General features: G+C 36.2%; 2 protein-coding genes across 6 annotated transcripts; both read left to right on the top strand.

Annotated features, from left to right (window-relative positions):
- Positions 1–18657: 18657 nt before the first annotated feature.
- LOC109049056 (solute carrier family 35 member G2-like) lies at positions 18658–22647 on the top strand. The gene is made up of 2 exons (XM_042752157.1): positions 18658–18995; positions 21173–22647. Exon 2 carries the CDS (start codon positions 21193–21195, stop codon positions 22435–22437), a length of 1245 nt encoding a protein of 414 aa, XP_042608091.1. The 5' UTR covers positions 18658–18995; positions 21173–21192; the 3' UTR covers positions 22438–22647.
- Positions 22648–26372: 3725 nt separating this feature from the next.
- Positions 26373–68916, top strand: LOC109049058 (cytoplasmic protein NCK1-like). Of its 5 annotated transcripts, XM_042751993.1 has the most exons (6): positions 26373–26560; positions 51694–51745; positions 54059–54156; positions 54342–54585; positions 67353–68068; positions 68176–68916. In XM_042751993.1, exons 4-6 carry the CDS (start codon positions 54360–54362, stop codon positions 68374–68376), a joined length of 1143 nt encoding a protein of 380 aa, XP_042607927.1. In that variant the 5' UTR covers positions 26373–26560; positions 51694–51745; positions 54059–54156; positions 54342–54359; the 3' UTR covers positions 68377–68916. The 5 variants fall into 5 exon arrangements, with proteins under 5 accessions (XP_042607927.1, XP_018922270.1, XP_042607929.1 ...); XM_019066725.2 differs by lacking the exon at positions 54059–54156; XM_042751994.1 differs by lacking the exons at positions 26373–26560; positions 54059–54156 and adding an exon at positions 45393–45411.
- The last annotated feature ends 3173 nt before the right edge of the window (positions 68917–72089 follow it).

The following is a 72089-nucleotide window of genomic DNA, read 5'->3' as shown; positions in this document are numbered from 1 at the left end:
TTTTTAGCATGCTGCTATGCGGCTGCTAGGATGTTTGCATGGTTTATAAGTAGCTGACCACTGGCTGTAATCGCAATGCTGTATGTTTTCACTGCATGGAAAAGAGAACTTGGACATTCTTCAGAGAATCTTGTTTTTAATTTCAGCAGAAGAACAAAACTTGTACAGTAAATGGCAGAATTGTAAGTTTCTCTTATTATTCTTATAATTAGAGATTACTCTCAGAAAAAAAGGTACTAAATTGCATCATTTAGGTGTTAAATGAGGTAATAATATGCACAACCACAGTTACAGCTTTTGTAGACAAGAAAATGTAATCAAATTCAATGTCTAATTTCATATTTTACCTAGCATTGTGACTATAAACTGAGACAAAGACCATATATTTTTGACATTTATGTGCATGTTAGTCCTCTAATAGCTACCATTAAAAGACTCTAGACTATACCAAGCACCCAGATCATCTTCAGCCTCCAAAGAGACCCACAAATTTAATTAAGGATCTCTTCTTTTGTAGTGCGAGAACTTCTAGTGAAAAATAGGACATCCCTGTTTTCATCTTGTAAATAATTTCATGCAATTAGACTAAGCATACATCTCTGAGGTTACATGTCAGTTCCCATTAGTGTGTGTGTGTGTGTGTGTGTGTGTGTGTGTGTTCCAGTGTGCTGACTTAGCAATTTTCTTTTTAGACAGCAGTCACCTAGGATGGAAGCAGCAAAAAATCAGAGATAAATTGCCATTTGTTTTTTATAACTGATTTGACCATTTATTTAAAGTTCTGTTTCCCTTTTATTTCTAATGTTTTATAATGAAATTTTGAATGCTGAATACCAAAATCACATTACTTTTTGTTTATCATTAAGAGAAACCAATATATATATATATATATATATATATATATATATATATATATATATATATATATATATATATATATATATATATGCATGTATTATTTACAACAGTAGGCAATATTCAATAAACAGTAGTATTCCACATTTTTGTCATGATGCAAAATGTTTCATTTTTAATTTAGTACAATCTACGGTACAGCAATTTTGTACATCCAGTTTCCATCTTGGCATTTGGCAGTCTGATAATATGTTAATAATATGTTAAGAAACAGATGTTAAAAATCATGGCTGATTACACCTGGTTTGTCCATCATGTTAAAGGTCAGAGCAAACACACTGCAGTAAATTAAGTTTGAATATGTCGGATAATTCATGTGCAAACATAACAAAAATGTTAGCATTTTTGTATTTTACATTTTAAATACATACTGTACTAAATCTTAAAATTATACCACTTTAAGTATGTTCTTCTAATGTATGCCATTCAGGTATTTTTACTTTTATTTTAAGCCATTATACAAGACTAGCATTCAACTAATGAATTCACACATGCATATTTATCAACTTTTTAAATTGATATTCATTTTATTGACATTAATGGGGTTTTTTTCATACTGTTCACCCACTGCAGAGATACACGTGAGGCTGTGCTCTCACATTATGACTCAGAGGGGGGCTTGTTTTCATCCCTCTAACTGTGACGAAAAATACCATCCCCCTTCACTAAGATTCACAAGCTAAACACATAAAGAAGAGGCAGATGCTGAAATGTTTGCATTTCTGTGTACATCTTTGATGTTTAAAATTCATTGCTCTCCATAGTGACGAAGAGATTTGTGACTTTTATTGCCTATGTTGCTACTCCAAAGTTTAGAAGCATGAGCTTTATTTGCATGCTAAACCATATATTTGACCCTCATAGTGCAGCAGCCATAAACTCCTGGCCATTAGAGAGTGTAACATGTAGCTTGGTAAAAAAAAAAAAATGTTGCATTACACCCACTTTTATGTTGTGCTGAGGTCCCAAGCCTATGTGAGCCATGTTGGATCAAGATGCATTGATTCCCAAGGTCTGATCAACATCTGTATCATATCCAGCCGAGAAAGGGCTTTAGAGAAAATTGCAGCCTTAAAGGGGTCATATGACGTTGCTAAAAAGAACATTATTTTGTGTATTTGGTTTAATGCAATGTGTTTATGCAGGTTAAGGTTCAAAAAACACATTTTCCACATAATGTACATTATTAATGCTCCTCTATGCCCCGCCTTTCTGAAACACGTCAATTTTTACAAAGCTCATCATTCTGAAAAACGAGGTGTGCACTGATTGGCCAGCTATCCAGTGCATTGTGATTGGCCGAATGCCTCAAGCGTGTTACAGAAATGTTACGCCCCTCACCATATTGTGATGCCGTCTCACAGCACGACGAGAAAAAAATCAATGAAACCCATTATAAACAAGACATTTGTTGGATCCAGTGGGGACATAATTACTGATTATAATGGCTTATACTGTCTTTTTACGCGTTGCATCGCACCACTTAAACATAAAACCATGTCTGCATTTGTGATCGGAGAAATTACAAATAAAAAGCGCTACTCTACACTGCTCAAAACTCAAGTTTGAATCATCATTGGCAAATTCTTTAAATATGTAAACTTACAGGCTGTGAGTCAGAAGCGCCAGACTGTCCTTGCAAAGTTGGAATTGTCCCACTTTATAGAAACTGCCTTTGTGCACGGAAGCATTGTAGGCTACTGATTCAGGAAATAGTCCTTGTTCTCCATAAAATGCGCTGCACATATCTGTATATTTGGGTTGAACTGTTCTGGAACAATGTTGTAAATACAACTTAACCACTGATTTCTAATTGTGTCCTCTTTTGGAAAACCAAACAAAGTAGTTTCGCTTTCATAAGGAAACACAAAGCATCTCCACAACATGGCGCCGGCGGCAACAGAGAGAATAAAAGGTACGCCTTCTTCCTTTGCGTAAACATTTGGTCAGCATTATGCAAATCTTCCCACATAGTGACGTAGACATGTGGGGCCATGTTAGAACGAGCCGTTTTAGGGGGGGTGTGGAGGAGTTTTAACTTTTATAAAGAATATCTCTTTGGATTTGAGACTTTAGTCTTTGCAACTTTACAGATCTTTTTTATGCACCAAGAGCTTGTAACACTCCAAAGAGAAAGGAAAATTTGAAATCGCATAATATGACCCCTTTAAAGGTGCACTAAGCAATATTTGAAAAATGCTTTTGACCACAGTGTCGGGCCGAGTTTCCACAATCATCACTGCCATGGTTGTGTAGGTATATGTGATTCCAAAATAGTTGGGACACTGTACAAATTGTGAGTAAAAAAGGAATGGAATAATTCACAAATCTCATAAACTTATATTTTATTCACAATAGAATATAGATAACATATCTTATGTTGAAAGTGAGACATTTTGAAATGTCATGCCAAATATTGGCTCATTTTGGATTTCATGAGAGCTACACATTCCAAAAAAGTTGGGACAGGTAGCAATAAGAGGCCGGAAAAGTTAAAGGTACATATAAGGAACAGCTGGAGGACCAATTTGCAACTTATTAGGTCAACTGGAAACATGATTGGGTATAAAAAGCGCCTCTCAGAGTGGCAGTGTCTCTCAGAAGTCAAGATGGGCAGAGGATCACCAATTCCCCCAATGCTGCGGCCAAAAATAGTGGAGCAATATCAGAAAGGGGTTTCTCAGAGAAAAATTGCAAAGAGTTTGAAGTTATCATCATCTACAGTGCATAATATCATCCAAAGATTCAGAGAATCTGGAACAATCTCTGTGCGTAAGGGTCAAGGCCGGAAAACCATACTGGATGCCCGTGATCTTCGGGCCCTTAGACGGCACTGCATCACATACAGGAATGCTACTGTAATGGAAATCACAACATGGGCTCAGAAATACTTCCAGAAAACATTGTCTGTGAACACAATCCACCGTGCCATTCGCCGTTGCCGGCTAAAACAATATAGGCCAAAAAAGAAGCCATAACTAAACATGATCCAGAAGCGAAGGCGTTTTCTCTGGGCCAAGGCTCATTTAAAATGGACTGTGGCAAAGTGGAAAACTGTTCTGTGGTCAGAGGAATCAAAATTTGAAGTTCTTTTTGGAAAACTATCCGGACTAAAGAGGACAAGGACAACCCAAGTTGTTATCAGCACTCAGTTCAGAAGCCTGCATCTCTGATGGTATGGGGTTGCATGAGTGCGTGTGGCATGGGCAGCTTACACATCTGGAAAGGCACCATCAATGCTGAAAGGTATATCCAAGTTCTAGAACAACATATGCTCCAATTCAGACGTCGTCTCTTTCAGGGAAGACCTTGCATTTTCAAACATGACAATGCCAGACCACATACTGCATCAATTACAACATCATGGCTGCGTAGAAGAAGGATCCAGGTACTGAAATGGCAAGCCTGCAGTCCAGATATTTCACCCATAGAAAACATCTGGAACATCATAAAGAGGAAGTTGCGACAAAGAAGACCTAAGACAGTTGAGCAACTAGAATTAGACAAGAATGGGACAACATTCCTATTCCTAAACTTGAGCAACTTGTCTCCTCAGTCCCCAGACGTTTGCAGACTGTTATAAAAAGAAGAGGGGATGCCACACAGTGGTAAACATGGCCTTGTCTCAACTTTTTTGAGATGTGTTGATGCCATGAAATTTAAAATCAACTTATTTTTCCCTTAAAATGATACATTTTCTCAGTTTAAACATTTGATATGTCATCTATGTTGTTTTCTGAATAAAATATTGTAATTTGAAATTTCCACATCATTGCATTCTGTTTTTATTCACAATTTGTACAGTGTCCCAATTTTTTTGGAATCGGGTTTGTACTACAATCAATGCCCAGAAAGGTAGTAAAGACATCGTTAAAACAGTCAGTGTGACATCAGTGGGTTTGGAATGATTTGATAAAGAATTTCATTTTTGGGTGAACACAAAGTGGTCTTGGCTTAAACAGTCCATGCACTGAAACTGTAGCTCAATTATGAAGGGGGATAATGCACAAGTATTGCAAATGATCTCTTCATTCATGCTGTCGAGGAAGTATTCACAGACCGGTGCACTCAGGCAAACATTATCTATTGCACATAGATGGACTCCTTGAGAGATTTAATATAACTCCTGAAATTAAATTTAACATTCTCACTGTAAAAAAAAGGTTTTGTCAAGTCATCCAAGCTTCCTGGCTGAGTTGATTCTTCCGGTCTTCTTAAGGTGACAACTGCAAAGTTTTATCATAAAACATGCTATGAAGGACAAGGCGTTGCTGTTGTAGAACAGGAGCTCCTGGTCGAGCCTTGCAGAAACGTGGCACCTTCCAGTTGTGTAGTAACTTTGGCTTTTTTTGCTGTGAAAGCAGGGCTTAACAAAAAGCATATTGGACTTCCTCCAGAGGACCACTGGTAATTTTCCCCTATTCAGTGTGCTTGATGCATTACAGGAATTATGGACCACTGGTACACTACAAACATACCTGGACGAGGTTGTCATAAACTTGAAACTTGTCTCCAAAAGCTGCTCAGAGACTATCTCGACTATCGGCTAACCTAAAATAAATATCCCTAGGTTTACTTATAACATGCTAACTGGTTTTCAAAGCATCAGGAATTTGATTAAAGGACAGCAGACAAACAAATAAACAGTGCCTTGACACTGTAATTTATGGCACTTTCATCATTCAGATGCAACTGCAATTGTGGCTATTGCAGATTTTGCAGGGACGGCCAACATCAGTGCTGATGGACCACTCATGGTGCTCCCATCCTGATACATCTGGTGACTTGCTGAGATACAAACACTCACCGCCACCTCGCCCGGGACCCTTAAGTGCCTCTTTATCACCAAACTCATCCACCCTGCAGGCTCATTCTCCACTAAACCAAATAGCTCACAAAATAGTCCTCTGGGGTAATATAATACCTTATGTCCATGCCTCTTTCCACAACACAGCACACATCGTCTGTTTTTAAAATCACACAAAACCATTTACGAGTAAAGCAACAAGAAAGCATCTCTGTGCATATAGTTTGTTTTCTTTATGGTCGCTTGCTCGTATCTTTACAGGATTCTAATTACCAATGTTTTGCCAGTGCATTACCAGTGGTTTAATGCATAAGGATTAACTCATTCAAAAGTTTTTGTTTGTAGTTATACTAATTTAGGTAGATAGGATTACAAATTGGATAAATACCTAGAATTATAATATTATGATACTTCCCATAACCATGAAAAGGATTGCAGACATCATGTTTATTATCAAATATGATTATATGAACTATAATTTCTGATAAAACAAGGTAAAAGGCAGCAAAATACATGCCAGGAGTATGTAGAAACGAATGGGCTGCAATGATATTCTGAGCTGTCAGGTGTGTGTTGTAAGAATAGGTTTATTAGTGTTTAAATTAGTGTGAGCGTCCTTTTACTGCATGTCAACTTGTGAAAAGGGAATGGAAGTACTTTTCAGCCAATGCCTTCACAATGTGGACCTGTGTTACACGTTCCCTAGAGATGTCACAATATCTCTCTCTAGGTGAGTCGGATCTGTAGATCAGTTACCCTTTGTCTCAGGGGAGACGATGAGGTTGACTCACTGTCAGTCACGACAAGACAAATGCAAACCGCTGGCCTGGAATCAATTTTTCAGTCCTCTTTCCTGCATTTTCCATATGCCAAAAAATGAGCTGTGCATTGTATTCATATTTTAGATTCTGCAAATGCACCTCACAAGGGTATTATGTATACTGATTTTTTAAATGTTTTTTTTTATCCTGTTGTATATGGATAACAAAATATGCGATAACAAAAAAACAACATAGTGCTGTCACATACGAGTAAATTATAGAGATATGAGTGATATCAGGGCAGTTTGCACCTTACAATCAATGTTAAACTGCATTATCTCTGCATTAAATCACATTTCTCCACTGTCTGGTTTGCTGTAGCTCAGCGTTTCCCAGATTTAAGCAGCATGACAACTTTCTCTCTGTGACAAGCCTCTATAATTGTCAGATTGAATCAGTGTCACGTTATTGGATTAATAGAAAAATAGTAATATGTCATAACATTACATTGCTGGGACGTCCTGCACACTGTCAAGACTTTTATGTTGTGCTGAGTAAAAAATATGAGTGATTAATTTGGGAGGATTTTTTTTCACTGCTCAGTGAGGCATGAAGAGTGTTTTGTATTTCTCTCTCATTTATCTTCCATTTTATCCAGGAGCTAAAATCAATATCTGACAAAAGGTCTTTTACAGCACAAACAGACTGATCATAACCATGCCTTAAAGATTCGATATCAGTTTCTAGCCTGTCTTTGTTCATATTTTGAAATATTGTATGATGTAGGTTCTATGGATGTTAGAGGTTGTTCATGCAACCATAGATAAATGCCAGCATTATGTTTAGCAGTGTAAAGCACCACTGGCACTCTTTGAAGAATTTGATGGATTGCAAATGATGAGCTATTGTCTTCTCCTCATCAACAGACTCTGTCATTATGCAATCTGTCTCTCTTCCTCGATGCCAACTGTGTGGGTACTATTATGATGCTGAGCGATGTGCGGTTTTGATCATGGTAAATGTAGACCCAGCACATTTTCCATACTGTCAGCTGTGACTGACAACATCATTTGATGATAACACACAGCAGTCGGTCTTTCCTATATTAAACCAACCCCATAGAAAAGTCGAGATTATAGAGCTTATTAACCGAAATCATGCTGCTAAATCAAAATGAATATGAAATCGCCCTCACCCCTTTGTGACTCATTCACTGATGTCTAAGATGCTGTCAGATGGTTCAAAAAAATATATGAGCGACAGTCAGCGGAACAAAAAACAGCCAGCCAGAAATTTGACAGCATTAATATCAACAGTGTTTGTAATGTTAATCAGCTTGACCTGCTGTCCCACGGTGACATTTCAAATTTTGCAGGAGTTTTGCATACTTGAGATGTATAAACAGTGGTTTCTCTGGCTTTCTGTGCTCACGAGAATAGTTTCAGGTTTAGTAAATGTTCATTTCTATGGAGATCATCTGTGACCTGCTGTTCATTACTGCAGAAAATAAGTTTGTCTCATTATAACTCACAATCAAATTGCATTTTTAAAAATACATTTACTGCACCTCATGAGATAAACATTAAAAGAATACTTTAACATTACCATGTTTAAACTAAACAAACTTTAACTTAATAGTGTCTCAATGATACTAAAGTAACACTGCTCAGAATATTCCTTTTAAAAATACTCTGTGCTTTTCCTTTCATTCCCAGACACTCCAACAAGCCAGTAAGTGGAGTGCACATGAAATAAATATGCTTGAGAATGAGATAAAGAAGACGTTTGGCCGTGCTGGGCGGCACAGGGTTGGCATTAACTGTACAGAGCTGTCTAAAGGCATAATGGAGACAGATGACGGGCCGATACTGCATTAACACGGAGGAGAGGATAGCTGCACAGCTCACACTCAAACACTCACACATCCTTTAGTCCTAAATCCCCCTTTCTCAGCCGACCTGAAGACTTTAAATGTAAAATCTGCTTTTATCAGACTTGCCTGCAAAGGTCATGAATGGAAGATGCAGAAATGGAACACAGAATTGAAATCGATCAGAAGATTAACACAAGAGAAATGTAGCCATAAAATATACACTGTGAAAAGAAAACATTGAAGCATCCGTCTAACACAGGTATTCTTTTACGGTTAAAAATATCTGCAATTCTGTTTAGCTCCGAATGAAATGACACACTTTTCCTTTAAAGTCAGCATGCAATGCAACACCATCTGTAGGCTCACAGGCAACTAAACGCACACTTCAGTACGTCTCCAGTCTCATCGTTTCTTCACCCATGGAGTCTAAACAGAGGTTAATAGAGATTGAAATATGATTCACAGCTGTCCAGCTCTGTCCGTCTCATTTACAGATTATAATATAACACTATATAAACCCATAAAAGGCACAAGAAAACATAAGGAAACGACTAACTATTGTTTTAATCATTCTTAATTTATTCAGATTATCCATATATTTTATTCTAAAAGTGCACAAAATGGTTATAAACCTATAAAAAATACAGTATAAAATAACTTTTAGAGGCTGTTACAACAGGATAGGAGTTTATATCTCGCAATTCTGACCATATATCTCGTAATTATGACATCTCATAATTCTGACTTTATATCTTGCAATTATGACATCTCATAATTCTGACTTTATATCTTGCAATTCACAATTCGGATTTATTTCTCAATTCACAAAATTGCAAATATTATTTTATTTTATTTTATTTTATTTTATTTTATTTTATTTTTTTTATTTTATTTTATTTTATTTTATTTTATTTTATTTTTATTTATTTATTTATTTATTTTGTTTATTTATTTTATTTTATTTTGTGGCAGAAACAAGCTTCCATAAAAACATGTTTAATGCCCTGGTGATGATTATAATAATAATATTAGTATTATATTTTATAATAATTTTAACATATAATTTTATTTTACTGCTATAATATTAATACATAATTTTATTATACTACTATAATATTTTCATAACAATAATAATGACAGTAATTAATTTAATTCAATGCATTTTCACATTTTTAAATGTTTTGATATTAAAAACATAAATAAATACATACATAAATTAGTGAAATACATTTTTTAATGTTCTGATAATACAAATTAAGAATAATAATAAATAATTTTATAATGGTCACATTTCTACAATGAATGAATGAATCAATCAATCAATAAATACCTGCTTTGTAATAATATCCATAAAATGGGTTTTGAAATATTAAAATAATTTTAAAGGAATAAATGTATTAGAAAAGTTTTCATCATGTATTGTTATTAATTTCATTGATTATTTGCAGCTCTGGAGAATAAGAGCATAAAATACAGTATGTATTACCCTTTTATAAACTCAGCAAAAAGCCAATCTTCACCATTCAGAGCATCACAGAGCAAAAACCTTCAGCATATATCATTTGTTAGGGTGATATTTGTGTTGCTTCAGTTATGCTCATAAAGAGACAGGTGGATGTGTTTTGAATGACCAGTGGGGATGACATTGTTGCCCGCTGACAGTGTGACACTCTGTATATGTGCAGTTCATTATTGTTTCTCTGGAGAAGCTCGTGATAATATCACACAGAGATGGGCTCATTAGTTCATAGTGGGCATCCGGGACTCATCTGAAATCATACGGTAATACAGTTATAACGGTGTTTATTCTCGGGATCACTGGCTGTGTTTCTCTGCTCGGCTCTGAGCCTCTGAGACACGAATCAGGACACATGCACAATATTAGTTTTATAATCTATTCATAATCAAATCTGGCTTGCAATATTTGTATATTCATATTGCATTTTCTATGTAACTATAATCATAGTCCTTAAAAGCCACCTGAATTCAAAATGTTCAACTTGATCTCACAGCAAATCGTGCATATTTTACGAGGTGGCTAATTTTTGCAAAATTGTACGTATTTTATGAATTCCCCAACTCGAATGACCTACAGTATACCCCTAACCCCGGCCTGAAACCTAGCCCTTACTGGGGTCTAGACAATCCTACAAATTTGTACAAGTGACGTCATACGAATTTGTATGAATTAGCCACTTCGCAAAACATGGTCTTTAGATAGCGTTGGAATATTTGAGGCTGTTTAGTCAATAAGCCATCTATATTTCCTTGTATTTGTAAAAAGCAATCTTGTTTGTTTTGGTAAACATTTACAAGCAGTCTATATAAAACAGTTTTTTTTTTATTTGTACTTCATTGATTTTCTTCTTCGTAAACAAGAAGTAATATAAACAATTGTGTAGCTGACATATAAACAAACCAACGAAACAAAAACATTCATAAAACAAAGAAGTTGTTCGATGAAATGCTAGCAATATAAATATATAACATATTGTAATGCATTATGCAAAATATAACATCTCTGCAGTAGTGTTGTTATTAAAATAAAATCATTAAAGATACTTTTCAATAATTAAAATAAATATTAGATACAAAAACTATACTTAAAAGAAAATTAGAAACAGCAACTAACAAATAAAATAAGGCCAGGCAAGGCAAGTTTATTTAAATATCACATTTCATACACAACACTTTTCAGAAAAATAAATCAAAATAATCATAATAAATTATCACAGCAATAAAAGCAGAGAATAAACGTTTTGAAATTATTAAAAAAAAGTATTTAAATAATAAAATTAAAAAATAAAATTAGAATACAAAAAAAAAAAAAAAAATAAAATTAAAATAAAATACTAAAACGTTAAAGCTAAATAGAAATACTTTAAAAAGCTAATACCAATGACATTACAAAATAAAATCTTAATACATATTGTAAATGCTATACTGTTAATAATATACTGTTGCTAAACTGGTGCTTTGTATTCAGTTATTGAATTGCATGAATATTTATGATTTAATGTTTATTTATCCCGTCAATATAAATCTCTGCCATTTGCTATTTATGTTTATTGTGAAATCTGACTTATATTTGGAGTCTTGCTCATGAACAGATGGACAAAAACTGAACAATGTGTCTGTCATTGTGCCAGTGAATGAAAGAGGTGACAGTTTCCTCCACTCAAGAGAGAATAACTTTTCCTGAGATTTCTGTTTCAGAACACATTGAAAAATGAGTGAATCTCCTTCTCTGTCCAACATCTGTCACTTAAAACATGAGAAAACACTGAGCTTCCAGCACAATGCCAATACAGCGCTCGCTGCAGGCCGAGTTAAGCCTGTAAATCACTGAATGTCTGTTAATGACTGTTCTTCTGTCATCCTCATTTATTTCTCAACATTTACTGCCTCAGCATGGATGTAGATGTTTCAGATTCACCTGGAGCTCATAAAAACGCCCTGTAATGTGACATAAACACTGAATGATGTTTCCCTTTATGCCTGACAAATTAGGAAGCTGTAACGCTTTTCTTATTAGAACTAAATGGTGCATGTTTAACGAAAGCTGACTAGAAATGAAATGGTCTACAACCGAATGAAAGCCACAGTGAGAAAGGGAAAATGTAAGCACATTGTGTGTTTTAAAGGAGAATGATGAGGTTTCACAAAAGAGTTTAGCTACTGATTTACCTCCATAAATTTACCGCCATACTATTGCCTTTTCATGAAGTTGTCTAAAACAAGCAAACATGATAGCATAGTTCATTTAATCAGTTCAACAGAAAGAAAATCAATGCTAGCTGCCAACTACATTTCATTGGACTCGCATTGGACTGTTTTATCAAGCTGTCGTATCAAGCATTTGTTTGCTTGTTTTGAACAATCATGGCTTTAAAAGAGTGATTCCAAACAATGCATCTGCAGAAATCACAGCTTTTTATGTATCTGTGTGTCAGAGATCATACTTATTATTGCTGTCTTCTAAGGCAAACTATTACACTATTGCATGTATTTAGGGTTAATATAAATTTGGGGAAAAAAAAAAACATGCTAAAAACTGCATTTGCATTGGAAGCACCACTCAAATTGTTTGCAGAAAATGTAAAAATGTAATTGTATAAAATAAAATAAAATAAAATAAAATAAAATAAAATAAAATAAATAAAATAAAATAAAATAAAATAAAATAAAATAAAATAAAATAAAATAAAATAAAATAAAATAAAATAAAATAAAATAAAATCATTTTCTACATGACCCAATAAGGACACATGAAGTTGATTACATTTTTTATTTCAAACAAATGCAGCTCTTTTTAATTTTCTATTTGTCAGAGAATACTGGGAATATATATATCGCTCATAAATTTTGGTTTCCATAATTTTTTTTGCAGCACAACTTTTTTCAACATTGATAATAATAAGACTTTCTCGAGCAGCAAATCAGCATATTAGAATCATTTCTGAAGGATCATGTGACACTAAAATCCTGATTTGCATCACAGTAATAAATTACATTTTAAAATATATTCGAATAGAAAACAGTTAATTTAAACTGTAATAATTTCTGATTAAAAATTCAGTCTTGGTGATGAGCATTAGAAACTTCTTTTCAAACATTAAAAATCTTATTTTTGAACGCAGTATATCTAATAAAAATGATATTATATTATATTATATTATATTATATTATATTATATTATATTATATTATATTATATTATATTATATTATATTAACAACTGATTCCATTTGCCTACATATTTCAGTTCATGTTTCAATGCAATTGATTATTTTCACCACAACATCAAAGCAGGATTTTATTGATATAGACCAGCGGTAGTGCTGCACGTCAAGAAGTGAATCAATAAATGGTTTAGTTATTGAAGATGTCCATTTATATCAGTCAATATGAACAATAAATGTGTGGTACATGACATGCGCTGAGAGGGAATGAAAAAATAGCCTAGCTGTCTTTAAAAGGATAACAATGGCTCCGATGTTCATGAGGTAATTGTTCCTAGACATGTGAGCTCACATCCTTCTGTTATCCTGGAGAGTGGAGACTCATTATTACACAGAGATATGAGCAGACACAGGTTCCTGAAGCATGACAGGGACAGATACACGTCTTAGCCTTAAAGAGATAGTTCAGTCTATTGTTCATTTCTGGATCAACTATCTCTTTAAGACAGTTGGAGTGCCTTCTTTCATGTTTCTGTGGTGTTTGATTCTTCAAAACCTCATTTTACAGTTCTTATAAGAAGGATGAATGGAATAGCGTGCAAGTTATTTCTGAATGCAGAAGGCAATTTCTTCTGTCTATGTATCTCTCTTTTCTGCAGAACTGGTCTGACTCACTCCTCATTCAAAATTCATGTGAAAGAAATGAGCGTTCTCTGTCTTTTCTGTGTATAGACCTAAAATAGGATACAGAAAGAGCATCTCTCAGGACTGGTGTGACGTGTTACTCTGATAAATATTATATATTTTAAATTCTCAGCACAAAAAAAGTAAGTCAGTTTTTTGGGGTGAATGTTTGTTTGGGAATTTAGTTAAAATTGCACCTTAAAAAGTGGTAATGATTGCTAATTAGGTTTATGCAAGCATGCCTATTACAGTTGTGTGAACATAAAAATTAAAATATACACATATCACACAAAAAATATATCAAAAATAGAAAATTCTCTTTAGATACAATAATATTTTCTACTTTTTATAAAATATTTTCTGCACTTATGTTAATCATATTAAAATATAAAATAATTCATATACATTTTTTATTAATTTTTATTAGTTTTTTGTGTAGTTTTTAAATGTCTATATAGATTTTATACATTTTTATTTAATTTTTATTTTATTTTATTTATTTAATTTTAATTTTTTAGTTTTAGTTATTTTAGTAAAGCAAGAAAATAACAGTATTGCCTTGGAATCTAGCTGAAATAAAAAAAAAGTTTATGTTTTTTTGTATTTAATTTTATTTGAGTTCAGTTACAATGTCTCTTTCAAACCGAGACGCTTCTGTGGTTAGTGTAGTGAATTCACATGACCATCTTGAACATGAGGAATTATGATCGCACAGAATCCTGTTGAAATACCTACAATAAAGGGACTCAAGAGGCCTTTACGCAACACAGTTTCCGACTAAAAACAGAAAACATTTTATGCATTTCAGCCATGCATTTACACAACAACAGTGGTTTGGGGGGCTGAGAACTTTTCTAATTAAACTTTTTTTAAAGTGATTTATTTTTTTTTTTGTCAAAACGATATCATTATCTCTATGTAAACTACAAAAACGTGAATTTGTGCAAATAGTGTAAAGTAAACTTGAAAGTGAATTAATTAGTAATCTGTTTACTTTTTAAATGCAGTAATCAGTGATGTAATTAAATAGCAATTTTAAAGTAGTAATTTGTAGTGGATTACTTTTTTGGAGTAACTTGAGTAACCCAACACTGATAACACACTAAAATCGACTCGGAACACCTTAGCAACCATGTAACAACACCTGGCAACCACCCACAACTTTGGAGTATTGTTGCAGAGCAGCTCAAGTTTTCTTCAGAATGTTATTCTGCCATTTTTGGCTTTTCCAACCTCCAGTGAAAAAGCGCACGATGGTACTCAGGGATCTGAGTAATCTCAATCTCTCACCCGTCTCCAGCAGCACAGCGTTCACAAATAGCAGGTCTGTGATGATCTCACACGGCTGTATTAGTGTGGCATGCAGTCACTCGCAGTTTTCCATTGGCTGAACATGACATCCTCTAACTTATCCCAGGACATGTTTCACTGAACAGAACACCATCTAGCCATTTCATCTCATTTAAAACTGCAGTGCCATTATTACAGCACAATTCATGGGCAGCCAGGCTGGAATTACCTTTAGAAATGGCTTCATTATAAAATATGGCTTAGTTGACATTTCATAGCCTGGTCAATTGCCTGCCTATCTGAGCTGTTGAACGCTTTATAAAACTCTTCATTTCTGTTCATTGCTGAGTGTAGCACACACACACACACACACACACTGCAGAGACTCACAGCGTTTGTCCCGTAAGTAAATTCACCAAGAAGTTGAGGCCATATTCTGCCTAAACCATGCGTCTTTCCTCTCTTTTTTTTTCCTCAGGCTAAACAGTTGTCTAATCTGAGATGTATAGGTTATATACAAGTTACACTCCATTAACAATCTATCATTTATCACACAAAAGAAAGATTTTAAAAATGTTTTAGCTTGTGAAAAGAAACATTTATTTCAATTTAAATGCTTGCATTTGAAGTCTATGAGGTAACCACATGATTCAACAAACTCAGGTGAAAGATGACATTATCTTCTGTGATGATAATGTTTTTTTTTTAAATATTTTTCAAAGATGTAAATAAAACAAAGATTAATTGGAGTATGTTTTAAAAAAAATGTATAACTTTTTTTCAGCGTTTCAGTTTGTTGTATTGAATGTGCACTTGTAGTGTACTACAGATCTTAAAGGCATTTAAAAAAACTATTTGCAGATATATTGTAGAGTGATGTAAAATGTAAAGTTTCACTGAGTACATTTTAAATCATCGTTTTGATAATATTTTGTTGTGCTTTAAATAAGTGCACTTATTTTGATGTGTTGACTAACATGTAAAGCACTTGATTATAATTGTAACTTTAGAGTGTTATTATTATTTTAAATGTAAAGTTTTTATATTTTAAATGTGGGCCTACTAAATTACACATTTTATTAGATATTAATACAAGTAAAATTTAGTTTACCATAAAGACTTGTCAACACTTTCAGCAGTTTATATTTGAAAGACAATAGAATTATGAAATTACATATAGAAATATACTTAAGTCATATTGAAATGAGCCACAGTACATGCTAAAGTTCATCTAAGTGTATTTCAACTATAATTCATTTTAATTTCAGACTCATGTGAACACATTACATTCAGTTTGCACTCAAGCATATTCTTTTAGAGTATACTGTATTATTTCCATAATAAGTACTTTTGCTGAAATATACTTCTCTTTCACAAGCAGTGCAACAATCAAGAAACTGCAAGTAACACGTTGAACTAAATGTGGAAATTTTAAGTAAAAAACTGAAATAATATTTTCTACTTCAAACCTTTTTAATTTATTTGCATCATGTTTTACAGTGAATAGTCAGATATTGGTTGTTTTGTAGCTAAATGTTTTTTGTTTTGTTTTTTTAACCTATAATATTCTTCTGTATTTGTCACCTGTTCATCTTTGACATATTCTTTATAAAACACATGATATTTTAAAGGAGCTATACCTTCCAATCACAAAGATACCAGTCAGCTGAGTTCAGTTTAGTTATTCTGGCACTCAAAACAAAATCACCTCATATTACAACAAACAATATAAACAAAAAAAATACAAAACAAAAAAAACAAAACACAGAAAACAACTCCAAAAAGACAACTAATACTCACACAAGCCCATCACTGATGGTCAAAAATTCAATAGTGAACCACAAACACACTGGAGTCAAGGATTATGACCCAAACAGACGGCTCCTGCCCCTAATGACAAATCAATCAGTATCAATCGATAAATTAGCATGATTCATCTTTTTAGTCGATGGCATTGGGACAGCGATGATCATAAATAAAGGTCAGAAATGCTGAGCAGAGTGTTTGTGCTGGACTCAGTCAGGCACAGATATGAATTACATCCCACCAGATTTAGCAGTGTGAATGAGTGTTGTGTCTGGGCAGGCAGCCGGAGGAGTTAGAGTCCCATAGGAGCCAGTCTGATCTGAGCTTCCTCTGGTGATTAATAATGCCTTCACCTCACCGGGCTTTCCTCACGAGAAACTGGGGGACGCATCACTGTTCCTGCTGCTCATGTTCAGGGTGAAAGATCTAATCAGTTATTAAACATTGCCACATATACTGTAAGCTTGTCTCCGCTATATCTGAAGGTACATTTTACACAACACGATCGCAGGGCCATAAGCATAATAAATATTAATGGGGACAAGTCCTCTCCAATAATTAGAAATTCCAAAATTGCCCAAATGAAAGTGGCGAAACATTTCATATTTGACAATTGTTTTACTATAGAAATGTTAAAAGACTGACAGTAATATCCAGTGATTCCAGTGTTTTTTTTGTTTTTGTTTTTGTTTTGTTTTTTGAAAATTGAAAATATGGTATCATTTACATGATTAATGTAATTCCTAACTGAATGTGACAAGAAACGTTTTTGCGTTATAAAAGTGCATGTTTAAAATGTTATATGCGAATAGTTCAAAATAATAACTAGACCCCCCACTCCACCCAAAAAAAAAGCAAAAACAAAATATATATATATTATGCAAAAAACACATAAAAGGTTTTCAATTTTTAGTAGAAAACAGTGTTGTATAAACACCTCCTTTCTAAGATTTTTTTTATTGGACAATTTTATTTCCAGCCCAATTACAAAAAATATGAGAACCAGTTCTATAAATTTATATTGAAATGGGACCTGAGCCTTATATATAGACTATCATATACAGACATGTACAAATCCAAGTGTTACTTCAGATGTGAACACATTACCTGTGAAATAATACTTCAGTTTGAAGCTTTTATATCTTGTTGCTCTTTTTTATGAACGTTAATGGGGTTTGAACTAATCTAAAGAGCAATAATGTAACTAGCTGCCGTTAACAAACTCAGCAGAGATTTGTAAGTTTATCTGAAACAAGTGGAGAGAATAAGAGCATATAGGAATAGTTTTACAAATGGTTTATTAAAAAATTCAACAATTAATTTTTTTTTTTACACTGAAATTCAACGATTTAATGTAACGATAACTATACAAACAAATTCAACAGTTTTGACAGTTTATGTAAGAATGTTTTTCACAAGTGAGGTGCCCTGGATGAAAGTTTCTGTGACTGTACAGAGTTCATGAATATTTAATGAGGCATGCAGGCTTTTGATTGGCTGTCTGCTGCGAAACAATGCATGGTCCTATTCTACTGCTGCATCATTTCTAAAATTGTACCTTTGACTAGGCTTCATAACGTGTTCGAAAGCTGTTCTAACCCCCTTTCCACATGACAAGTGTGAAATGTTGCTTAACTCAACATTTTAAAAGATATTAAACTGAAAAGCTGTTTTGACATAGCCTATTGCTGTTTTGGCTAGTTACACTGTAAATCAGATACCCAAGATGACAGAGGTGTTAGGAAGACTTCATTAAATTAACTCTATCGTTAAATAGCTCCACATGAAATAAGTCAAATATAAAAGAGGCACTAAAAGGCAGCGTGGTGCCCATTTCTGCCAAGAAATAAGATCAGCTCAGCATGCATGTGCCTCTTCTGACGCTGAAGATGATGATGTTAGGCTGAAGCAGTATTCACATGGTCCACCCCACCCTCACTCTGCTATCAGACAGGAAACAAGGGGTTTGTCTTGGGGAGCATCGCCTCTCTGTGTCCCCCCAGCAGAAACACGAGCGTCAGGAGGCGCGCACCTTGGAGACGTCCAGCGCGTCCATGAGGAAAGGATGGAGACATGGCAAGCGCAGTTCTCCATATCTTGACGCCAATGAATTAAACACTTATGTTTCATCCCCAAGAGCTTTAAAGACAGCTGGATCCTTTCGTTGAGAGAAGCGTGGTGAGTTCAAATTGCTCGATTTGATGCCCAATATGGAGACGCATTTGCGCTGGCGATATATTTGCAGGAGAAAATAAATATGACGCGTTTTGATTGCTGCATGTTTGTTTTTGCGCAACAGTGTTTGAATGCCGAAATTCTCATAAATAATCTAATTTTGGCGAGTAAAGTATTTTGCGCTGCGTGCAGAATTTGCAGTTAGTGTATTTGCACGAAAGTGCATGCAAAATAATGCAAAATAATAATACAAGCATGCATGATATATCGTTTGCGGGTGAAATAAATGGCTAGTAAAATTTCCTAAATTTATATTTTCTGCACCAGATCTCCCCTCTGCTTTATTTAGGCTACTGTGGTTTTAAATGATAATAAATGCATAATATATAGCATTTATTATTATTTATATAGCATAGGAGATTTATTACAGAAACAAGAAACATCTCAGATTAATTTTTGGTTTAAAGGCTGGTTCAAACCTCCAATAAATCATCCTTTCTTCAGCAAGATTTTTCCTGTCTCCAGACTCACGGTGTGCCATGAGGGCAATATGCCAATATGATTCATAATAGCCGTATCCTATAATATGACATTTTTACGAGTTATGAGGTTACAGCATAATAGGTGGGCTTTCATCATAAGGATATTGTTGATATTATTGCCCCCTGGTGGGGAGTTTGGTTGTTAGCAACGTTAATTGTTTTCTATCGGGTAAAAAATAAATAAAAAATCAGACCATATTTTTTGTTTGTGTGATCCACGCAGACCCTTTTTTTAGCCCATTATAAAGTATTTTGAAATGTAGACAAAGAAATAGATCCTTAATGATACATCTTGTTTTACTGTACATGCAAAAACAGATTTGTATACATCACTTAATGTTAAAATTGTAATTGGACTGATCATCCAAACTCAGCCGTTTCACCACTATCTAGTTTCCTTCCCCGTTACATAATTTCTTCCCATCACACTGAATCAAATTCTGCTTATCTGAGCAGGCGCTACAGCACTTAAATATAGAAATTGCTTTACACATGGGGCAGTAGAGAGAGACAGACAGGGCGAGCAGCGAGGAAGGAGACCACTGAAGCAGCAAGTTATGAATTATGTAAGATTTTCTTCTGCATTTCTGTGAAACAGCAGTGCAAGTTTGGATTGCAAAGAAAATATGCTCAGTGTTCACTGTTAAAGATAGACTCACCTCCTTGACAAAATGTTGATCTTGATGTGTTCAGTTTGCCCAAAAATGAAGATTATGACATTATTTACTCATACTCATGTTGTTCCGAACCCATATTCTGTCATTATTCCACAGTCAAACACAAAAGGAGCCATTTTAAAGAATCTTTATGCAGGTGCCATGACCATGTTTGTCAAGCTTTAAAAAAAAAAAAAAAAAAAAAATAAAACATACCAAAAAAATGCATAAAAAAAAACAAACAGTGAAACTGTAATGTAGATAATTTCAAAACCATACAACAACAGTATACATTTATTCTGGCTGTATGTCACAAAATGGGGGGAAAAAATGGACACTACTTCCGTTCCATTGCAACTCTTTAGGAGATTATTGTGAAATTCTACTTGTCATGTTGAAAAGACAAATAACGGCATATGAGTTTGGAATGACAAGAAAATGAGTAAATAATAAGGACTTCCACACCAAAGAAAAGTTTTCATAGTACCTATAACTATTGCCGTGTTCACACCATAAGAACTGGGAACGGTTTTAGTTTTAGGAATGCCTTTTGGGGGACTAAATTAGCTCCTGCTTCTAACCCAGCACAATTGGAGCTACCAGTAACCTACAGTAAGTGTACACTGATTGGCCAAATGCGTGCCGTATGAAACACGGCACCCACCATTTTTAAAAAACCATGTAAACACACAGTTTACATATTTACGCCACGAACATGAAAAACAGCATTAGGTAGCTTGAACACAGAAATCCTTGCAGTTCCCTGTCCTCCATCCTCCAGCTGTTGACGTTGTTGCTTAAATGACATTGCTACTGATTGTAGTTCTCGGTGGACCGCCCTGTTGGCTAGTTCCTATATCTACCAGGTTCAAAAGCCCTCAATTATATAATGCTCATTTTATAGCCCTGCTCCAAACTCAGCATCTTCTATTTTCATATATTTGTGTGTGTGTTAATCCCATGATGTTCGTGTGTTTCACAGCTCTTCTGTAGCTGAAGAAAATGGATCCGTCCCCCACGAGGCAGCAGTACGGCTCCAAAAAGAGGGTTAAAATCCACCCCAACACCGTGACGGTGAAGTACGCCACGCATTTCCCCCAGCCGGGCGATGAGGGATACGACGACGCTCCATCCTTCGAGGACTTCGGCTCGTTCATGGACAACAACCCGAGCAAGAGACTGGTGTCAGAGAGCGGCCACGGCAGGACTTTATTCGGCACTATGGATTCCCGTCCCAAAGCCGATCAGAGAGATCGAGGAGTGGGCGGTCAGCTGGCGAGCTTCGGCGAGGCCTCGGTCCTGGCCTCGCGGGTCACCTGGGGGGCCCTCTTTGGGGCGGCCATCGCGCACGGATGCGTGGCCCTCATTACGCGCCTAGCGGCCGACCGTTCCAAGGTGCCATCATTAGAGCTCATCTTCATCCGCTCGGTGATCCAAGTGTTGTCCATACTGGTGGTCCTCTACTACAAAGAAGATCCCTTCGGGCCCAAGGGCTATCGGCTGCGTTTGTTCTTCTACGGGGTTTGCAACGTCATCTCCATCACGTGCGCATACACGTCCTTCGCGATCGTTCCGCCCAGCAACGGCACCATCATGTGGCGGGCCACCACCACAGTTTTTAGCGCCGTTCTGGCTTTCCTGCTCCTAGACGAACGCCTCGGTTACTCAGACGTAGTGACGGTCGTAGGTAGCCTCTTCGGCCTGTGTCTGGTCATGATCCCCAACATCGCCGACGAGGAAGAGTCTCCTCTGGGATTCTGGAAGGAAGCCTTCGGCTACACGATGACTGTTATGGCGGGTCTGACCGCTGCTCTGTCCATGATCGTGTACCGGGCCATCAAAGAGCGTGTCAGCATGTGGACGGCGCTATTCACGTTCGGCTGGACGGGAACCGTGTGGGGGGCGTCCACTATGTTCATCATGCAAGAGCCCATCATTCCATTGGATGGCGAGACGTGGGGCTATCTCATGGGGATCTGCATTTGCTCCACCGTGGCGTTTCTGGGCGTCTACTACGCCCTCAACAAGTTCCACCCGGCTCTGGTCAGCACCGTGCAGCATCTGGAGATCGTGGTGGCCATGCTTCTTCAGCTCATCGTGCTGCGGATGATCCCGTCCGTGTACGACGTCTTCGGAGCGCTGGTCATCATGGTCAGCGTGTTCGTCCTCACGGGTCTCAAGCTTTACAGGGTGGGCCGGGCCATCCGACAAGATTACCAAGAGATTCTGGACTCGCCGATCAAATGAGAGCATAGACGTGTGTGTACTCGAGTGCATGAGGGGGCATGTATATGTGTGTGTGCAGTGTTTCCCGGCCCCCTTTCTCTTACAAATGTGCAATCATTGAATGTCTGGATCTTCGGCATTTGTTTCGAATCGTGTCGTTGGAAGAGTGCCATTGGTGTAATGTCTTTGCTAACTGTTGATGTGTGAAAATAAAAACAATGATCCATAGTGCCCCCCTCTGATAGCATTGATTTTTTCTTGTGTCACTGAAGCAAGAGTAAGATGCAGTAGCCTAAATCTATGGACAGTGGGATTGGATACTCTTACAGATAAATCAGAATGCAGTACTGCACACTTTTGCACAATTTCACACACCAAATTTTGAATTTGTTACACTTTTTGTGTTTAACGTTCAGTGCTAATCCAGTGGTTCTCACCAACAGATCCAATTATTAACAATTTATTAAGTGTATTCAAGTATTTTATTAGTTTTTAGTTATTAAATAAGTAATTAATTAATAAATGTTCACATATATATATGTGAATAAGATCATTTATTACATTTATTACATTTATTATATTAAGCCAATATTTCACAGTATTGTTTTAATAGAAATAAATGTGTACAAAAAATGTTGTTTAATTGGATGTACGGCCTGTTTTATGTTTAATATTGAATGCTAATCCAGATTTACAAATAATAATAGCTAATATATATATATATATATATATATATATATATATATATATATATATATATATATATATATATATATATATATAATATTTCTAAGCCAATATTTCACTGTAAAAAATGTTCTAGCTTCAACCAAATGACAGATGAATTTGCACTAAAAAGATTTTGTTTGATTGGAAGCGAGACCCTTTTCTCCTCTCTTTTAAGATTCCCTACTTATTTTGATATATAAATATGTACAATTAAATGCATTTTATTGAGAATTTACTATTGGTTTTTTTTGGGCCCATTTCCTACCTGTTCTTCAGGTCATGACCCACCAGTCCAGAACAAATGTTCCAATCTGACCTTTCAGTAAGGTTAGACTCATCCATATTTACATGGGCTATTTTTCTAAAGAGAACAAAAACCCTTTTGTAAAAATGCTATTTTAAAAAAAAACTTGTATTGATTTTCTCCAGTTCTGTCTCTGTATGTGAAGCCGATCGATGCCTGAGTGATAGAGGGATTTGTGACTGGAATTAGGCATCACTGTATTTTTTTATTTATTTATTATATTTTAATCTCATCAGACTTGAAAGAAAACCTCTTTTGATAAGATTGCACAACCTCAAATGATGTATTATAGCCACAGAGGAAGTGTCTTCCATTTCAGTTCTGACAGTTCTCTTGAACTTAACTGACTCACTCTCATGATTATAAATATCTGTTAATATTTGATCATTTTTGTAGCTGTAGTGAATTGGGTTATGCACATGCTCTGTGTTTCATTCCCCATCTCCTGCTTCTGATATGAAGGCTTTAAAAAGCCTGTGACTGTCTTCATCTTGCTGGTCTGTGGTTGAATCTCATGAAATTAGTCCCACTCTTAATAGCCCCAGCCGCTCTGCTGTTCACCAGCTTCATTTTCCGTGGTATTCGGTTTTGTTTATACCCTGCCACAAAGGTTAGATTTAAGATCAGAGTAATCATTGTTTCCCTCAGGCGTATGAAAGCTGTGGTCATGATGAAGCGCTGCTGGGTTTGTTGGCTGGGCCAAGAGATATTTTTGTAATAAATCTTTTAAATGGCAGAGCATGAGATTTCCCCAGTGCTCCACAAGGTGGCACTTTGGAGGCTTTGGAGACATCTCATTCTTAAAGGAATAGTTTAATCAATGATGTCACTATTATTCAGATTTGGAGAAATATAGCATTGCATCACTGTCTCAGCAATGGATGCTCTGCAGTGAATGGGTGCCGTCAGAATGAGAGTCCAAACAGCTGATAAAAACATCACAATAATCCACAAGTAATCGTTAATGCATTTAATCTTCACACTGTTCTCACCTCCACGATCCATAATATTGCTGTCTCCATTGAAAAGTCACCTCCTCTGAGTCAGGAGAGAAATACGAACCGATTGAGCAACATTTACATGTCTAAACAGTCCAGAACAGATCTAAGCAAATATGTGGGTGAATTTTGATGTGATGGTTAGAAGTTAAAAATGTCTTAATGAGGGATTTTTTTTTTCTGACAAATGTGCATTTCTTCACTTCACAAGACATTAACTGATGGACTGGAGTGCTGTGGATTATTGTGATTTTTTTATCAGCTATTTGGACTCTCATTCTGACGGCACCCATTCACTGCAGAGAATCCATTGCTGAGACACTGATGCTACATTTCTCCAAATCTGTTCCCATGAAGAAACAAACTCATCTACATCTTTGATGACCTGAGGGTGAGTATTTTCAACAAATTAGCATTTTTGGGTGATCTATTCCTTTAATAACAGTACATTCACAATTTCATACTTTATCAGTAATTACACTTATCACAATGTCCTTTATTAATCCTTCATAAAATTTTTATATTTAGCAATTTACACATTGCTAGACAATCACTTTCTTTCTTCCTCCTCCATGAATGTCTGAATTCTCTCTCAGTGTAGTGATGGATAGCGTGAGCGCGAGGGTGCTGGATCCTCGGGGTGTAGACCGTGTTCATATCAAGCGCTGGGATTATGGACAGGAGAAGGCAGGGGTGGTGCAGGACACGGACAGTAAAGTCCATCTGTTAGGACAGGAAACAGATTGCATCCTGCAGCATGTTGTGCACAATCTCATGGCTCTATCAGCCATGCGTGAGGGACTTTGAATACGGTCATATCAATGTAACTCATTCAGGTGCGTTCAGAGATAAGCTGATAGCACGTTCAGGAGATGAGGCGTTATACACATGATGTGTCCTGCCTTCTTATAATGTAGTATACATTTGGTCCAAAAGTTTAAGATCACTGCTTTTGTTTTTCTCATTTAATACAAAGTTTTTGATTACAGATTATATTTCTGGCATCAAAAAATCAAAAAGTCACAAAAAAAAAAAAAAAAAAAAAAAATCAGGTGATTGTCAGAGAGTCTTAGTGTTTGATACTTCTTTCTTTTTCTTTAATGATAATAACACTTAAGATGATGAAAACATGGCCAACATGATCATATATATATTATTATATTCTTTAAAATTATGAAATAGCCTACATAATTTCCAAATTTAAATCAAAACAAGCAAAAAACAAACAAACATGATTTTGGTCTCCACTGTATGAATCATGGGCAAAAAAATAAAAATAAAATAATAATATAAATAAATTAATAAGTTAATCAATCAATTAGTTAATTGATTAATTAATTAATTAATAAAATTATAATACTAATTACCAGTAGTTAATTGGGGATTTAAAAAAATAGTATTTAATATATAAGAATTACTTTAGTAATCAATATGAAGATAATATTGATTAATATATAATATTTCTAAGTGTGCTAGAAAGATGTACTCCAGTGATGATCTTCTGCAGTATTCAGTGATATGGTTATTTAACAGATAAAATCATCCAAGCCACAACAAAATTCCGATAACAGGGTAATTTGATTTTTGATTCAATCCGTTTAAAAAAGTTATTTTTATAGCAAACAACAATATGCATAACGCATCTAATCTAATCTAATCTAATCTAATCTAATATAATATAATATAATATAATATAATATAATATAATATAATATAATATAATATAATATAATATAATATAATATAATATAATATGGCTAACCAATGAGTAAACGATTAAGCACCCTCTACCGAAACTCCACAGTTTCGGGACAAGCCCAGCGCATACAATTGATGGACGTGTGTACTGACCAATCAGCAAAGACATCACTCTTGGCTAACCAATGAGTAAACGATTAAGCCTTAGACGGCCCCGCCTCCTACAGCAGGTTAGATAGCGCAGCAGTGCATTGAGTAGAACCGCAGGTCTCACGCTGGATGCACAGAAAAACCGTTCCCATGAAAGCATCCGCGAATATGTAGCTGAAAAACACGCCTGTGATCTAAATAGTGCTGACCATCGAGTGTGCGAGGGATACACGGGAGTCAGGGCTGCACAGCGGATCACTGAAGGGTAAGATCACAGATATCTGTGAGAGTTTATGGTCTGATTGCAGCGCATAGAGCTAAAACAAAAAAATCCGACTGTTGTTCTGGGTGCAAACAGTTATCTTCACAACGACAGAAATATGAAAGGAAACACTCACAGAGATGTGTTATAGATAAATCAGTGTAATGGTAAAGGGATTGTGTAAAGGCTGTGGTCAGGCCTCACATTGCTGTGATTTCATAATTGCTTTCCATCCATAGATATAGATATATAGATATATATACAGAAAAGAGGCCTGATGGTGAATCATATTAAAAACATGAATCATACACAAACTGCTGTAATGTTTGTGTTAAACAGGCCTTTTTTGGCATTCAGACTGAAATCTCAATGCACAGTGCAGTGCTGTTAGCTTTATGAGGTTCTTTGTTTGAAAAAAAAGAGGAAAAGCTGTTTTATTTGCTATAAACTGCAAATATTGCTGTTTTTAATCATTGCCCATGAGATATGATTATAATTTTTGACTGGGACATCTGTTTAGATGGGGTCTCGGTGTTGATATCTGGTTATTATGCAACAGTTATCAAGACAGCACTAAATAGAGAGAAACCGTTAGTACTCAGTTCATGTGTAAATGCTGGTTTGTGGTGTGTAAAAATCATCTGTGGTCTGCTTTGAGTACTTCATGTGTTTTTATCACTTTCACATCGAACTGTGAGTTACGACCAAATTCGTGACCACGTTCATCAAATAAAGGTGACGTTAGTGTCATGCTGTCAAACGATTAATCGCGATTAATTGCATCCTAAATAAAAGTTTTTGTTTACATACTATATGTGTGTGTGTACTGTGTATATTTATTATGTATATATACAGACACACACACACAATCAGCATATATTTTGAAAATATTTACATGTAAATATTTATATTCATATCAATTATATCATATAAGTATATTCAATATGTAAATGTAACATTTTCTTAAATATATACATGCATGTTTGTGTATTTGTATATGCATAATAACGATACACAACACACACACACATATATTATGTAAACAAAAACTTTTATTTTGGATGCGATTTATCGCGATTAATCGTTTGACAGCATAAAATTTGTAGCATAAAATTAAGAATGAAAAATAGAAATGAGCCTAATGCATTTCAATGAAATAATCGGCCCGTGTCAACTCGTTATTCCACAAATAGTGCTATTTCTTAATATTCGTGTAATTTTAGGGAACATGAGGTGATAAAGGCCAACCTCTTACCTGTGATTTGTGTTCGTCTTGTTTTCCTCTAAAACAAAATTATTAACTAGTTGTTTATTAGCATGCCTCTTATTAACACATTGGCTGTTTATTAGTACTTATAAAGCACATATTCTGGATGACTGTATTCTACATCCCTAATCATACCCAAACTAAATTACTAACTATTAATAATAAGCAGCAAATTAGTCGTTTATTGAGGTAAAAGTCATAGTTAAAGGTTTGCCTGTCCCACCTCGTGTTATCTAAAATTATATACGTTTGGAAATAATGTTATTATGGTCTGTACTTCTATACAGATTAACAAGTGTACGATAAAATGATTTCATTCCAGTGTTTTTTTTACGCTCGTTCCACTATCGCCGTTAATTTCAAGCGCAAACATTAAACCAAAGCTGTTGTGTGAAAGAATGCAAAAACAAATATATTTCTGTCAGCTATGGGAATTATGCGTTTAGCGATAATTACAAACCAACATTTGGTCAGTCACTAACGTAGGTGATTCGAAGAGATCATTTTCGCCTGACGATGATCAAAACAATGCAGATGAGTTGACTCTACGGATCAGAATATGCCTGAGACTTGAGCGTGGGCTCTTTTTGTTTTAGAAACCGCCCCTAACACCTTAGCAACCACATTGCGACATGTTAAAACACCTTAGCAACCACATAGCAACACCCACAGGCTTATAGCTTTACACACGATTTCCAGATTTTCTTGAGTGTTTGTGTTTTTCCAGGCGATCAGATGTGTTTCTGTGGCGTGTTGGGTGCACACTTCACCTCCTGTCAGAGTACACGTTGCTTCTTATTGTCTTTTTTTAAATTTGTTTATTATTTTTCACATGCACACCAGGTCCAGCCAGTGACTCAGCTGCTAATATCCACCTTTCTGTGGTTTTGTGTTTATCTGGTGGCGTGTATGGCTGAGCTTGACATTATCTGAATTACAGGGATGAGCGGTCATAACTACTGTTATTTGATTCTCTGCTGTCGTCTTATTAAAGTAACCCAGTGTTCAGCGTCTGGGAGACGGCCGAGATGCAGTAGCCCTCCTTTTTTTTGCTTTTTCCATGACCTCACAGTTGTGTGTATGAATGTTTTGGGACCCGGGGCCTATTGCAGCTGGCGAGTTTCTGTAATTATTGTCACACTGACAGCACTCTCCACAGCCTCTCATTAAGTTAAAAAAGAGAGAGAGAGAGAGTGAACTCAAATGAATGAGCGAGAGACATTTTGTCTGGGGCCCCGGATCCCGCTGAGCTGAGGGGCCCGGGATCAAGGAGAAAGGGTTGGGAAAATGGTGAAAGCAGCTATTTATATTTGGTGAGCGGGATTCACAGAAGTTGGACGGTGTATCTGCGGCCCTTTCTTCACCGTTCCGTCCCCGAAGGTGCCTGTGGAAGCACAGCGGTCTCATTGAGTCCTCGACCCCCGGCTCTCAGAGCAGCACCTGCTGTTCAGACGCCTGCAGTGACGTGGCATTGATTTGCCGCACGCGTCTGTCTTTCACGGTTTTGTTAGTGCAGTCGGCCAAAAGCTACTGCAGCATTACGCTTCTGGGTCTGTAAGACTGTGCTTGGCCTGAAACCTGCTTTTACTGGGATTCGTTTCTTTAAGTACTGAACGGTTGCTTTTTGGATGATAATGACTGTGTTATTAGAAATATTTTATATATTTTTAAAATAGATGGAATACATTATTATCTTATAGTTTAATATCAGATATATATATTATTATTATTATATGGTTTTTATTCATCCTATTCCTATCTATTTTCTAAATGCATGTTTTGGTGTTGTTGTGACTGATTTCATTTTTGTGAATGAAATTTGTGTTCATATATTAATAATATTTCATTAATAATATTTTAGAATGAAATATTATTAATACATAAACATTTTTATATTTATTAATAATATTTCATTAATAATATTTCATTTGGGTGTCTCTTGAATTGACTTTAAGTATGGGACGGGTGTGTGTGTGTTTATATAAATCCCATTTTGAAGAATACTGGAATTGGTAAGGCCTGTTTTGATTTTTTCCTCAAAATTCTATTTTTGTTTTTTCCAAATGCAGTTTTCCCCCATTAACATTTTTTTTCCATTTAAATAACTCTCTTAATTATCAAATTAAATATTAGTAATCAAAAAATTACTATTAATTGAAAAGAATGTCTAATTAATTGAAATCATGAAACTTTAACAACAATTTATTAAAAGTTTAACAATATATATATATATATATATATATATATAATTTTTTATTTTTATTTTTCTAAAATTCCTTGTTTTCTGTTTTGATTTGTCTGGTTTCCATTGTAATAGTCTAATTAAATTTTAATAATCACAACGCATGTCTAATCAATTGAATTTATTTGATAGAACTTAACAACTTCATACATTTCTGTATTCCATGTTATACAGTAAATGTCTGGACTCTGCAATTCTGTCTGTATTTTCAATATTGCAGAAATCATAAGAGCCTAACTGGTATCAGTTCATAACCCATGTTTGTTGCATTTTGAGCAATGTCTAGATTTCTGGCAAACATCCACCGTCTTTGGTCTGATGTACAGTAACTCCTGTCATGGCAGAGCAAGATTGCATTGCATTGGTCATTATGTATCTTTACTTGTATTTCTGGGCATATATCACATAAAAAGGGTAAGACTCTGAAAAGGTGGAAGTATTGTGTATCAGGAAACTGCTGCAATACCCAGATCTGTCCTCATTTACCCGACACGTGTTTCTGTTCTCTGTTTCACATTAATGCTGTTTGCTTGAGTAAGTCCATATAGTTAAACCTGCTCAAGCAAACACAACGAGGCCACAAGGGAGAAACTCATATCTGTGTGATTTTTGTATTATTTTACCCTTGTCTTAGATCCAAATATTCAATTTCAAAGTATGAAAATCCTTCATTTAAAAAAAATTAAAAAAAATAAATAAATATTGCAGTTGTTTACCAAGTCAGAAGTGTCAAAGAAGAGCTTGAAATGAAATTTGAGACGTGATGTTTGAAGAAAATGCGGGGTGGGGGGGTAATGTTTTATATTGCATTTTCCTTAGATATGATAGTCATAAAATTTGCCTTTTTAAGTAAAGAAATTGCCCATTTATGCGAAAAATGTCACCACAGAATGTAGCTATAAATTTGAAATTGCAAATTATATTTGTTGGTTTAAAAAGAAATTGCAGAAGTGACCGAATTCTTCTGTGATGAATCTTGGATATTGTTAGTAGGCAAGTGTGTTTGAAACGTTTCATTTCTGAAAGTCCACAGGTTCAAAAGTTTTGTGACCTACACTGATTGATTAATTCTTATTATTTGTATTTTTCATCAATATTGATCATAGTATGTCTTAAAGAAGAAATAAAGGAGAACAAAGTGGTAATAGAAAATGCGTTTATGGTTATCATGCAATTTTCAGTTCTGTATTTAGAGACTGTATTGGTAAGCATCTCATAGTTTATTATGGTTTGTTTTAAACCATGACAGAGGAGTCCGTTGTGGCATTTCCTCTTGTGTATTTCAGTGTCTCATGGCCTTATAGGGCCCAAAAATCAGTCACAGGTAAAATCGAGTTCACCTTGTTAGATGACATGTTCCTGCTCTTATCGCACACTATTCGCATTTTTCCAAAGACAAAAAAAAGTTTGTTTTTCTTAATCTTTCATCAGAATGTAGTAACGTCAAGTAGGTTGCATAAATTTTAACCACTGGGCACCGACGGTGTCTCCTCCACAATCCAATGCAAACTAACACTCCAATCAGTTCCTGATGGATAAAAAAATGAAGCTCTGTTTGACAGTTTTGGGTTTTCAGCATCCTGTTTTACTTGGAAATATATCTCATTTACAGTTACCGTTTCTTGTAAGTTTGTGTTTTCTATAGGGTTTGTAACTAACATCAGTGCACCTGAAGTGGTGCGTCACCTGTGTGTTTGAGCGGGAGGAACGGAGAAACTGAAATATTTAAGCATTTGACCTTGATCTGTAAAATAGGCCGGGGGGGAACACAGGTGTTCAGTGTGTGAAATGACTGTTTGCCGCTTCTCTGCAGCAGGATTTAGTGCACTAATGTGTTTGTTTGCCATTGTGGCAGGTCTCATGGGATTGCTGTCAGTTAGAAATAAGAGGATACAGTGGAAGATAAAGCCACTGTATCCCATTGGCTTTCTGGACGTGATATCTGTGTGGTTTAAAAATCAGCAGATATTTTGATTGCAGCAGTGAATTCATTCTCATGATGGAGCTGAGAGGAAACCGTTGTTTTCCATCGTCCTTTCTTTATTGAACACACACTACCAGTCAAACGGTTTTGAACAGTAAGATTTTTAATGTTTTTTTAAAGAGGTCTGTTCTGCTCACCATGCTTGCATTTATTTGATCAAAAGTACAGCAAAAACTGTAAGATTTTGATATATTTTCACTATTTAAAGTAACGGTTTTCTATTTGAATATATTTTAAAATGTAATTTATTCCTGTGATTTCAAAACTGAATTTTCAGCATCATTACTCCAGTCTTCAGCGTCACATGCTCCTTCAGAAATCATTCTAATATTCTGATTTGCTGCTCAAAAACTATTATTATTATTATTATTAAGATTATCATATTATATTATTATTATTATTAATATGTTAAAGTTGAGTATTTTGGGTATTTTTTTCAGGTTTCTTTGATGAATAGAAGGTTCAGAAGAACAGCATTTATATGAAATAGAAATCTTTTTAACGTTATGTCTTTATCATCACTTCTGATCAATTTTAAAACATCCTTGCTAAATAAAAGTATTAATTTCAATATAGCTTTTGAATGGAATAGTGTATAATGTTACAAAAGCTTTTTATTTTAGATAAATGCTGATCTTTATGTCTTCCTATTCATCAAAGAACCTTGAAAAAATGTGCTCAACTGTATTAAATATTGATGATAATAAGAAAAGAATGTTTTTTTTTCTCAGCAGCAAATCAGCATATTTGAATTTGGGGGATGTGATATTGACAAAAGATAATATCTGTATATTTTCAGGGATTTTATCGGTAACGACAATTAAGAACTACCGTGAACAGCTGACTCCTGAAGTTTTTGATATTCTTCATATTCTGTGTGGTCAGTTCACAGCAGTGATAGAAATGAATCTAGTTTGAATTGATTTTTACCTTTTATGGTAGGGATGTACAATATTGAATTTTTGCTGATATTTTTCAACTCATTTTGGCTGATAGCCAATGCCAATACCGATATATTTCCTGTTTTTTTTTTTTTTTTTTTTTGAAACGACACCAAGTCTCTCCTGTGTGGAAATTTTAAGCAAATTATTTTTTACTTTTGGATACTTTTTAACAAGAACTTATTTATTAGAATTAAATATACAATAATGAAGTTCTTTTGACAGTAAATTGAAGCTTTGAAAATAGCTATGAGTAAACTATATATATATATATTGCTGCATTGTTTTCAGAAAGATGCAGTGGTAACCGTAGCATTTTATTTTAAGATTTAACATTTGTAGATGGTCTAAAGCAAAAGTAGAAAAAAATATTTTAGTTCATAATTTGTTTAAAAAATATAACATATTACACATTAAGTGTCATGTTTGTGATTGTTTTTTTTTTTTTTAAATGTATGTAAGCTATAGCTTCTGACCTTTAAACCAAAACATATTCATGATTTTATGACATCAATTACTGCTTTATTTAATCAGAAACTAGGGCTGGACAATATATCGAACGATATGATCATGCGCATCTCGTCAGTAAAGCCGGTTCCATGATTAGCGGTAAATCCCCATCACCTGCTTTCAAATGGAGCTGCAGTTAATACACAGAGCCGTAGTTTACTGACAAGCTACGCTATATCGAGTTCATTATCAAAGGCGATTCATCTTCAATGAACTCGATATAGCGTAGCTTCTCAGTGAACTACGGCTCTGTGTATTAACTGCAGCTCCATTTGAAAGCAGGTGATGGGGATTTACCGCTAATCATGGAACCGGCTTTACTGACGAGATGCGCATGATCATATCGTTCGATATATTGTCCAGCCCTATCAGAAACACAGTCTAAATGTTATTTGTGTATTTTACTTTCATTTTATTAGAAGAACTCCATAACCACCCCCCACTAAAAAAAAACCACTAACATAACAGGCGTTAGGACCCGGGGGAGGCTGCCTCTGCTGCCGCTGCACTTGCTATTACTCTTGACTCTATCACACACTGAACGCATCATTCTGTAAGTGCTTTCTCAGTTTAAATGTAGTGATCCAAAACAGTGAGTCTAATCTTCATTCAGGCAAAACTTTGCTTCAAGACGGAGCCACAATGCTGACCTGATCTAATCGTTAGCACACCCTGAGCACATGCGAGTAAACCTACCTGGTCTCATGGCATAAAGGTACCTGGGTGCACTTTTTAGCGAGACTCGAAATTCATACCAATATGTACATATCACTGCAGTTTCCAAAGTAAATGAAAACTAGAGGCAGTAAAACTCTGACACCTTTTATTCCTTTTCACACAAATTCACAGAGTTTCGATTAATAACGTTTAATTTTCGCACAATTACTTGAAGAGTTTCAGAATAATATTAAAATGCTGGGAGATTTGAAAACGGATGCTTTTGAATGTTAGCGTCACACATATCCAGCTTAATATCTATGGGTTTTCATAGTGGGTTTGTTCGGTAGCTCACGGAGTGAGGAGACGTACTTGAGAGGTGAGGATCTCCGGTTCGAATCCCGTGTAACCACGGTTCGACAAAGCAGCTTAAATCTGCATATAAGGAAGTTCAGATGGCACGGTTCCATCAACATAAGCGTTTTTATATCAGTTTTGCATTTGTTAACACTATTGGGTAGGCTTAGGGTTGGGTTTGGTGTAGGGCATATTTCCAATACAATAGTGCATTACATTTTAGCGACAGTCCCCGGATATTTGAATTCTGAACCGCTGCAATACCTACCAGAAGCAACATAATAAAAACACAGCACTACCACAGCAGTACCTATTTCAACATAATAAAAATGTGCCAGAGTTCACAAATTGAACCAGTGATTTAGCGCCACTCAGTGGACATTTCTCTTTGAAACTGCAGCGAAACGTGCAGTAAAGTACGTAAAAACGGTGTTGCACAAAAAGTGCACAGAGGTACGTATTTTTATGAGACCAGTTTGGAGTAAACGTATTCCTCCTATCAGCAAGACATATCGGCATAACTTTTCATATCGGGCCGATGCCGATATGTACATTTAAAGCCATTATCGGCCGATTCCGATATCGGTCCGATAATATCGTGCATCCCTATTTTATAGCCATTTTTTAACTTTATAAAGCCTTCTTTTTTTCTTTTTTTTTCTTTTTTTTTTTTTAAGCGTGCATACTTTGAGTCAGATTCTTACATTTAAGCAGTGAATTTGAATAAGACATTTGGGCTGTTACCAAGCAATCGAAATCAGTATCAACAAAAGTCATCTTTGCAATGCAGATGAAACACAGAAGCTACATCTAAAGTGCCATTTAGATGCATTTACACACTGCTTAATGCAGGACATGAATGCATTCAACCTTCAGTTACAAATGCGTACATAATGTTTTGATATACATAAAAAGGTTGAATACTGATATTTGAAATTATTTAAAAACAAAAAGATACTTTAAATGTTAAATTAAAACTGCCAGTGGGTGGCAGTAAGTCACTGATAATAAAAGCGAGTCATTGTGATTGAACCGAATAATTTAAACGGTTGATTCACGGAACGGAATGCAAAACAGTGCTGTGGCTGTGTTTGGAATTATTCTTGTTGTCGAAATAGAGCAAAAACAGGCGATATGATGTCTAAAACGCAAGTCTCTCTTAATAAACTTCTTGTTTATTGAACTGTTTATTGAAAAAAAATATCACATTTGTAATTACGCTAATTTTTGGTGAAAAAAAACCTCTTTGTGTGAATTTCATTCATACTACCCATATTTGCATTTAGGGTTCAAAATTCTGGGAATTTTCAAGACTGGAAACTTTCCATGGGAATTAACGGGAATAAACTGGAAATTTGCAAAATTGCAGGACCTGGGAACTTAAATGTAGTTGAGAAAAAATCTTGCAGCATAATCTTGGTTAAAACAACCAGATTTAATGCAATTTCAGTTTCATTTTTACCCTACACTCTGCTGAATCACATGCACACTGCTTAGTGCGGGGCTATTTAAGTTTGATTTTCTTTTTACAGACGTTAAAATATGAAATGTCCATAAAAACGTGAAACAGGCTCACTCCAGTGAACTGTAATCTGTGCTGCGTGTTGTTAAACTCTAAAATAAACACTAAAAAATAAGATGACAAATTTACTTCAGTCAGAAATTTGCTTTTGCAATGGTTAAATAAATGTTCAGCAATATCTTCAAAAGATTTTTGAACTTTGGCACATTTTTTTTCTCTATATAGAGATGATATGTCAAGGAAATATTGCGAAATTTTGTACATTTTTGTTATGTGGAAATGTTTAAATCTTGTAGTGTTACAATTAACCCTGCGTTTGTGAAATGCTTTTTACAGTCTGTTTCCCGAACAAAAACAGTGCAGTTCAAACAGACGATAGAAATGAATGAACATAGCCTACCTGAAACCATTTTCATAACATTTGAATTTTCTGGTGTATGCAATCTCATGCAGAATACAGCGCATTGAAGTGAGCGAGTTTTTTCTCATTAATAATGTGGACCGATTGAACCTTTTAATAATGACGTTGCTCTGAGACCCTCACTGTAATTACAACTCGTGCGCGCCCGTGCTTAAAAACACGCAACGCATGTTTTAAATCGCGGATTTAATTGCAATTCGAAAATCACACTAAGGAGATCGCAATTCGTAATTAATGTTGGTAGGCTATATCGTGCAGCCCTAGACTGCACTGTGCGAGTGTGTGTCATTTAAACACAAATTTAGCTGCAGCCGAGTGACTGTGGGACCCACCTTGCTCCATTCTGCCACCCACAGTTTGAAAACCCCTTCCGTAAACAAACATTTAGGTGAGATAATAAACAGAAGTCTAAAAATTACCCTCCCCCACACACAATCCCCCAAATCACCTAAGAGGGGGATTCCCCTCCATTTTCTCTGAAGCCACACTTGCTGCATTTGAGCCCAAAGACTACATCTAAGATCTAAGACCAAAAAGTGTGTGTACAGTAGCCGGTAAATCAAGATATGAAAAATCTAAGCGAGTTAGCACTATTTCATTAACAATTTATGAGGTTTAAGCTAGCTCAAGCTGTAATGCTCTTTCTGCTAGCCAGTTTTCTGTTACACACAAGTACAGTACTGGTCAAAAGTTTGGACACATTACTATTTTTAATGTTTTTAAACATTGCATATCTTTTGCTCATCAAGCCTTCAATTATTTGATCAAAAATGCAGAACAAAACTGTAATATTGCGCAGTATTACCAGTATTACAATTTAAAATAATGCTTTTCTGTTTTAATATACTTTATAGCAATGTATATCTGTGATGCAAAGCTGAATTTTACATCATTACTCCAGTCTTCAGTGTCACATGATTCTTGATAAATCATTCTAATATGCTTATTTATTATCAATTTTGGAAACAGTTGTGCTGCTTATATATTTTTTATTACCTGTGATTCTTTTTCAGGATTCTTTAATGAATAAATAGTAAAAAAAAGAAATCCTTTTTTAACAATACACTACTATTAGTTTGGGGTCAGTAGTTTTTTTTTTTTTTAATAAATTAAAACTTTTATAAAGTAATAGTAAAGTAGTAAAGTAAAGATTTACATTGTTAGAAAAGATTTCTATTTCGAATAAACACTGTTCATTAGTTTTTATTTATCAAAAAATCTTGAAAAAAGCATCACAGATTCCTCCCCCAAAAAAACAAAATGTCATTTTTAAAATTTGTATTAGTTTGCATGCATGTGAGCCTATGATCAAACAAAATGTTTATATTTATGTTTGTATATGATGCAGTTTTATAATTTTCCCCAAATTTCCAATTAATTCCCATGAATTCCCAAAGATTCCCGTAAATTCCCATAAATTCTTGGTAAGTTTCAAACTTGGAATGTTCCCAAAATTCCTTCCGCCCCTTTGCAACACTATTCACACTATATAGAAGTAAGTGAATTACACTTCCAACGAAATGCAGTACATACTAGACAGTATGCGATTTGTTCTAAAATGGATGGAATTATTAAAAAAAAATAAAACATTAAAAATTTTGAGTCTGTGCCCATTATACATTGATTTTCTGTTAAATCAGTCAACTCCAGCTGCCCAATTTCTGACGACTTTTAAAGTTGAGTATTTCTGCCTTTAGCTGTTAAGTCTGCAAGTGTGACGTTTCCTAATGTTTTAAACTCTGTTCAAGTTTTTTAAGAAGTTGTTAAATTGTTGCTGGTTGTTAAAGCCCCTTCTTACCTAAAGGCCAGTTCTTGACTAAGCTACGAAGTGGATCAGTCTTTGTTAATAAGCAAAAGTCTGGCTCTGCATGCAAGAAGGCAGGGATGTTTCGTATGTACTAAATAGGTTCTGTGGTTAAACAGCTATAGGGTTCATACATTTTATTAGGCCCTGTGAGGAAACGGGTGGTTACATTATGATCATGCTGTTACCACATGGTGTAATACATTTGGTCTAATTCCTCTGTAATGCCAAAGGGCCTTAAAAATGACTCCGGACTGAGATGTAAAAACGGCCAAGACTTTATTTTAACTCATTTATGAGTGCTTTTATTGGCAATTGACTCCTGAATATAACTTTAGTTATGGAAACTTTTAGATTTGTATGTTTTATGAAGAAAATGTGGTTCTTTTCAATGCAGAACTTAATGCTGGTTTTCTAAATTACTTTAAGTGGAATTTAGGATTTTTATTGCAAAATCATCAGTGTGAATGCTTACAAAAGTAATGGCACCCCTGGCCTCGACAAGCTGCGAGGTATCATTCGTGTCTGGCGCGGGATGAGTTACACACTAACGTTTAATACTTATGGTTTGGGGTTTGTTGAAATATGAATTGCAATAACTATTCAAAGTCACTGGAAGTCTGTTAACACGATCATAAGTCTGATCATGAGAGGTTTTATTATGGAAAATGTCAAAGGAAGCCCTGAGGGAGTTTTCAGCCGAAAGATATTGAGGTCCTTTTGTGAACCGAACATTTTTCTTGTATGACTTTTGCTCTAGTCCGTCTCAAGCGGTCATCCACTGACGGAGCCCTATATAAGGCCTAATAAACTGAATTTGTGTCTTCCAGGGCCTTGCGTGGCCATCCTGTTTCACACACTTACGTAAGCGGCACTTATTCCCCGTACTCTGCCTAAATCAACAGGCCTGGATTTCTCCCCTAAACCTCACGTCAACATCAGCACCACATAAATGACTAACTGAATGATCATATTTTGTGTGTTCAGCTGCCCTGATATTATATGGCCTTCCTCATCGACAGGGGGCTTGGGATATCTGAACCTTGGCCTTGATAAAACACACACACAGGTTTTCTTTAAGATTATTAATTGTTTTTAAACTTGAACTTTTCTAAGGCTGTGCAAGTTGGAGAATAGGATACGTACTAAAGGAAAATGAGTTTTCAGTGGCTCTTGAATTAATGGGATAGTTCACCCAAAAATTTAAATGGTCATTAATTTACTCATGTTGTTTCAAACTGATTTTTATTTTCTGTGGAGCACAAAAGGAGATATTTAGAAATTTGCGGATGCTGCTCTTTTCCATAACATGCAATCAAGTCAAGTTGCAAATAGTTGAACAGTTTCTAAAAAATAATTTTATAAAAAGAAACTTATCCAACTCATTCAAAGTGGAAGTAAGCTATTTCAGCTAGGGTTGCGATAAATGGTTAATCACATTTTTTTTTTCTTCGAAAATAAAATCATGATTATTAATCGTGATTATTGTTGTTATTATTATTATTATTATTATTATTTTTTTTCCATTTAATCAGAATTAATGTCAACTTGCATGGTTTGCGTACAGATTACCGTTCAGACGACGGTGTGAAAGAAAACAGACTGGCTGTACACATTTATTTGAGCAGAATAAACCTACATGTTTGCTGGTGTTTTCAGCTCATCAGTGCATTTTCTGTAATATAGAGAGAGTGCATGCACATGGTTGCCGGGGTGGGAAGATTAAGTAAGCCATTGGTAAGAAAATGTATGAAAAAATGGGTGGATGTGAACTCTTGAAACCTGGCAGCAGAAACCCTAATGGCTTGTGGAGGCTTGTTACCATTGCAAGATATGCAAATTGCAAATTAAAATGAAATGTTTTCAGGTTTGGGAAAAAAAAAAAACATGCATGATCACATACGGTTATGCTTAATAAATTGAGAGAAGCTGAAGTAGCTAGAAATGTCAAGGTTAATGGGTTCGAATCCCAGGGAAACCAATAACTGATCAAATGTGTTTGAATGCAATGCCAAATGCATAAATATAACCTGATTGTTTGTGATCACAATTAGGGCTGCACAATTAATCGAATTTCTAATCGCAATTACAATTATTGATGCCACAATTACGTAATCGTTCAAAGCGGCAATTAATCGTTCAAAGTCCACTTATGTTATTCTGCATACTTAAGATGCGTTTTTTTTTTTCTTTCTACATGTTATCTTAAGGGTTTTTCCCATTTTTTTGATTTTAGTTTTAGAATAACATTATAATACCATTCATATTTTTACTTTTTTATAATTTAAAGAAGAAATCAATCCAATGTATAGTTGACATTTGAGGCTTAATACTATAGTAAAGCACTTAGTATTATTTTCATATAAAAAATATGACATGCAGCTGCATCAAACAATGATATAAACATAATTTAATGTAAATTGTGATAATAGTAATTAATAATCGCAATTACAATTTCAAGGGAATAATTGACAATTATGATTTTTGTCATAATCGTGCAGCCCTAATCACAATAATAAAATATTGAAAATAAACCACAAAAGGCATATTCAGAAATCTCTGCAGTTTTTGACAACCATGAGCCCACATTTACTTATCAACACCTACTGTTACTTATTTCCCATGTGAAAATATTAGCCAATCATAAATAATTTACATATTGCAGTCTTAAAGTGGTCATCGGATGCCCATTTTTCACTCGGTAATATGATTCTTTAGGGATTTAATGAAAAGTCTGTAACAGTTTGGTTAAAATTTCTCAATGGTAGTGAAAAACATCACCGTTTTTAAAAAAAGCTCTTGTCTACAGCAAGCTGTTTTGTTGCATGTCGCGTGCTCTCCTCTGACTTCACTCCCATTGGTTGTCACTGGCGAAATTCGCTGCATATTTGCATAAAGTTGAAGAATTCTGAACTTTTGTCGCTTGACAAGCCCACATTCCTTTGCCAATGGTCACTGTCGATTGTGTTGCCGGAAGTCGCCAGCTCTCCATTGAAAATGAATGGGATTATGTCGCTGTGTGTCGCTGGCGGTGTGAACGGGGCTTCAGATGTCGGGAGTAAATGATAACTGCTATGTTCATTATTACATCCAACAACAAAACACCTCAGTCTCTTAGCAGTCATTCTTGTCTACATCTGCTCCAGCGGTGAAACAATGGCCGACTGATGACAGTGACAGTGACAGTGGGCGGAGCTAAGATAAAACACCAGTGTCAATCAACAATTGTGGGGGGGTCCTGTCTGTGCAATGTCATACAGATCGGCTAGATTTGAGAAAGGGGAAATGATTTAACAAGATTTTAAAAAAACACTGGGTGGATCTTTATCATTATAGTGTGGTTGTGTACACACACTGCCAACACACATTTCAGTTCAAACAGCTTGTAAAAGTGCATGTAGCATCCGATGACCACTTTAATGGTGCAATCAAGGGCATAAAATGGACTGTTTTGTATTTATAATAACCTTGAGAAACATTATAAATAGACTCAGAAAGTCTTCACTGTTTGATTGCATGTAGGTCCTGTGACCACCACATGTGTTCAGACTCTTCTGGTCTAGGTTCTGCTCCTCTGCTGCTGGTCCATCAGTGTGTGATGTGTCAGAGGAAGTGAGGCGGTGCTGGAGGAGAAGCACACAGATTGCGTTCCAGCAGGCACCAGAGCCTGTGATTTGAGCTCCCCGTCGTCAGAGGCATTAGGTTACAGCGTCTGGGAGCTCGCGCTGGTCCACCAGAACGGCCAGTTCTACCTCATAAACCATCGCACTTCCAGTCTGCGGGGTCAGTATTCAGTCATGGGGTTTGAAGTTATATGAGGTTATCTGTATTTGAATTAGTGGAATTGTTGGTACAGACAGGATCCGTTCAAACTGTTTGCACCACTAGTCAAATCTTCTGCACACTTGAGGATCATACTACTCCTTGTTCTTGACTCACTTTGAGTCAGACATGACCAATTCAGTCGGTCAGTGCAATTTGTGAAATGATTCAACGTTTTATTTTTTCAATAATAATCAGCCCAAAAGAATGAGTCATTTGGAAATCTGACATCACTCACTTTTTGGAGCTTGTCTAGATTCGAACTTGGGACACCCGTAACGCAACAGTGTTATATGTCTGCGCACTGCTTACTAGGCTATTCTGTGTTTTCTTTTTAAAACAGTGTTTTTATTAAATGTAGTGAGGTAAAGAAATATATTGTGAATACATTCTGTTTTGGTCTGAGTAAAGCAAGTTTCCCAAAATACAAATACCTTGAAGTACAGACGATCGAAAAATGTACTTGACTAGAGTACCCAATCTTGTTATTAACTAAAACTAAAAACTGAAAATTGTTTTCATTAATTTAAATATTAATTTGATTAGCTGAAATAAACTGGAATATACACTGCTGGTCAAAAGTTTGTAATAATTATACTCTGTTAAGCTCATGAAGGCTGCCTTTATTTGATCAAAAATACAGCAAAAACAATAATATTCTGAAATATTATTATAATAAAATGATTTATGAAGGATCATGTGACACTGAAGACTGGTATAATGGCTGCTGAAATTAAGCTTTGTCATCACAGGAATAACATTTTAAAATATATTTACATAGAAAACAGTCATTTTAAAGTGTAATATTTCACAATTTTACCATTTTATTTATTTATTTTAATCAATTTTTGTAATTATTCCAAACTTTTGACTGGCAGTGTAAATATAAGATGAAAAAACTAAAAAAAAAAAAAAAAAAAAAAAAAAAAAAAAATTGCTATAAAATACTAAACCTAAAATTGCTAAATAGATATGCTTAATATAAAATCGCTAAAACGTAAACATAAATTAATATTAATAAATAAATACAAAATATTAAAATATGAATAAGATTCAAAATATGAATAAATATTTAATAATAGTGCAAGAATTATACTGAAATAAGAGACTTACATGGTAAAATGCTTTGTTACTGGTTACCATGGACTAAATGTAAAAATCTCGTTTAAAGTAGCCATGAAATCAAAATGGACCATATTTTTATTCATAATAATGTCCCTGATACTGTTGTTTATGATTCACCATCAATCATTTGAGTCCCACCCCTAGTCCCCTACAGTATTTCTCACTCAGTGTTCTGCGTAATTCTGATTTATGTAGTCTTTTTTTAAAAGCAAGCGTTTGACCAGACACCTTGAGACGTTCAGTGTTATCCGTATACTGACGGATGGATATTCTTTACTGATCCTCAGGTGAAATGTAGTCCTATAACCCACTGAATGGTGCAGAGACCATACATGCCACGAGTCACTCTGTAATATAACCCTCCCTAATTCTGCCGTTCATCATTACCCATCACTCCCCTGTCGCCCCTTTCTCTCGGACCCCCTCAGTCTGTGATGGCACATGAGCGCGTCAGATCTCCAGGCTGTCCGTCACTCATCACACACTCACTGCCTGCTCGTCAGGCCCTGGTGGCGCTGCAGAAGAACTGAGGAAGCAGTGAGTGACGGCATCCTTTTCTCACCTCAGCTAGACACAATAGAGAGAGGAAACTGTGCACTCTTCAATTGCAGCAGAATGTGTCGTGCGGTCTAGCTCTGTTTGCCGCAATGGTTGCAGCACTGCTAACCCAGCTGTAGACCTCATCTGTTTCAGGTTTGCAGTGCACACACTCGTCTTCTTGAATGCACAGGTCATAGTGACAGGTTTCAGGGGAGTGGTGAACCTAACTGCAGGTCACAAAGCATGATTACCTGGGAACCAGTGAGCGGGGATATGACTGTGAAGAAGAAAATATGTCACAAATTTGTTGTCAATGCCAAGACTGGAAAAGGTCACTAATGGATAAGGTGGGGCTTCCTTCAATTTTTGTGCATTTTGAGCATGTTTTTATCCTCCACAAAATCATTTATTAGTACTTTACACGTACAATAAGCTTGCGTGTCTCACATGAAAAGCTTTGTATCTGTGAAACCTGGGGCCTCTTACAAAACCTGTGTAGACTGCTACCTTCTAAGACGGAATTCTAACCAAGATGGAACCTCGTAAGTGACTGATTAGAATTTTTTATTAGAATTATGTTATAAAAAGGATAGCCCCTTGAGAATTTGGAATGTTTTACATAAGCAACATCTCTATGAACCGCACAAATAAAGCTCTGGACAGGAGAATTGACTCTTTTTTTGATTCCGGTAGTGTATACCGCTAAGCTTACAGCTCAGTATTCTAATTAAAATATAAAAATACTACAACTAGCTGCAAAACAAGCACTTCAACTCGCAAATGAGTCATTCGGTGCAGTTTATGAACTGATTCAACTGATGATTGTTATCAAATCAGACATTGCTCTCGCGTTTCTTTCAGTTTAGTATTATGAGAAACAGTATGTTTTTATTAAATGTTTTGATATGATTGAACTGCCTTTGATTTTGTTCGTGTGTGATGTCTCCTGTGTGCGTTTGAGCACGTCGTTAGTAAATGAGGCATTCATTGTGATTTGTGAACAGAATTGGCTCAAAAGAATAATTTGTTGATGGATCAAACATTGCTCTTTTGGAGCCGGTCTTGGTTTCTTTCAGTTTGATATAACAAGGAACAGTATGTTTTTATGAAATGTAGAGAAGTCTCAACTTGCTTTCGATTCTGGCAGAGTTTGATGCGTTAGCATTTTGCTAAGCTTACAGCTCAGCATACAAATATGCAAACAGTTGCTATACATTGGATCGAATTTGTACCGTTTTTCAGCGTTGAATGAAATATAATCAAGATTTGTCTTCTTCCACCTTCTTAGACGTTTTTTTTTCTTTCAGTGAGCTTGGTTCAGTACATTGTGAATCTGTCTCTTCTGTGAAGGATTTGTGTGACGCTGCTTTAGAACTCGACCAAACTTGGAGTTTTCTTAAGTTTAGAGTACCTCTTTATAATGCAGAGCTATTTTGTGCTTTTTGGCCCGTTCACAGCATTCACATGTGAATTCCTCCTCTTATCGGTGTCCGTTATCTTTCACTAGAGGTGTGTCGTGACTCGTGAGGAGAGTGAGATGGTTCAGATCTCCTCTGCAGTTCCTCTTGATCTTATCAGGGTTTTTCAATGCGTTGATGGATGTTGAGAAGATGCCCTCAGATTGGCTCTAAACAGGAATTAATGGGGAGCACACTTCTTCAGGTTGGTACAGTTCATTGCTTTAGCTTGAATTTTTTATAACAGTGAGTTACATATATATTTACAAACATATGTTTCAAAAACATACGAATTTGGACACTGTTGCTACTCAGAGTTATCCATCGTTTGTACTGTACATTACAATTACAGTACATTACTGTTATTTTATAAAGCTACGAGAATACCTTTTGTGCACAAAGACAGCAAAAATAATGACTTTAATCAACAGTTTCTTCTCTTCGACACGCGTTCATGAGAGTACCATGACGCATTACTATTTAAAAACAAACCTGAGTACTAAATATAACCTCTAGTAAATGTCCAGATGAATATAATTTTTCATACTGTACAAAGTTATGTACTTTTAGCATTTGAAATATTATTTCTAGTGTGTATTAAGACTAAATATATATTTATTAAAACAAGTCCCAATACACAATAGGACACTACTTATTGCTTACATCTGTATCTCCAGATCTTTTTTTCGTACTTTATCTCGTGACTAGTCGGCTTATCATTTGTTAAATAATTTGCACACATCATTTAAATGTCAAGCACATGAACCTGTGGGACAAACCGAACACATCTGCGCTGTTCAAATTAGCGAAAAGGTTTCTGGGACGGCAGAATTTAGGGCTGAGAGACAGATGGAGAAGGAGGATCGCTCGTTTCAGTTCTTCTGCCCTCAATAGAGTGTCTAGAGTGCAGATGTTTTGTTTCGCTCTCTTCTGTGAAGTGCATGTCTCTTTAACCATCAGTCCTACAGCTTGAAGAGCACAGATGCACACGGCTGGAGGTTTCTTGAAGCTAACGTGTTTATCAGACAGCAGCATAAAAGCACTGAAAGAGCGCGTTTCTGAGAAGCCGTGCCCTCTGTGCCTTTTGTGATGATAAACTCAGACAGCGTTCCTTTTTTGTGTGCAAAGAGCTGCAGAGAGCTTCTGTTCTGTAGCTTTGAGACTCAATCCGCATGTTTGCTGTGTCTTCAATGGGTAAAAATCGGAACTGGAGTTTAGGCCTCGAGGCTTTTGAAGTCTTTCTCTGTGACGAGCATCATTTCCTCCCCTTTTCTTCACTTCTAGCTCACATTTGCATCCTTTACAGGGAAATGCTTCTAAATACAATTGGTCTGATACCTTTATTTTTTACATCTGTGAAAGCATTTCAAATTATCGTCAGTGTTTCTACAGTTACTTATTGACATTAACCTTTAGCCATTTAGCAGACTTACAAATTAAGACAATAGAAGCAATCAAAACCAACAAAAGAGCAATAATATATAAGTGCTGTGCTTAAATAAGAGTTAAAAAAGTCAGAAGAATGCTAGTGTTAGAGGCAAAAAAATATATATTTTTTTGTTTAAATGAAAAAAAAGTAGATAAAATAGAATTAGAATGGAGAGTGTTAGAGGGTCAAATGAAGATGGAAGAGATGTGTTTTCAGTATCTATTCTGTTTGATTCAATTATATATTTGTATATAAAAGATGCATTAATTGCATTTATTAAACGCAATAATTTGTTTAAAAAATACAGTAAACCGTAATATTGTGAAATATTATTACAATTTAAAATAACTGTTTCCTACTTGATTATGTTTTAAAATGTAATTTATTCTTGCCGTCAAAGCTGAGTTTTCAGCATCATTACTCCAGTCTGAAGTGTCAGTATTAATGTTGTCGGGGAAACTGGGGTAAATTACAATGAATAGAATGCTCAAAAGAGCATTTATTTGAAATAAAATTCTTTTGTAACATTATAAATGTGTGCACTTTCACATTTGAAGTATTTAATGCATCCTTGTTGTGATAATTTCTGAAATAAAAAAAAAAAAAGTAGCTAGTGACCCCAAACTTTTTAAACAGTAGTCTAATTCTTGACTCATTCCTACTATGTATCGCGAATAATCACATCCAAAATAAAAGTTTTTATGTGTTGTGTTTGCATAATATATGCGTGTGGGAGAAAAAATTGTTTTTCCAATGCATCGCAATTCTCTCTTCAATGATTCTAAATCGATTCTGAAATTGTTTATTTTTCCAGCATATGACACGTGTGCGCGCTAGAGACGCGGCGGCTTCATTGCACAGAATTTGCGATGTGAGACACGTGCACATTGTTTGACAGTCTATGCTTCCACCCGCCATGTTTTACTTTAGATATGCTTTAATAATTTCTGCTGTTTGGAATGCTGTACTACTAGATGCATGAAACTCACGCACTGACAGACTTTCACGTGCGCTTTGTGTTTGTTGTCCTGAAGCTCAATTGCGGCTGCGGTTAAATGCACTTTTCAAATACTTTTATATGAAATTGATGTACACACAGTCAGTTATGTTTTCAGAGCAGGACAAAACATCTGATATGGAAATAGATCTGTGCATTAGTGTGAATGCAGCCTGTTAAAGCTGCCACTGTCTATGATCTCATCAGTAATAATCAAACGGCATTAATGCTGAGGAAAAAAAGAAAAATCCTCAACTATTGTCTTTAAACAATTTTTTTTAAATTGTTTTAAAAAATAGCATGCTGTGCTTATATAATAAAAAAATAGTTAATTTTGCACAAAATAAATTTGATATAAAATTTATATGAAAATGTACCCATGTGCCGTAATATTGAAAACTGAGAATGTGAAGCATCGTGATATTGAGTTGATAACGATAATCATAATTGAATTGAATTGTGAAACCAGTGAAGATTCACACCGCTGTTTTTAAGATGGCAGTACTGACATACAGAGAACTATAAACAAAAAGCATATAACTGCAATTTTATTTAAGATGTAAAGTTTTAAAGATGTATTTGCACAGCAGAAGAATTAATTGGGGAAAAATGTAGATCAAGAATCGTTTTGGAATCGGATCGTGACTCCCAGAATCGGAATCAGATCGGATCATGAAGTGCCTGAAGATTCCCACCTCTAATAGATGTTCAGGATGTATGACAACATTGTGATGCATCGATGCATCGTTAATCCTAATCGAATCGTGAGATACCCATAGATTCCCACCCCTAGTACTGTGTATATTTTTAATGTAAATAATTTTCTTAAATATATACATGCATATGTGTGTTTTTTTATATAGGCTACATAATAAATATACACAGTACACACACACATATTATGTTAACAAAAAACGTTATTTTGGATGCGATTAATCATTTGACAGCACTAGTATTTAGCCAATGTTTAATTCCTGAGTTTTCAGCAGGAACACCTGAAGAAGGAGATGAAGACTGCCAAATGACAGACAGATGACAGGAGAGAAAGCAGTGATGAAGAAAAGCCTGGTTTAAGGAGAATGTGATGGTCAGATTAGCGTGTGGCGTATGATTGGCCTTCGCTGTGTGTTCTCTGGCTGTGAGCTCAGCTATGCGGTGGGAGTGGATGGGCTGTAGGCTTTGTCTGCCAGAGGTGGGGAGTGTCTCTGACTGTCTCTGCACACTGTTGTTAACTTTGCCTCCCAGCGTTCATTAATCTGATTAGTGAAACTGCTAAAGGTTTGAAGTTCTCGTAATAGAACTCGTGAAATAGATCTGGTTTACAGTGCAGGCGAGTTTATTAACAGAGATGTGCACGTTAGAGATGTGTGAGAACTTCAGTCGCAAAATAGCGATCTTGTCAAATCATTCGACACAGAAACCACTATCTGAGAAAACACCTCGGGTTAATCTTGTTTGGGGTGTTTTTAGTAGCAAGATGTTGGTTATCAGACAGTTTGGTCTCACACAGAGGTGTTGATCTGTTCCTAAACCTAGCGAGGTGCGTAGCTGTGCAGCATTTATAGGCAGTCAGAAACAATATGCTGCTGTCTAAGATTCTTTGTTCTGGTGAAAATCTGAGGCAGCAATGCAATGCACGCATCCATGTCTAAAATTCACTTCATTTGCCTTCAGTTTCACTTGTAGGGCCCTATGAATTGTTTTTTTTCTCTGGACTTATGCTGCTGGACTGTTTTAATGGTTAAATAATTTTTTTAATAATCAGAAAGCATGTCTGTTTAATGGAAGTCATCAAATTTTTATAATTGAAAAAGATTTAAGGATATACTTCAAACTAAGTTCTTTTTCGTTCTTCATTTGGTGACAAAAAGGCTGAGCGACGGTATACTGTTTCCGAACATTCCAACACCCCCACGCTGCTGGAGGCGGGGTTTAGATTAATGTAAACATGCGTCGTGACTCTCGCGTGTATCCCCTAAACACAACAACAATGAAATGAAGAAGTGTAGGCAATCTAGGTGTGAGATGGGCCCCAATGCTCAGAATATTATAGACGAAAGAATAATGATTAACAGCAGTTCAGAGTCAAGTGTCATGTTTGCAGTACAAAAGAACCATTCCATTTATGGGAAGTGTGAATGGCTCATCGTCTGAAAACTTTACCATGATGTGGAAAAAACAATATTCAGTCAGTTTGTTATTTTATTTTATTAGTGTTCATTTGTTTTATTAAACTGGATAAATTGTTACACCTTTTTATATTTTATGTGGTGTCATGATTTACTTTTGATAAAAACAAAGGTTTATTATTGTATAGTCGTTTGGCATTTCATTTATTGTAGGCCTATACCCTTTAAATTAGCTTATTTAAAGAACAGCAGCAGCAGCAGCAGCAGTATGGTGTAACATTTATTTGAAACACATGTATTTGGTACTTGCTACCTTATATCTTTACTCTTTCCTTTCATTGTTTTCATGGCTTTGGAAAACTTGTCTGGATGTTTCTCTACATTGCTGTTTGCATAACTCCGGGTCGTCGACACCAAGCTTGGTTGCAATTTCTTTCTAGGAATTAAGTGCTTTCTCTGAATCTTTAAAGTCACTCTGTGAGCGATCGTACAGGTGCGGATATATTTGTGCCAGCTCAGCTTTTCGACACTTCAGTGTAACCAGGAGATGTTTTTCAGTGGTTGGACCTCCATGGAATGAGAAACGAACCGGGGGAAAAAATCGCATGTCAAAGAAGGTGGAGTTTCAGAACACACCCACCGATTGCGTAACCGCCACGGACCAATGGAAGCTCAAAGGTGTTTAGGAACCAAAACGAACTCCCCCAGAAAGTTCACTTTGCTCAGCTGTTTCGGACTGCTGAAACAAACTCAAAACGAACTTCGGTTTGGCCTGATTTTGTTCGAAATGATGTCATATCAGTTCATTCTTTGATTTCATTTGAAGTAAAGCAGGGCCTTTATTATTATTTTTTTTAAGTTTATCAAAAATTACATTTCTGGGACCCTTTGGAAATCAATTTATTTGATTAATTTTCTGGCTTCCATTTTAATTTTAACTATCAAAAATTTTGATATGAATATATCAAAAATTAATCAATTGAATTCTTAAAAATTTATTATTTTTTAACAATAGTTTTTAATTATGCCCTATGAAATTGTTTGTTTTTGTTTTCATAAATTCTTTTGTTTAAATCTTTCTAGATTTAATAAGTATGAGAAATCTTAGTATGACTTAATGCAAATGTACTATCAAAAACCGAGGTAATCAAGGCAGTTAAACTTTTAAAGCACTTAATTGTTTTAAAATGAATGTCTAATCAAAATTAAATATTTTATTTTGCTAAACAGAGTGCCGCACAACAAAGGTCTACTTAAACATGGAAGAAAAATTGTGTGATTTAATCCTTTCAAAAAAATTCTTCTTTTATTTAAGCCTGGTTTCAGTTTGTCAGGTATGATGTCTGGATCATAGATGGGAAGCCACGTTCGCTCTTTAAAAAAATGTGTTTTTTTCCTACCCACACGCTCGTTATCCTGTACAATGCATTTGAAATGAATCGGCGTATCCTGCTTTCACAGTTTGGGCCCTACTTTTTGGATCTGCCTTTTCCCCATCTTCCTGACTCATGTTTGGACAATAGACAATCACTGGCCATCATTCTAGAGGAAGTGATCTCTCGCTTTGACTGCACGGACATCATTTGACTGTAAACTGTTCCCTGGCAGTGGTTGCGTTGATGTCTTAAAACAATGGTCATCTTCATCAGTTATTTATTTAACCAAATGGCACACAATCGCTGGGGAGATGCTTGTCCTTGGCGAGTAGACAGTGGTACATTCCCTTTGTACCCTGCTGAGGGTGTGTCCAACAACAGCATCGCCAGCGTTCATGCCAGCCGCTTCGGATGGGAGATGTGTGTTGCATTGGTTTCTTTCCAAAAGTCGTTGCAGTCGGTTTCCATTAGTTGGTTTCCTTTCTTGTGATTGTCTTTGTGAACGTGCTGTTTTGTTGAACTTTGATTTTTTTTTTTTCTTCTTCTTCTTTTCTAGGTCTGCCATAGAGCATCTCTACTAAGTTATCCACAGCTTTGATGCAGCACAGGTAAGCATTTATAGTGAGGTTTATACACAAGCAGTTACTGTGATATTCTGAGTGGTTGTTTGCTAGATGTTTGGTAATAATTGCTGGGTGGGTGCTAGGTAGGGCGATATAGATGTCATCTTGAGAAAATGTATGTTGATAACGATGATAAGCTCTGGACTCTGTGTGGATTAATCTAACAGCCGATCATGCAGCAGTATACAAAAATAAATGTGACCGTAGCCCGTCAGAAGCCACAGTGCATGTGGCTAACAAGTCTGCATGTTTTTCATGTCTCTGCGTGAACGAATGGTGCAGTTTTGTCTATACAAACTCAAACGTACAATGCTCATTGAGCTTTCAGCATCTGCGTCTCAATATATGAGGACATGAACACATGAACTTCATCTCCAAAGCTGCTCTTCAGCGGCACTTTACAGTTTAATTTAAGTTTCAGATAGGCCTACACACCGAAACTCACTTCACGACTCAAACCGAAAGATCTGTCGAACAAACCGTCAAAATAAAAGTTTTGGTTTAACTTGAAGAAATTGTGACAAATATATTACTATTGTATGCACAAATGTAATAAAGTAATGATAATAATATTATTACTTTTAAGAAGTATCATACGTCCAAGATATTTTTTTCATCCATGTTTTAATTTACATAGTTCTGTTGTGCAGCATCTTGTAATGCAATGTTTTGTTGTAAATTAATTATTAGATTTTCATTTGATTACATTTTAAAAGATTGATTAAAGGGATACTCCACCCCAAAATGAAAATTTAGTCATTAATCACTTACCCCATGTTGTTCCAAACCCGTAAAAACTTCGTTCGTCTTCGGAACACAATTTAAGATATTTTGGATGAAAACCGGGAGGCTTGTGACTGTCCCATTGACTGCCAAATAAATAACAGTGTCAAGGTCCAGAAAAGTATGAAAGCATTGTCAGAATACTCCATCTGAGATCAGTGATTCAACCGTAATGTTATGAGCATACGCCGCCTGCGTACAGCTCAGATTCTCCAAAAGGGCACTACGGTGATGTGGGGAGAGACAGAGGAGACAAATTGTTGAATAAAGCCCTTATTTTTGTTTTCTCAGTGTACAGAAAGTATTGTCGTCACTTTATAACGTTATAACGAATCACTGATGGCAGAGGGACTATTCTGACGATGCTTTTCATACTTTTCTGGACCTTGACACTGTTATTTATTTGGCAGTCAATGGGACAGTCACAAGCCTCCCGATTTTCATCCAAAATATCTTAAATTGTGTTCCGAAGACGAACGAAGTTTTTACAGGTTTGGAACAACATGGGGTAAGTGATTAATGACAAAATTTTCATTTTGGGAAGGAGTATCCCTTTAAAATTGTATCAGTTCATTCCATTAGTAACCATTTTGATTATGAATTTGTTTTAAATCATAAAACACAGAATCTAGAAAAGTAAAATGGAAAACACAGAATTTAGAGGAAAATAAAATGGACATTATCGGGCCCTAATTTAAAAAGAAGCTACTTTGTGGAGTTTAATTGGGAACAATCAAGTTTGTTCACATTTATTCTAAGTCTATGTGGAAAGCATTCCCTTCCCCATTAATGGTGGAACAAATATTGTGATGATATTTTTGGCCCAGTTTTAATGCTAGGGCATTGCTAAACAGTTTCTAAGGGGTTTTGGATTATCAGAACTAGTAAAAGCCTAGATGGATAGTTGTTTAGTTATTAGATTTTTTGTTGAAGAAATCCATTTATTACAGTGGGAATCCATACGGTTTGGAGTTTAGCACGAGTATGAAAACTTTCCCCATGTAGATTTGGCTTGGTTTGAGTTCATTCATCCTTACACTATTAACAAAAGACAATGGATTTTTTTCACCAACATTTTGTGACTGTACTTTTAGATTTGGGAATTAAAGCTAATTTCACACTTTTACAGTATGTAACCAGTCACATCATTGTGTTTCCAAGCTTCTCAAATCTGAATATCAGTTGCAACAAATGCTTTTTTGAGTATATTCTCTTGAGTCCAGACACTCCTCGCCTCTTAGTTTAGGACATTTTCAACATTTTTGTCACTGGATAGCATTTGTTTAATGTAACTAATGAAAACAAAGACCTTTAGAAAGTAGGTCACCTATGTTGTGGCCCAGAGATGTTCATGAGAAGGTGAACAAAGATGTAAACCCATTCTGACAGCTGAGCCCTGCAGGCCAATCAGCGTCGGTCTGTTCTTGAGAACGCTACCTGCTCATGTCCTTTAGGCTCAAAGGTCTGCAGCGCCTGATTGTTCTCCAGTTCACTGTTGTTGTTTTTGTCATACAGAATTGTCATTTTAGATCCATCATGTCAGGCTCAGTCATCCAACTGAACATCAGGATCTCTACAACTTCCATTTTAACTCCAGATTGTTCCCGGCAAATGTCAGTAGTTGTTTACGGAGTTCAATTGAAGATTTCTGTTGGTGTTACAAAAAGCAAGTTTACCTTGAAATGGGACATTGCAAGAGATTTTCTCTTTTCTTAAATACCAGAGCCTTTTCATCATTGCTTTCACTTGAAACTTAATTTCCACTATGTGACCTTAATTCAGTTATTATCTTCCTCAGTGTTGAAATAAATCCAAGATGACGGAAGAGGTGATTGTCATCGCCAAGTTTGATTACATGGCCCAGCAGGACCAGGAGCTGGACATTAAGAAGAACGAGCGTCTCTGGCTCCTGGACGACTCCAAGTCCTGGTGGCGAGTACGAAACGCTACCAACAAGACGGGTTTCGTGCCATCGAACTACGTTGAACGGAAGAACAGTGCGAGGAAAGCCTCAATCGTCAAGAACCTCAAAGACACTTTAGGTGAGGCCACAACTAATGCTTTACTCAAGAATATCCTCCCAGTTGCTATTCGATTAGCTCTGTAGATTTAGAATCTCACGTTGCTTCAGATCCAATAACATGCAACAGCTTTGGTTGCATATAGAAGGAAGTGTTGAAACAGCATGAGCGTGAGTCAGTTTTGACAACGATCATTTTCACTGTTGTGTGAGCAACGAAAACATTTGCAAACAAACTTCTGCTTTAAAGAGGTCCAGATATATTTGCTTCTAATTGTGTAATGTGTGGTTTAGTATGTAGGGCATATTCGTCTTGTCATTTCCTGAGGAGTCTTGTTTTTGACCACAGTGGTGTTGCTGAGATACACAGGAAGATAGAGTACTGAACAGTTAGTAGCTCTCATTTGACAAACCTCCTGCGTTCAACGGCTCGCTCGCGCGCTCTCAAAATCTCACACATTCAGTGGATGATTTTTCAGGTACAGTAAATGTCTTGTAATTTTTAAGTTGTCTAGAGATGTTTTAAACCCTAAGCCGTATGATATTGTGAAGCCTATGCATCGACTGACATCTAAGAAAGTAAGGTCGTATTTCAGCCAATTTTCTCTTCAATTTACGTGTTTGCTAAGAATCAAAAAATTCTGAGTGACAGCGCTGTGTTTGAAGTGCATGCTCCATGTTTGGTTTACTGTCAAATCCATGAAGATTGGCATAAGGCTTATTAATGGGTGGAATCTCATTAAAACCGACTGTATTTCGACTTAAATTGAAAGAAAGCGTCAAGAAATTGTTTTGCATATTTAATTGACCTGATTTAGAACTTAGATTTTTTGCATGATTTTTATAATGAATGAAAAACATTCCACTACACAGTACTGTGATGCTAAAATATATATATATATATATATATATAATATAATATACAAATATATATATATATATATATATATATGTGACCCTGGACACCACAATATATATATATATATATGTGACCCTGGACCACAAAAGCAGTCTGTATTTTTTAGCAGTAGTCAAAAATACATTGTATGGGTCAAAATTATCAATTTTTCTTTTATGCCAAAAATCATTAGGATATTAAGTAAAGATCATGTTCCATGAAGATATTTTTTTTAAATTTGCTACTGTAAATATATCAAACATGCATTGCTTAAGACTTCATTTGGACAACTTTAAAGGAGATTTTTTTGCACCCTCAGATTCCAGATTCAGCAAACAGATGAATCACAACCAAATATTGTCCTCATAACAAACCATACATCAATGGAAAGATTATTTATTCAGCTTTCAGATGATGTATAAATCTCAATTTTGGAAAATTGACACTTAACTTAAATTGACTGGTTTTGTGGTCCAGGGTCACATACATATATATTTGGTGATTATAGTATTAACATATCAATGCTGTTTGTTTTTGATTTAATTTCAGCAAGTAATTCTCATTAGATTCAGTTTAATAATGGTAAATATATATATTTAAAATTTGCAAATTAATGCCATTCAAAAAAACAACTCTGTAAAATGTTGTGATGCATTTTAGTGATAACAGAATTAGGGGAGAATTTGTTTACCATGAAAATAATTAGTGCTGTCAAACAATTAATCGCATCCAAAAGAAAAGTTTTTGTTTATATAATATACACTGCCCATGAAAGAGTGGTTCAGTGAGCATGCAACATCATTTTCACACATGGATTGGCCTCCACAGAGTCCAGAGTCAGACCGTTACCGCAGTGAGAATCTTTGGGATGTGCTGGAGAAGACTTTGCGCAGCGGTCTGACTCTACCATCATCAATACAAGATCCTGGCGATAGATTGATGCAACTCTAGACGGGAATAAATGTTGTGACATTGCAGAGGCTTATCGAAATGATGCCACGGCGAATGCGTGCCATAATCAAAGCTAAAGGCAGTCCAACGAAATATTAGAGTGTGTGACTTTTTTTGGACGGGCAGTGTATGTGTGTGTACTGTGTATATTTATTATGTATATATAAATTCACACACATGCAGTATATATTTTGAAGGTATTTGCAGGTATATGCATTTATATATTTTATTCTTATATTTTATATAAATATATAAACATAAAATATTTTTCTTAAATGTATGCATGCATGTGTTTGTATTTATATAATAAATATACACAGTATACACACATATATTATGTAAATACACTTTTATTTTGGATGCTATTAATTATTTGACAGCACTAAAAATAATTAAAAAAATATATATTCTCTTACAATTGCCCTTTTTTATACACCATTCTCTTTTTTTTTATATTGGTGCAAAATATTGGGCTTTCTCTGAGTCTCATGAATAAATTAAATACATTCAGCGATGTCAAGCATAATGCTCATAGTGTTTGTACATAAAGTTGCAATGTAACGGAAGTAGCAACAGATCTTTTCTTGTGTTGTGACGTACATCTGAATGACATGGTTTTATGCATCAGTTGTTGACTGGATGGAGGCAGATCTGAATGCGAAGTTTAACCAGAGTAAATGATTGGAGAAGACCAGTATGTTGCCAGAGAGAGCTCTAATCTTACACCAGAAAATTAGGATTTGATATTTTTTAATATAGCTTTTTTTTTTTATGTAAAAATGAAACGCATGCATTGAGGAATCGTTCACAATATGGTCAATAGCATGCATGCATAACATAAAGGGTGACTTTTCATTCCGTGCTGAATTCTTTTGGATTTAGAGGATTTGAGATGTTGATGAGGGAAGTGTTTGTATCACTGGAATGTGAGGCGTAGTGTCAGGAGATAAGCAAGACAAAGAGAAACGGAGGAGATTGAAAGATGAGCTCATCATATTCCTGTCTAGACTAGACCACATGTTTACCAAACCTGAAGACCTCCTGGACCCCTCAGCCAGCGTGGAGGTGCTGCTCTGAGCCTCCGAAGGAAATCAATGCATCTTAGTATAATGTTATCCCAAGGCTCTTTGGCCTTTCTATATATATTTTTTTTTAAGACAGAACATAATGGTTTTCAAGCCTCTATTTGATGCAAAAGCTTAATGGGTTAGTTCACCCAAAAATGAAAATTCTGTCATTAATTACTCACCCTCATGTCCTCCGTTCATCTTTGGAACACAAATTAAGATATTTTGGAAATCTGAGAGCTTTCTGACCCTGCATGCATCGTGGTACTCTCCTGAACATGCATCGGACACAGACACGGAAGAGAAGAAATTGTTGAATAAAGTTATTTTTGTTTTGTTTGCGCACAAGAGTATTCTTGTACCTTTATAACATTACGTATTAACCACTGATGTCACATGGACCATTTTAATGATGTCCTTGTTTCCTTTCTGGTCCTTGAATGTGGAAGTTCCATTGCTGTCTATGCAGGGTCAGAAAGCTCTCGGATTTCATCAAAAATATCTTAATTTCTGTTCCAAAGATGAACGAAGGTCTTATGGTTTGGAATGACATGAGGGTGAGTAATCAATGACAGAAATTTCATTTTTGGATGAACTATCCTTTTAAAGTTACTGAGAAACAGTCCATGTGACACCTAACCCACTATATCTGAAGGATACATTTACACAACAACGATTTCACTAAAAACAGAAAAATTGTTCCTTTGCATTCTTGAAAATTTTGCATACAGAGGGGGCGATGTTGTCGAAACGATCCCCGTTCACATGGATCCGACTAAAAATGTTGCATTTTTCATGCCTGGCCAGTAGCTGGTGATGTCGCTTTGTAAAGAAACATTATGCGCATGATGTCACTTTTCACAAATTCATGTGTTTGTAGTTTACATGGAAATGATAATGGTATTGTTTTAAATTCTTGCACTTTAAAACCTGTTTTCGAAGTTTGTGTTTTCATGTGTATGTCTATGTTTTTAACATTTTTCATCCTTTTAAAGTGACAGTCTCTGCTAGTAAATATTTGATGTGGCGTTTGATGGAACTGCAGGCACACGTCTGTGAGACGCATGTTTGCTCTTTAATTTAATCTTCACATCGGTATACACACTAAGTGTGGTTAGCTGGAGGTTGGGTCTGTGCTGTTGGTACACAGGAACAGGAACGGGTTCTTGTGTTTAGCCTGGAGGTGTACAATGAGAGTTGTGTGCGTGCTGCTGATAGCTATCTCTCTATCGCTGTCTTTGCGGCTGTTTTGAAAATGGCTTGTTCACACAGCCTCTGTTCTCAAGGCTTTCTCTTACATGACTGTTGTTGTGTTTTAAGCTTTTGCGTCTGTGTTTGCATATGTCATCACCTTTACGTGCCCTTCCTGCCCTGCCATCTGCAGTACACAGATTTTCTGTCATATTGCACCTCCCTGGACCCCATGAAGGACTCCTCGATTATTTTAGGTGATCAATTACTGTAGAAATCCTAAAATATAGCTAACTCTCATCGTTACTTGAGATTCTGATCTGCAAGCGATTCCGAACGGTGTATATGAGGGATATATTTTTGTTTGTTTAAAATCCGTCCATAAATTCTAATGTTATTTTAATGCAAACAGAAGTGCATAGTGCTGCTAATTTGAATAAAATCATGAAAATATTGATAACCATGATAATTTTGGTCACAGCAATTGTGATTTTAAATTTTCATGAGGTTTTATCTTTATGAGGGTTAATTAATGATGACATTTTAATTTTTTTTTGTTTCAAAAAATTGACCCTTATGACTGGTTTTGTGGTCCATGGTCACATATGACAAATAATCCTTATCATATCTGTGGTGTTGATTGCATTCATCTTGCGACACGGTTTTTTGTAAGAAAATATGATCAAACAAAATAAGTTAATCAGTAACTCTAAAAATTCACACACTAGCTAGTCCCTATAAAGTGACTGTTTATTTGAGGTGAAATTTGCAACCGTTACCTTTTCAGTTTTTGAATTGCATAACTTGTCTATTTAATATTAAATATGTATTCAACTATTAAATTTGTGTTTTGTTTTTTTTTTCTGTATTCAATGCTGATATCAGATGCTAATAACATTTTAGTATGCTATACATAAATATCTTGGTATTTTCATGGTAGTTTAAAGAGTATCATATTATTAACATGTCCAAACATGTTACATGTTCTTGTGTTAGTATGAACAGACTGGGTGTTTATAGCTTGTTCTGTGAGAACTTGCCGCTGTCAATGAATATCAATCATTTGAGGCTAAAAAAAAAATGTGAAAACTGAAAACTTTTTGTTAAAGCAGACTGATATTGGCAGTCAGGGTTGCCTGCTAGTCACCATAGACGCCATGAGTTCCCTATGTGTGTATGAGGAGCAGACTAGTCCTGCTGAAGGAGGGAGTGATTGTGATTGGTTCACACTGGTCACATGGTCAGGCAGCGGATTGTTGTGCAGGCGGGGAGCGGTTGACTCGGGGACTCATGGAATAGTTACACAGCTGCAGAGGGAAGTGCCGAGTCGCTGGGATAGCCCAAAATGGATATGGCTAACCTCTTCAAACACTTCTTCCGTGAGTTTTGCCGCTTTTCTCTCCTCTTCATTCCACCGCCAGTCTAGAAAGCTGACAGCGCTGAAAGTTTAGCTTGGATTGAGTTTGCATTGAGACATTCTTGGTTGTAGGATTAGGGAAGTTTGAAAGGCTCTTCCCTTCTGAGCTGAGTGGGAGTTTTTCAGTAACCCCCACTACACACACACTCACTATTTTTACTCCCTTTTTCTATTAATCCATCATTTGTACACACTTTACTTTACTAAAATTTGTTTGGAAGCCAAATAAGAGTGAACAGACGAGTTGGCTTGAAAAGTCTCCTTTTTTTCCCTCGTTCTCTCTGTGTTAGTCGAGCAGCTGGGCGGGCAGTGCTCTGAAAAGCCTGTAATTGCACTACACACACACACACACACACACACACACACACACACACACACACACACATACTGCAATCAACACAGTGTAAAGAACTTCCAGTCTTCTTTGTGCACTTAAACTCTCCTGTTACACTCAACCGGAATTTTCTCTCCCAGCCCAAGCCTCTTTTAATCAAGTTTGGTCCTTCTTGATGGGTGCCGCTGATGTTTTTCTGTAGTTTGGGTGCTGAGGGTCTGCTGTCGTGGGGACTCCTCGTGTCAGCTCTCGGTGAAACACTGAAAGCCTTGTGTCATGATTGATGAAGCTCGTATCTCTTCTGGGACAGCCGCTGGTGGGATATGTTGTTGGTTTCTACAGTCACTGACAGGACTGATGTGCGTCTTTCTGTAGCTGTGCAGTAATGACAGTAGTGTCTTGCAGACATGTATTAAGAGATGCTGAAGGACACGATGCGGTCGTGTTTGAAGTGTATCGGTATGTAATTGTGTGTGAGAAATAAGGATCTTAAAGGGACTATACACCTAAAAACGTAATGTATTTCAAAACCCATATGACCCATACCAATATTGGTTATCACTAATATAGCTAAAAAATATTGTAAAAATATATTCTCTTCTGTTCACAAAGGCTACATTTTCAAACATTATTTCAATTTAAAATAAATATATATATATAAGGTATATTATATATATATATATATATAAAAAAATATATATATATATATATAATTCTCTTCTGTTCACAAAGGCTACATTTTCAAACATTATTTCAATTTAAAATAAATATTTTTATTTATTAATGCCAAATTTTTAGCTTCATTACTCGAATCTTCAGTGTCACATTTCCTTCAGAAATCATTCTAATATATTAATATAGCAAGAAAGATTTCTTATTATCAAAAGTTCAAATTTAAAAGTTCATATTTTTGTGGAAACCTTAATAATCTTTTTACAGGATTCTTTGTATTAGAATTTACATTACAAATGTCTTTACTGTCACTTTTGATCAATTTAAAGTGTCATTACTGAAAAAAACAAAAAAACATTTATTTTCTTAAATCCTACTGAACCTAAAACTTTGAACGTTTTTAATATTTAGTTGATTGCTAATTTTTTTCTGCTTAACATTTAATTACATTTACAATCATCTAACATGCACTTAGTTCATTTTTAATTACAGTAATAATTTAATAACATTATAAAATGTAATCTTCAGCAAATTGTACATTTTGAGGCCTAAATTCCTTTGTAGTATTTTTAATTGCTTAGTTTTAGGGTTTTATTTCCAGTTCTTTTAGACTGAATAGTATAGAATTTTATAATCATCAACTGTCAGCCATAACATGAAAATAAATATTGTTTCAGCGGTGTCTGCTGGATTATTAACACTGGTGCCTAGTTCACGCTCATACGCTTATAGTCTTCTCCGCGGACGCAGCTCTTAATTCTCATTCGTCCATGCATTTAGCCACATGACATGTGACCATCAGTGATGTTTGGCATTAGATGACGTTAAACCTGATATAAACCTAAATGCACCATATTTAAATATGTCAACACAGATGTTTCTTTAAAGGAATATCTCCTTTTGTGTTCTACAGAAGAAAGTTATACGAGTTTGAATGACAGTTCATCATTGAAACCTGCCCTGAGAGGTGGTCTTAGATTTCGGCATCCTTTTCTCCCAGTTTTTCTACTCCATCTCACCCTTTCTCTGTTTTCCTGTCGCTCGTAGCGGAAGTGCTCTAATTTGAGAGCGATTTCTCCTTGGATCTTTGGAGCCTGTGAGAGAGGAAACCGGATTGTTGATTCACTGCAGCGTCAGCCCATCCGTCTGTTTTTCTCCACTTCCCACTCCGCCGCTTATAAAGCTGTTTGAAAACACCACGAGATAATGTCGCTTTGTGAGAGGGACAAACGCGCAGCTTTAATTCAGATGCTAGCGCCCTCTCACACAAGACGAGTTCAGGAAGTGCTGATGGCTTTCTGGAGTGCTCCTGACTTAAACACACAGCAGGCTGATGGTGCTGCGACCCCCGTTTGACTCCCTGAGGAGCTCTCGACGGGCCTGCGCTGGCCAAACAAGCACAGATGTGCAACAGAGGCTATTTATACCTCTGAGTGTCGTCAGAGTACCTGCACCAGAAATGAGTGGCAGTGCTTATAACGGTGAATCTAATTAAATGTTCCACCTCACAATCAAAATAAATAAATTATCTTTTGTAGAATTTGTGTATACTTACCATTTACTGTAATACAGTATTGAATGTCATAGAAATCAGAAAATGCATATATACATTTATATGATGCTAAACATATAAAATAAATTTTATATAAATAAGCAACAATAAATTGTAGTTTTTAATGCTGTATTTCTAATTTATTTAGAAAGCTAGTTCTAATTCATTTAGTTATCGGCTATACATTTTTTGTGGCTTTTTTATTTTATGACAATGTCATTAATAAAGAAAATTGACTGAAAAAAACCCTGATAAAACTAAAATAGTTTTTTAAAATTATTTTTAATACTTTTACACACACATAATTTTTATATATAATATATAATATAATTTTTATATATAATGTTTAATGTCGTCAAACTTTAACTAAAATAGCCATTTTTTTTTGTTTATTGTTTGTGTATTTCTTTCTTATTATTACTGAATCTGTCTTTGTATTATCTCTGTTTTTTAAGCTGATGTTGAGCATTTGCAGGTTTCATTTAGAGAGGTTAAAATCATTTTCGAGGTCTGTTCGTTGCAGGTTGTTTTTAATTCGTTTGTGCATCGAGCGAGCATGTGATGTGCACACAGTCTTGAGCAGTTGAAGAGGGCTCTGTGGTTTACAGTCACTGTCATTGGAGGTCTTTTGATGTTTCGTCTTTTTGAGTTGAAAGAATGTCTTGTTTTCCGCTCGACTTTGAGCCCAGCTTTTTACGTTAGAAGTGCAAGTGATTTTTCTTTCCTGTTTTTATAGTTTTGCTTGCGTCTCCTTCATTCATACACTTGGGCACATTGTGCAAAATCTTTTTTCTTTTTTTTTTTTAAACAAGACTTAGGTTATGTTTGTTTGCCACACTTTCATTTAATTTATTTACCTATCATAAAATCCACCTATTCATAGCCACAGGTTGCTTTTAAATGGAGTACAGCCTTTTATTGGAGAACAATAGGATGAACTCATCACAGGAAACAACTAATCTAAGTCAGCTCATGTTGCACGGAAAGACTTGAAAATGGAAGGGAAGTGGATGTAGTGTGTTGGGCAGCTGGAATAGAACTTTATATGGAACTCTCTTGGGTTTTACAAGTTGTAACGGTTGCCAGTTAGTTGCAAATGGCAGTTTTTGGTCAAACTTGATTAAAAAAAGTTTAAAAGAAGTTTAAAAGTAATATTGGAGAAGATAATAAAACAGACATAGATATACACACGTTGAGTTATGGCCATACAAAGCATGAAGCTTCCTTCGTGAGCAACCTCCATAGGAATCCAGGAAAATTCCTAATTTTGTATTCAGGAAATAGACCATGGCTCAATACAATGTGTTTTATTCTTTCAGCAGCACATCCATGGACTCGTAGAGAATATCAGAGACTTGGGTTGGACCAAAGCCTCTTTGCATTATGGTGGTAAATTCTGACAAGCATAATTAACATTTTCTTCAACGCATGCACAGATCTGTTTTTTAAAAAGTACAATTCCAAGTGTTAAAAAAGCATATACTTAAATGGGATACACCCGCCATGCGTAATCCAACCTGTTTGCGAAATTGTGTGTTTGCGCTGATGTGGTTGGTTATTGTCTAGAAGTGTTAGTTAAGAGACTTGTGTAAATTGCCCATGTCAGCTCCCTAGAGACCATGTAGACTGACTAATCCGATGACTGAGTGGGTGGATTACTTTCCCTGTCTCGTGAAACAACTTCAGTCGTATCACGCTCAAGAAAACCACCACTGGTCTGAAGATTCACACACCCAACATCAGTTGCCTTTTTTAACAAGTGACAACTTGAAATTTGCCTTCGTAATCCTTGTATATTTGAACCTGCATTTAAGCCCAGATTTGCATTTATTCACACATCTTTATTCAAATTTTCCTTATTTTTTCTTGAATTAGATGAATTAATTAGATCATGAACATTTTGTCATTTACTCAACCTTATGTCTTTTCAAACTGTATGACTTTCTTCTGGATAAGTTAAGAATTGCACTAGTCACTCTTTTCGATAGATAAGCTTTCAAATCACAAAAACACTATAAAAATACAATAAAAACAATCCAAACAACTTTTTTGACTATATTCCAGGTCTTACGATGCCATACGATAGGTTTGCATGATGAGACTCATAAGATGTTCTTTTTGATGTCACTGAAAAAGTAACTAACTTCTAACTGTTCACTGTTAAAAGTAACTGTTCTAACTTCTTTTTATTTGGATCTTTTTAATGAATCTATTGATTTGTTTATAAAACCTTTCTGAATGATTCTGTCATAAATCATACTGATCTGGTTCTCATCAACTTGCTGACCATTTTTGGGTGAACTCTCCCCTTAAGAAAAGCCTTTTGAATTTGTAGACGAGTTGGACTTATGCTGTCAGAAGATTCACACATCTGTGGTTACATGCACCAACACGTGCACACATGGGGCACTAAATGCTCCAGTTAGTATCGCTTGTACACTTCACATTCACTTCCTGCTCACATTGACCATGCAAATGTCAATCCCCCTTAATCAGACATAGCTTGGAGGCCAGAGGCAAATACATCTTGGTTTGGGATTTCATACATTTGTATTGCAAATCAGGCAGTAGAGGTATCCGCAAGCACAGAGTAAATTCTTCTGGCCTCAAGCTTTGATAAGCATCTCGCTTAAAGCAGAAAGAGCCATTGGAAAAGCTTTGTTCTCACTCTGTTAACCTTTAACCCCTGAGCAAGCATTAAGTAAATTGGGTGATTTCCTTTTAGATTAAGAAGTTAAGAGTGGTTCCAAGGTTTCACCTGCTTTTCTGGTGACAAGTTTTGTTAAATCACATCTGCTGAGTATTATTCTTGAACTGTGCCTACAGGTATACTAATTTGAAATATAAAGGCTGAGTTTGCCCATTTCCATGTTGAAAACGGGGTTAAACCAGCTTAAAGTAATTTGGTGAGGTTTGGTTTCCCCTGGTGAGATTGGTTTAGTCTGATGGCTTTAGTGGGGGTTGGCTTACTTTGAGCAAACCATCTTAGACCAGCAAACAAACAACCTTGGGTTAGTTTAAGGCATTTTTTTATTTTTATTTTTTTTTAAGCAGAGATACTATTGTAATACCATGGTATTCTTTGAAGTGCCATGCATTTTGTGTTTTATAAATTACAAAAAAAAAGCACAACGACAAAATTGTGTTACTGGATGGTAGTACCATGGTAAAGTATGTAAAGAGAAAGAGGGTTTATCTGTCCTTGGGCCTTTGGATTGGGCCAGTACAAACTTCACTGCCAAGTGGACATTCCTGCATGGTAACAATATTAACAAACCTTTGCCAAACCCGCCAACATTGTCAAAAGGCCTGGGGGGTAAGATATTCTCCATTAATCCTCCAGACTGGCCCACTTGGCTTGACCTAATGTGGTCAGACAAGCCAGTATCCTCTACAGTATCCATGAACCTAACCCAACACTCCCTCGCTCATTCCTTCCTCATGGAGGAGGACGATGGGTGTGGTGATCATTCCAGTGTCTCTTTACAGTTAATTGTACTTTTCTCTGAATAACAGAACTAGACCACACAGCTGTCCGAGACAGGTGGAAAATGATAAAGAACCTTTCTTAGAGTGAACTTGCCCCCTTGTATCATGGTGGCTATATGTTTTGCATTGTCACAAAGTAAGCATTTCTTTTCGTTTGCAGAATTTTTCTGTTGCTCCTACATGCTTGTTCACATGGGAATAATTGAATCATCAAGGAGGAAGGCAAACATACAAAGCTTGTCATATGATCTATGAGTGGTAAAAAGTGGTGAGAACATGATTAGTTGGTTGTAATTGGGTGGTTTTGAAACTGGACCAGTGCCCGTGTTTACTAAGAGAGGATACATTGCTCAAGCAGGCGGGAGCTGATAGCTACTGTGCACCCCTGTCAGTATGAAAACACAAGCCTGACTGCACTGTAACATATGTTTGGACAAGTTTTCCTTTCACTCTTGCCCTGCCTGTTGGTGCCTGTATCAAAATACAATGCTCTTTGGTTTCACAGATAATTTCAACAAGAATGGAATGAGTGCAGTAATGAGTGAGTAAGTAATGTGACACGTGGCCAAGTATTGTGTTCCATACTCTGAATCTGTGCTTTGCATTTAACCCATCCAAGTGCACCCACACAGTAGTGAACAGTAGTGCACACACTGGAGTAGTGGGCAGCCATTTTTGGTGCAGCGCCCAGGGTGCAATTGGGAGTTCAGTACCTTGTCCAAGTGTACCTCAGTTGGCACTGTTCATTCACTCCCCCCAACCTACAATTCCTCCCGTTACCAAGACTCGAACCTGGGACCTTCAGGTTACAAGCCCGACTCTATAACCATTAGGCCATGACTGCCCCCTTGAAACAAAACTGTTCACAAAGTTGAGCAGCAAAATTACTTTGCCTTGTACCTGCCACTTTCTAAAGCAGTATCTTATGTATTCTTGTAGAAGGCAATCCTAGAATGCAGCAACAACCTCACTGAAAAGGTGATTTGTTAACAAATAAGGTGGACTTAATGAAACATTGCAGTCCCCTAGTTGCTACATTGCTTTAGCTTCAATGAAGTTGAACTCTCAATTTTGTTGCATTGCAAATTTTCTTGGGTGTCCAGACTGACTGCAGTTTTCATCTGCAATGCCACAAGTACAAGTAGTTGAGTACAAAGAAGGGACACTAATTGTGTTTTTGGGAAAACCTGAATGGCTGTTCTTTCTTTATGTATGCAGGAATTGGCAAGGTGAAACGGAAGACAGGCATGCGTGAAACGGCCTCCAACGCGGACTCTGACTTCTACCCAGACAATGGCGAACGTCTGTATGACCTAAACCTTCCTGCGCTAGTCAAATTCAGCTACACGGCCGAGCGGGAAGATGAGTTGTCGTTGGTTAAGGGCACAAGGGTCATTGTCATGGAGAAATGCAGTGATGGCTGGTGGAGAGGGAGCTACCAAGGCCATTCGGGATGGTTTCCATCCAACTACGTGACAGAGGATGCAGATGGATCGGCGAGCAACGACACTGGCTTGTCGGAGAAATTGGCTGCTGTTGTTCATAGTGCGAACGGCAACCGGGTGCTGCACACGGTACAGGCACTCTACCCGTTCAGCTCGGGCAACGATGAAGAGCTGAACTTTGAGAAGGGGGAGGTTATGGATGTTGTGGAGAAGCCAGAAAATGACCCAGAGTGGTGGAAGTGTCGCAAAGCCGACGGGCAGATGGGACTTGTGCCGAAGAACTACGTGACTGTTCTGCAGGAGTCGCACAACTCAGCCAGCATGGCCGGGCCGCCCACACCTGACTGTGACTACATTGAGCCTTCATCCAGTGGACGCTTCGCTGGCAAGCAGTGGTACTATGGGAAGGTGACACGTCATCAGGCAGAGGTGGCACTCAACCAGAGGGGCACAGAGGGAGACTTTCTTATCCGGGACAGTGAGTCCTCAGTAAGTAGACAGAAACATTCTTTCTTATATTTTGAGAAATTTAAGAACCCTCTTTCAGTAATTGTTGACATTTTTTTCCCTTTCTCCCTATGCTTTATTTTTTCTAGCCCAATGACTTTTCAATATCACTGAAAGCTCCGTCTAAAAACAAGCATTTCAAAGTCCAGCTGAAGGACAACCTCTACTGCATCGGACAACGCAAGTTTAACTCAATGGAGGAGTTGGTGGAACACTACAAAAAGGCACCCATCTTCACCAGCGAACAGGGCGACAAACTCTACCTGGTCAAGGCTCTGGCTGCCTCCTGATCCAAGTAGAAAGAATATCCAGTTAACAGTGGCTACACTTCCAGATGGACAGACAGACTGGGAATATCAAGCATTCCAAGAATGGGAGGTACAGGGAGAGTCGGACAATGGACTCCCGTTCATTCGCTCGGAAACTTGCTCAAATTTCATTGAGGGACACACCCAATGTATCGAAATACATTATGTTTAGACCATAGGTGATGCAGTGTATTTTGATGTCAACATGTATTAGAATTACAATCTATGTCTTCTTTTGTTAATATATATTCTTTCTTTTCATTGATTTCGAAAATGTATTTTTCCTTTGTTCTTTAACTTCCCTGCCAATTTTTTTAACTGTCCTTTCAAGTTTCTGCTGTTTAAGTCCTGACTGCAGAAGACCTTTGCTCAACATGTTTCAAAGGTCTCACATACTGTCTGTTACTGCCTGCATTGCCTGAACCACACGGAACTGTTGAAATTGAGGTAATCTGCTATATTTATTAGGAATCAATATTTCTGCAAAATGCTCCAACAATAAAAGTGAGTGACCAAAACCAATATTCAGAATTAGGTGCAATCTTTTTGGGATTAATCTTGAACTATAGTCTTGCAACTGCATGTTTCCAACATTAAAACAAGCTCGAGGTCTTGCGGAGGATGACATCTGTATTTATGAAGAGTAAAGTTTCAGAAGTTCTGCCTCCCCGACAATCAAGGTGCCAATTATTGTGGTTTGTCAGCTAGTCCTAAATTTATCCACACATGTTGGATCTGTCAGAATCCATGCCATGCAATAAATATGATGTCTCCCCTTTGTCAAAGGGCTTAGCTGTGATTAATGACTTCTACTAGGCTTTTATTTGAATGAATATGGGAGTTTGTGCAAGATTTGCAGATCTTCATTGGAGCCTGAATTGCAATGCCATGACTGATGATTAAATAAGATTAAACCACATTGGTATACACAATAGGTCTTTTATGATTCAGTGTTTTACTAATAAAAGCTGTCTTTCATGATGAAGGTTGAAATCGCATTACAACTGATGCAATGGGTATGGTTTTAGTTATCGGTGGTGGTGGTGGATTGGTTTAAAGCTTCATCAGGTGTTTGCCTTTGGTTGCTAACTTTCTCAAATGAGCATACGTATTGTAGTGTAGAGGATGAAGTGTGTCAGCATGAAGGCAGCATTGTGTGCTCAGGTTTCAAGGAAGGATCCATATCGCTTGGCGATCGAGATCCACAGTGCTGCTTCCTTTTAGTTTCCAACTGTTTATGATAAATGGTAAGAGATGTTCCATTGAGGATCAGATGTTTGTATGTAAAACTTCCTGGATAAGTATGTTTGGTGGACCAGGCAATGGGAAAGAGACTTCCCTGGACATGTCTCTGATTCAAGTTGGAAAACATGGAAGTTTCTTTTCTGAAGACTTATGAGTAGTGTGACGATCTGGGCTCTTCTCCAGGCGACCATCGCTACGACTGTAATTACTTCTCCAGCTGTTCGGAGCTGGACTGGGGCGAGAGTTGAGCAGTGGGGATTTTTGTGGGGTGTGTGGGGGAAGGAAAAAAAGTCGCTGAGACATGCAGAGTTCGCTTGAGTGATTTAATCTTGAATTAAGTGGAAATGTCAGATTTCTATCAGTGTGACCAGTTCAGATTGGCTCAGTGTGAGTAAAGTGGTTCTCAACAAGTTTTGCTTCAGGACCAAGTGGTGACTCAACATTACCAAACAGTATAATATTTCTACTGCCTTGAGTAGTTTTGATAATGGTTTTTGAGCCTAAGGGGACGCCAAGCAACAAGTACTTGTTGGATAAAGTCTACCAAGACCCTATCAAAACAACCCTGCTACCCAATTTTGGGTTTTGATCAAGCAGTTGAGATCCACTTGTTTTGGATGAGGGATATCAGAGACATGTAGTCTTAACAGACAGTTTGTGCTTTAAAATGTGGCTTCATCTCAGTTGCTGGAACCAAAATGTTACTATAAGATGCACACATTATTTGAGTATCACTTTGCATGTGCGTAATACACCCCTGATAAGTAACAGATGTGCACGGACCATGTCCTGGTCATACAAATATCCCTATTGGGGAACTTAGCATGATTTGTCTCCTGACTTAAGTGACCTTACCATATAGACCAGGGGTGTCCAATCCTGCTCCTGGAGGTCCAACGTCCTGCAGAATTTAGCTCCAACCAGCTTCAACCCACTTGCCTGGAAGTTTCTTGTGCAGGGGTGTCCAAACTCGGTCCTGGAGGGCCGGTGTCCTGCTAAGTTTAGCTCCAACATCAATTAAACACCACTGAACCAGCTAATCAAGGTCTTACTAGGCATACTAGAAACTTACAGGCAGGTGTTTTGGAGCTGGTTGGAGGTAAACTCCGCAGGACACCGGCCCTCCAAGACTGAGTGTGTACAACCCTGTTCTAGTGAGTCTGAAGAGGTTTGGAAACCCCTGATATAAAACTTAGTCAGAGTAAAAGCCATATTTAAGTTCAGAAGGTTATAATAGGGGTGTTCAGTCCTGTTCCTAAAGGGTCCACTTTCATACAGGGTTTAGCTCCAACACACCTGTGTGGAAGTTCCTAGTGATCCTGAAGACCTTGATTAGCTGGTTCAGTGTGTTGGAAGTAAATTCTGCCATAAGTTTGCCATCTAAAACAGTGGTTCCCAATCCTGGTCCTGGAGAACTCCCAATACTGCACGTTTTTGATGTCTCTCTTATCTGACAAGCACGTTTGAGGTCTTGGTGTCTTTACTATGAGCTGATGGGCTGAATCAAGTGTTTGATTAGAGTGACATCTAAAATGTGCAGTGTTGGGGACTTCTCCGGGACCAGGATTAGGAACCACTGATCTAAGAGCAGGATTGGACACCCTTCAGTTGGCAACAAAACTAAATCTTTGCTTCACATCTTTAATTTGTCAAATATTGCATCTACTCTTGACTAAAGTAAGTAGGCCCTGCAAACATGGTTACCTATTAGTATTTGTGCTGGATATAAGAGTATACATGTAAACTTACGAGGTACCTAGAAATTGAAAGAGGTACTGTTGTTATCAGTCATGTAGACTTATCTCCAAATTGTGACCAAATAGATTTTCTGTCCTTACGTTTGGGAACATGTGGTAAGTGATTTGAGCTGTTTAGACATCCAAACTTGGACAATGCTTTGAATTATATAGCATTGTAACACATTTGTGCTAGGTTTTGGCTAATTTGCCAACATTTTATCTCCCAAACTTGTTGAAACCTGAAATATTGGGAAGTAAATTTATCCATCTACTCTATGGATTTTTATTCAAGCTATCTGAGAAAAGGAACAACTGAGAAAGCATTGCCTTAATGAACTTAATTTTGTTAGAAAATAATGAGTTCTGAATTCAAGCCCTTAGATCCTCTACTGAAAAGCATGCATAGTTGATGTGGGCTGAATTGACCAGTTTTATTGAGTAACCTCATTTTGTCTTAACTATGAGTTAACCGTTTCTGTAAATGTGGTGGTGCTGTGAAAATCAAATGTAGTTGTATGCTCACTCTCTCCATTAAGAGTTTAGACTGTACAAAGGAAGAAATAAACTACATCAATCTATTTTGACATCTCTTTAATATCATACGGAGCATAAATGTGGTGTCACAATTTCAGAGGTTAAAACTATATATAAAAGCTTAATGAGTAAATATCATTTGAAATAAGTTATCCTGCATGATTTTGTGTTCCACTA

The sequence above is a fragment of the Cyprinus carpio genome, chromosome B24 (genome assembly GCF_018340385.1).
Source record: "Cyprinus carpio isolate SPL01 chromosome B24, ASM1834038v1, whole genome shotgun sequence".
In the NCBI taxonomy this organism is placed as follows: domain Eukaryota; kingdom Metazoa; phylum Chordata; class Actinopteri; order Cypriniformes; family Cyprinidae; genus Cyprinus; species Cyprinus carpio.
The sequence above is the reverse complement of the archived record's forward strand: the minus strand, read 5'-3'. Positions and strand labels throughout refer to the sequence as shown.

Bases quoted from the DNA above. Each gene is read 5' to 3' on its own strand.
- LOC109049056 (XM_042752157.1), top strand. From the start codon at position 21,193: ATGGATCCGTCCCCCACGAGGCAGCAGTACGGCTCCAAAAAGAGGGTT.
- LOC109049058 (XM_042751995.1), top strand. From the start codon at position 54,360: ATGACGGAAGAGGTGATTGTCATCGCCAAGTTTGATTACATGGCCCAG. The intron at 54,586-67,352 runs GTGAGGCCACAA...TTATGTATGCAG, and splicing joins GAACCTCAAAGACACTTTAG to GAATTGGCAAGGTGAAACGG. The intron at 68,069-68,175 runs GTAAGTAGACAG...TATTTTTTCTAG, and splicing joins TCCGGGACAGTGAGTCCTCA to CCCAATGACTTTTCAATATC.